The sequence below is a fragment of the Pongo abelii genome, chromosome 5 (genome assembly GCF_028885655.2).
Source record: "Pongo abelii isolate AG06213 chromosome 5, NHGRI_mPonAbe1-v2.0_pri, whole genome shotgun sequence".
Taxonomy (NCBI): Eukaryota; Metazoa; Chordata; class Mammalia; order Primates; family Hominidae; genus Pongo; species Pongo abelii.
Window position 1 is genome coordinate 115731345 of NC_071990.2, and position 72089 is coordinate 115803433.

Genomic DNA, 72089 nt, shown 5'->3' on the forward strand with positions numbered 1-72089 from the left:
TAAGAATTTATATTTCATTTTAACTCAAATGTCTAGTGCTACCTTGAAATTCAACAACAATACCTTGTTAGCAAAAGAGTTCCTAACATACTGTTATTTGTCATACAATGTCTTAAATAGAGTAGAAAAATCCTCATATACGTAGATGAACTAGTGTAGTTTTAACCAATAAGTGAAAACTGTATAAAATTCTTCTAAGGGCATTACTTAAAAATCAGTTGTAATCAAGATAGAGGGAGAGTGTACTTAACAGAATCTTTTATCACCTACCATTTTGAATTGTTTTTTAAAACTGTTCCACGTGGGTAATTATTTTATTTCCCAAGAGAATTGTGCTTTGTCCAGGGGAAAGTTTGGGTCCTACACAGCAGTCTAAGTAAACAAAACAACTGCATTCAAGGGGAGCTTGAATAGGAGATGCTGAAACCCCCAAGTTTGCCCAAGTTAACACTGACAAAAGGAAAACACGAATGGCCTTAAAGATGGGAGCAAAGTTTGGAACAGGAGAGCAATGCAGTAGGGAAGTGCAAAAGTTTGGAGGAATATTCATGGTGGAGAGTCTCCCTTAGGTAGTACTCCCTGCAGAGTGGAGAGATGGCCCAATGGGCAGGGTATTAGCACACTTATGATTTAGACCCAACAGAGCATGGGGTTACAGATCTCAAAGGTTTCCATTAAAAATGATTTTTTATTGGAATAAAACAACTGGATTTTACATACAAATTAATCTAGTATGGTAGAAAGATCTCAGTATTTGGAGGGAGAAGGACACTGTTTGAATACCGACCCAGTGAAAACAGATTTTAGGACTATTTTCCTGATCTGTAAAATGAAGAAATTATACATTTTCTACCTTGTAGCATTACTTTGATGATCGTTAATCGAATAAGAATATATGAGACAATATTTTTGTAGTGTTATAGAGTTCATTGTATAGTGTATAAAGTCTATTGTACCAAGTGTTATACAAATATTAATTATAATTATTTTTGAAGTTGCAATTTAAAAACTTTTCTAACTGCCTTAAAAATGAAATGTAAGAAAAAGTGTATGTGTATATGTGTGAATAACAGAAAACTATTTATAATCAATTATAAATTGATTATATATTATAAATTATATATTTATAAATCAATTATCCAGGCCAGGTGCAGTGGTTCACGCCTGTAGTCCCAGCACTTTGGGAGGCCAAGGCGGGCAGATCATTTGAGGTTAGGAGTTTGAGACTAGCCTAGCCAACAAAGTGAAACCCCGTCTCTTCTAAAAATACAAAAAAGAAAAATTAGTTGGGCGTGGTGGTGCATGCCTGTACTCCCAGCAACTCGAGAGGCTGAGGTATGAGAATAGCTTGAACCTGGGAGATGGAGGTTGTAGTGAGCGGAGATCGCACCACTGCACTTTAGCCTGGGCAACAGAGCAAGACTCCACCTCAAAAAAAAAAAAAATCAATTATCCAAACATGTTATTTTATTAATCTGTATCCCTTTATGAGAGGAGAGGCTAGTGAAAGGAGGATCCCCAAATCCCTGGAACTGACCCACAGGCCCACCAGACCCAGGAGCTACCCATACTTTCATCCCTGTCTCCTCCCACTCCTAGGATCCCTTCAGCGGATAATCAGCTGGGGACTTATACCCCTTTCCCTCACAATTTAGTGTCCTTTTTCCTGCCTCCCTGCCTTAGCATTCGCTTTCTTTTTGCCTTGAGTGCTTCTCTCCGGATTTGTATTCATTTTCGAAGACCTGCTCAGGCATCACCTCCTCTGCAAAGCCTTTCCTCATCACCACTGTATTTTCCTATTACCTATAATGACTTCACTTATGCTCAATTTTTCTGTCTCAGAAAAATGGAGTCTCCTCTGGGATGCTTTTCTGGCTCTCTTTGGGGTCTGGGCCAGAGCTCCTCAGGGACAGAAATTGCACCTAAATGCTTTTTTGTTTGCTTTTTTGTTTGTTTTGTTTTGTTTTGCTTTTATTTTATTTTTTATATATATTTTTATTGCACTTTAAGTTCTAGGGTACATGTACACAACGTGAAGGTTTGTTACATATGTATACATGTGCCATGTTGGTGTGCTGCACCCATTAACTCGTCTCTTTACCAGAACATCAGCACCAGGAAAGGCAGGACTTGGTTTTTATTTATTGCTGTATCCTGGGAACAGCAATGCCTGGTATATTGTAGGTGCTCAATAAATATTGATTATGTAGTAGGTCATAGGAAGAGGTTGATAGTTGCAATTCTTGACTGATATGAAAATTTGCTATTTTCCATTTTAAGAATTCAGTGTACTACCATATATAGTGGTAAATATAAATATATTACATTTCAGAACAATGGTGACTTTCTGTGTTTTTATGGCAAGGAAATAATATTCAAACTTATTGGGAATAAAAATGGGCGAATAAATGGGTGAATAAAAATTTGTCCAGTGACTTTGCTGCAATAGATGACCATTATACACTGCGACTGCCATGATCTGTTCAAAGCCATAACAAGTCAGAATATAGACCACACCAAGAGTTTTCTATTGATAAAGTAAAATAAATAGGAAACAATCTTGATAGTTCAAATAAAAATTACTTTTTAGGCTGATCTAGAGAAGCATTCTGCAAAAATGTGCTTTGATCTTGAACTATCATGGATAATTTCTTTAATATTTCACTTAATTTGTTCCTTATGAGTTTTAGACTTGGGATAATTTTTTAAAAAGTCACATTAATTCTTTTCAGAGAAATTACCATGTGCTTTATTGAAGTTTGGAAAGTTTGTTTTTCAGATCTACTGCCGCGTGCCATATCATTAGCCTCAGTTGTCGGGACAGCACTGATCTAATGTGAGTGTGAGGACCAATAAACTCTTATCAAGTGCTGGCAATTCCATCAAATAGTGCCCACTGCAGCTCAAAGAGAAACTGCTAAACTGAAATTAATGCTTATGTTTCTCTTCCAAGCAACTAATTTCATTAACAAAATTAGATTTCTTGGAGGGTAATTGACACAATCTGGTAATTCAGAGACTTGTCATTAAAAATTAAGCATAAAGGGAAACAACATGAACTCAACTGCCACTACCAATCCCTTGACAGCAGAGCATCCAAAGCAAAAATCTCACCTACAAATGTCAATAATAGGATAAAGGTCAAATGGGAATCTGCAGTGAGCATGTACTGAATGTCTTTGGTCTTAGCAGAGGAAAAAAGGCTGATTGTTTTTTTTCTCTCATTGTAAAACTCTGTTCATGTTTGGAGAACATGTAATTTTTTTTAGAAAAATATTTTAACATTTTTAGTATTCTCTAGCCAGACAATAATGAGTTTAACTTTACTTTGTCTCATAATAAATGAAGAGCTTTTTCAAGTTCCTTGAAGATCCTGTAACTTTGAATTCCGAGACATGGTATGACCTTTCTTTTAACCTCTAAGATTTTTCTCATAATAAGAATGATCCGTTTTTATGTGAAGTACTTAAATATTATAAAAAGATATAAGCCAGGGAAGTCAAGTAAAATATTAACAATTTCACAAAAAGAAAAGTTAGTGCTTTAATTTTCTGTGCCTTAACTCACGTTCTTCCTCCCTTTATGAGACCTCTTCTCTACCCACCTTGAGTCTCTCTAGCAATAAAACTACTGCTTCTCAGAAGAGGTGTCCAACCATCCAGCAGGAGTGATTTATGCCTTCTTGATGTCCTTTGGCATTTAATTCCTAATCACTCATTTGACACTTAATCCCATGTGTGCTTAATTTTTTTTTTACTGGTTTTATCACTCATTGTGTAATTTCACATTGTCCTTCACCAATAGTGGATCAATTTGTGGCACTAATTGTGTGTATTTGTTTGCCCAGCTTTCTACCAACATAACGCTTGTCAAAAACCAGAACTCAGGTATAAACAACTAGAAAAAGAAAGAATACGTTGACCATAAAGAAGAAGGGCTATTTCACCAAATAACACAATGCCAGGCATTTTCAAAGAAAATACACTGCAAAATTAGACAAGTTTCTGAGTTTACATCTGTCTGATCAAAGTGAAAAACAGAAACTCTGGGCATGATTATTATGTTAACAAAGGCCACAATACAGATTCCACACCTGCGTAGAAAAGATCAGGGACAACATCGTTTATGTCAGAAAATCACATTTTGTGGGAAATGTTCACATTTTTATTATTCAGGGGATCAGAACCAGTTAGAATTTCTATTATTATTTTTTTCCTCAGAGGATACAGTATTCTTTTTGACCACAGTTTATGAAGTGTTTACGCTTATTAAAAGCACTGCCAAGTTTAGATTTGCTTCTAAGCTTTCCAAGTTTTGCTTTCCCTCCATATGGTAAAGTGCTTGCCAGTAAGGTATCAATCTGACCATATAATATACTTAGTGATTTTTCTCTTTCAGTGATATTTGGTGATTCTCTTTCAGTGATTTTTTCTTTTAGTGATATTTGGTTCCATGAGACCACTTATTTCAGAGATTTTGACCTCTTTTTAGTATGGTGAAAACATTTGGGGCCACAAAATATTAAAGCCTTAAAAGTTAACTTTTATCTTAAAGTATTTAAAAGACCTGGGGCTGTAATTTGCTTTTATGTCACTGAAGAATTTTATTGTTCTTAACAATTCTATTGGGATTAAGAACTAAGAACCATCCCATTTACTACTAGTAGTTTTCTTTATATATATATATATATATTTATTATACTTTAAGTTCTAGGGTACATGTGCACAACGTGCAGGTTTGTTACATATGTATACATGTGCCATGTTGGAGTGCTGCACCCATTAACCTGTTCATTTACATTAGGTATATCTCTTAATGCTATCCCTCCCTACTCCCCCCACCCCACAACTGGCCCCAGTGTGTGATGTTCCCCTTCCTGTGTCCAAGTGTTCTCACTGTTCAATTCCCACCTATGAGTGAGAACATGTGGTGTTTGGTTTTTCATCGTTGCAATAGTTTGCTGAGAATGATGGTTTCCAACCTCATCCCTGTCCCTACAAAGGACATGAACTTATCATTTTTTATGGCTGCAGAGTATTCCATGGTGTATATGTGCCACATTTTCTTAATCCAGTCTATCATTGTTGGACATTTGGGTTGGTTCCAAGTCTTTGCTATTGTGAATAGTGCCGCAATAAACATACGTGTGCATGTGTCTTTATAGGAGAATGATTTATAATCCTTTGGGTATATACCCAGTAATGGGATGGCTGGGTCAAATCGTATTTCTAGTTCTATATCCTTGAGGAATCGCCACACTGTCTTCCACAATGGTTGCCAAGTCAATCCTAAGCCAAAAGAACAAAGCTGGAGGCATCACGCTACCTGACTTCAAACTATACTATAAGGCTACAGTAACCAAAACAGCATAGTACTGGTACCAAAACAGAGATACAGACCAATGGAACAGAACAGAGCCCTCAGAAATAATACTACACATCTACAACTATCTGATCTTTGATAAACCTGAGAAAAACAAGCAATGGGGAAAGGATTCCCTATTTAATAAATGGTGCTGGGAAAACTGGCTAGCCATATATAGAAAGCTGAAACTGGATCCCTTCCTTACACCTTATACAAAAATTAATTCAAGATGGATTAAAGACTTACATGTTAGACCCAAAACCATAAAAACCCTAGAAGAAAACCTAGGCAATACCATTTGGAACATAGGCATGGGCAAGGACTTCATGGCTAAAACACCAAAAGCAATGGCAACAAAAGTCAAAATTGACAAATGGGATCTAATTAAACTAAAGAGCTTCTGCACAGCAAAAGAAACTACCACCAGAGTGAACAGGCAACCTACAGAATGGGAGAACATTTTTGTAATCTACTCATCTGACAAAGGGCTAGTATCCAGAATCTACAATGAACTCAAACAAATTTACAAGAAATGAATAAACAACCCCATCAAAAAGTGGGCGAAGGATATGAACAGACACTTCTCAAAAGAAGACATTTATGCAGCCAACAGACACATGAAAAAATGCTCATCATCACTGGCCATCAGAGAAATGCAAATCAAAACCACAATGAGATACCATCTCACACCAGTTAGAATGGCAATCATTAAAAAGTTAGGAAACAACAGGTGCTGGAGAGGATGTGGAGAAATAGGAAAACTTTTACACTGTTGGTGGGACTGTAAACTACTACTGTTTTCTCCTATATAACCTATAAGTGTAAAGGGTCATCTTTGTCTGAGATCCATTCCTTCTTTGGTTGGTGTTCCTGGCCTACTGAGAGTAGCATTCTTTTTGAATTTTTCCTTCCAAATTTTATTTTAGGTTTGGGGTACATGCATAGGTTTGTGACATGGGCAAATTCTGTGTCACAGGGGCTTGGTGTACAGATTACTTTGTCACCCAGGTGGTAAACATAGTACCTGCTGGGTAGTTTTTTGATTCTCACTTTCCTTCACTGTTCACCATCAAGTAGGCCCCGGTGGCTACCTATTGTTTCCTTCTTTGTGTGGAAGTGATATTCTTTACTATCTATAAGGCTGAGATTTCATATGCCATAGAGCAGGTATCAGGAAATTTTTCCTAGGAGGAATGTGTAGGCATCATTTCCACATGAGAAACATTGTCCTTGCTTCTTAATAGTGGACTTATCTGATCTAGGTAAACAAGATTTTTGGCTTGGTCATAGATACAAATATAATTTGTTCAATTATATTCTGGTAGGAAAGAGAATCCAATTTTATTGAACCTATAAAGTAATTAAATGGTCATAAAACATAAAATAATCTAATAAAGCCACTGTTCATACAATTGAACTTATAATTGTTTTGATGACAAAGTCAATCATAATATGCCATTATTTTCTGAGAAATATATTTAAATTTCCTTAGCATTTCTTAGTTTATAATCTGTATTAAATTATTTCTTTAGACGTTTGCTTTTAAATCCTTAGGGTTATATTGGATGAAGATACCACTTAGAGAGTGTTTTATTCCAATTTCTATAGATAAAACTGGTTATGCTGAGGATTAGATATAGATTAAGAAGAAAAAAATAGGTTTTTCACATGTGCATCAAAAATAGAATATTATACTAATTAAATCAGTTACGTTAGCTCCATGTATCTATTTTTGTGGTGCCTTGTGCTGTTGCAACAAAATACCTGAGATTGGGTAATTTATAAAAAATAGAAATTTATTTTCTCATAGTTCTGGAGGCTGGGAAGTCCAAGATCAAGGTGCTGGCAAATTTGGTTTTCTTTTGAGGGCTCTTCCTCTGGAGGGGAAGGACACTGTGTCCTCACATGGCAGAAGGTGGAAGGGCAAGAAACAAAATGCTATGTGAAGCTTCTTTTTTTTTTTAATTATACTTTAAGTTCTAGGGTACATGTGCACAATGTGCAGGTTTGTTACATATGTATACATGTGCCATGTTGGTGTGCTGCACCCATTAACTGGTCATTTACATTAGGTATATCTCCTAATTCTATCCCTCCCCCCTCCCCCTACCCCACGACAGGGGTGATTTATAATCCTTTGGGTATATATCCAGTAATGGGATGGCTGGGTCAAATGGTATTGCTAGTTCTAGATCCTTGAGGAATCACCACATTGTCTTCCACAATGGTTGAACTAGTTTACAGTCCCAACAACAGTGTAAAAGTGTTCCTATATAAGAGCCTTTATCCTACTAATGAAGGAGAAGCCCTCATAGCCTAATCACTTCTTAAACGTCCCACCTCTTAATACTCTCCTATTTACAGCACTTGAATTTTGAAGGAGAGTCTCATCTAAATAAAATATAAGTGAGACTCAATGCATGACTTGCCTAGAGGCAAGTCTTTCCCTCCAGCTGTGAAACTGTGAAATCAAAGAAATTATATGCTTTCAAAATACAGTGGTAAGGCAGGAATAGTCTGGACACTGCCATTCCAAAAGGGAGCAATAGGAAAGAAGGTAAAAGCAACAGGTCTCAAGTATGTCCCAAACCCTACAGGATAAATAACTTAAATCTTGAGGCTTCACTCCATGTCCTACTTCTGGACATGCTGGGGGAGGGGGTTGGGCCTTCAAAGCCCCAGGGACTATGCCCCCATGGATTTGCTGGTGCAGCCCACACCATAGCTCTCACTGGTAGAAGTTGGGTGGCTGCAGTTCTCCCAGGCTGGTGTTGCATGTCAGTGCCCTAAAGGTCTGGGGTGTTGGTGGCAGCTCTGCCTGCATGGCTGCATTAAGCATTGCCTTAGTGGAGGCTCTCTGTAGTGGTCTCACCCCTGTGGCGAGTTACTGCCGGGGGGTCCAAGGCTGTCAGACATTCTCTGAGTTCTAAGCGGAGAGAACCATGCCTCCACAGCTCTTACACCCTGCAAACCTGCTAAATTAGCACTGCAAGGATGTGGCCAAGGTTTCCAACTTGTACTTTTCAGAGAATTGGCCCAGGCTGCACCTGGGCATGCTTGAGCCATACCTGGGTGGGCGAAGCCACTCTGCTCCCAAACTCAGGAAGCAGAGAGTTGAGGCATCTCTGCATAGCAAGCTTTGAGGTCCCATGGGTGTCCCTGGCTCTTCCTTTGAAACCGTACTGTCTTTCAGCCATGGCACTCTGGGCCTTGGATGGACATAGCAGGCTGACATAGGGTCATTCTTTCATTGTCTTGATAATAACGCCTGTTTCTTCTATCTACACTAATCTCCTTATGAAATGGTTGCTTGGCCTCACCCTTAGTTTTCTCTCCTGAACACACTTTCTTATTCTTTACATGGCCAGTATGTGAATTTTCTAAATCTTTAGGTTCTGCTTTTCTTTTAATTATACTTTTCATACTTAAACCATTTTTTTCATCCCTCATTTTACTATTAGCAGGTAAGAGAAGCCATGTAGCTCCTTCAACATTTTGCTACTTAGAGATTTCTTGTGTTAGGTATCCTAGTTGATTGCTCTTAAATTCTACCTTTACAAAGTCTCAAACATGAACATAATTCAGCCAAGTGTTTTGTGGGTTTTTTTTTTTTGCCATTTTATTTTTCAAATTTATTTTCTATTTTATTTTATTTTATTTTATTTTTATTTTATTTTATTTTATTTTTTGGCACGGAGTCTCACTCTGTTGCCCAGGCTGGAGTGCAATGCCGCAATCTTGCCTCACTGCAACCTCTGCCTCCTGGGTTCAAGTGATTCTCCTGCCTCAGCCTCCTGAGTAGCAGGGATTACAGGCGCCCGCCACCATGCCCAACTAATTTTTGTATTTTTAGTAGAGACGGGGTTTCACCACATTGGTCAGGCTGGTCTCAAACTCCTGACCTCAGGTGATCCCCCCACCTCAGCCTCCCAAAGTGTTGAGATTACAGGCCTGAGCCACCGCATGTGGCTTTTCTTTTTTTGCCATTGTATAACAAGGATGGCCTTTTCTTCAGTTTCAATAATACATACCTAATTGTGTCTAAGACCTCATCAGAATAGCCTTTACTGTCTATATTTCTACCAACATTCTGATCACCATCACTTAGGTAATCACTAAGAAGATTCAGGCTTTCTCTATAGATTTTCTCTTCTTCTGAGTCCTCACCAGAATCTCCCACTAAGGCTCCATCCATGGCAAGACAAAGTTTTTCTGGCATGCACTTCAAAACTCTTCCAGTCTCTACTCATTACCCAGTTCCAAAGCTGCTTCCAGTTTTTCAAGTATTTGTTACAGCAGCACAAACACAAGAAGACAGTGTCCTAGGTTATCGGTTCTTGTTTGCTTGCATTTGAGTTAAGCAGTCCATTTCCATGGAGTCATCTGCTTTTAGATTAAAATGATTCTGAGGTTCTGACTCAGTCATGTAAATCAGTCCCTGGTGATAACCTGGAAATCTTGAACCATGAGTATATTCCTTGTAACAACAACAGTCAGGTCTACCTGATACAGTCCTTTCCTGAAGTTCTTTTGATGTTTTTTATAGAATATTTGATTTTAAAAGTCGTATCACAAGGCCTTTAGACAAATGTAAGCAAAAAAGAAGAAAGCTTTTTGTAGATAAGACTAAATGCCTGGAGTTATTTTATTATAGTAGCCAAAAATAATAGAAAGAAAGAGAATAGTTTGTTCTGTTGAGGCATAATACATAATAAATTTATAAAGATATAATAAATTATGATCCTGATAGTGAGGGCATTAATAAATTTCCAGAGTCTTTAATTTATACCATTAAATGCATTATGAGTGTCACTAATATCAATATAATAAATTAAATGGATATTTAAATCTAAAAATATATTAAAAATTAATTTGTTGACAATAGTCTTTAAATATAAACATGATTATGTTTCTTTTTAACTGTTAAAACTCGCAAAATGGAAACAAGTTTGTTTTTTTTTTTCTGAGACGGAGTCTCGCTCTGTCGCCCAGGCTGGAGTGCAGTGACGCTATCTCGGCTCACTGCAAACTCCGCCTCCCAGGTTCACGCCATTCTCCTTCCTCAGCCTCCCGAGTTGATGGGACTACAGGCTCCCGCCACCACGCCTGGCTAATTTTCTCGTATGTTTTTTTTTTAGTAGAGACAGGGTTTCACCGTGTTAGCCAGGATAGTCTCAATCTCCTGACCGCATGATCCGCCCGCCTCGGCCTCCCAAAGTGCTGGGATTACAGGCGTGAGCCACTGCGCCTGGCCGGAAACAAATTTATATTAGTGGCCTTTACCTGTATGAAATTTACCTAAGAAGGATGATATTTTTTCGTTTTGAAAATAAAACTAACCAGGACAGTTCTCTTAACAATATTGAGCTAATCAAACATCTGAAGAATGTCAAACATGCCTAATTATTTTAATGAAGGAATAAATTTCTGTGTTACCTGGTGTTCACTAGGTAGTTCATAACTATAGGGTGACTCAAACATAATTTGTATGTAAAAGAAGTCTTAATAGTTTTATTATTTTGAATTTGGAAACCGAATTTGCAAAAAGCAAAAACAAGAAGACACAAGAGAAGAGAGAAGTTGTGAACATACATCTTAGGTTCTAACGACAATAGTTACCAGCCAGTATTTAAAAATAGCAATAAATAACAATTATTACTATTAAATTAAAATTTTCAAGAAATAAGGAACTTTAGCTAAAATGATTAAAGAGTATCCCAAAACCCATAGAGTTATTGTGGTGATAAGAAGGAATTTTTGTTTTTTGAGCCGCATTACTCAGCTCTTTTAACGAAGAGAACACATTTTAGTTTCACCTTGTTGAATCTTACCTGTATGACAATATACAATGAAAGATTCATGAGTCTTTTTTCCTAATAAATAAACTCATCACATTTACTTAACTTTGTCAAAAATTTCAACACATTTTGTAGTTCCTTTCAACCTCCTATTTCCAAGTACTATAAACCCAGGCATGTGAGGTTAATTTCTTCTCAGATCTTTTACATTTATGGTACAAATCATTAGATTTGCATTTCATTATCTTCCTTTACATTGTGGCATACTTTTACTTTAGAATAAAATTATTATTTTTAATCCCACAATAAACCAATATGTATATTTTTTATGTTGTATACATATCCCCTTACCATACTGTATTTTTCATTTCTTAAAAAATGAACATGCACTTGAACATAATCCAGATTCATTTGTACTTTTTGATTTGTTAACTGAGGGCTACTCTATAATGTAGTAAATAAGAAAACAGGCATTTTAAAATTAAGCTGTCCAAATACATGAGATCATTTATTAAACAACTCAAATTAATATTATAATAGTTCAAGATTTTAAAATTAGCTAAAAATCTGGAAATTATAATTTTTGGCTGGCACTTACAATTTCTATGATTTGTAGCATTGCATGCATTGATCTCTTTTAATTAATACATTATTTATTATTATTTAATTTAGTTGAACTTGATATCTTGCAGTTTTCTAAGTGATGTTAGGTTTTTTAATGCACCAAACTAGTAGAGGAAGTTTGGGACATTTGAAATAGACTATTCATGAGGAAATATATGCAACACTTACATAAACTGAAGTATTTTGCTGGCATTATTTTTACGTGATGGTAAAGCCAGGGACGAAATACAGAGTTGCTCTTAAACCAAAGTTATAAAATCAGTCTAATTTGTCCAGAATTATCTTGAAGAAGAATACTACATGACTTTTTTCTTATACAATGATATACCAGATATTAAAACTTTTTAGTTGCTTTAAAGTAATTTTTTAATATCTTGAAAACTAATAACAATACACATTAATTAAATTCATAGGTCATAGGTATTTTTTAAATTAAAGTTTTTATTTCGAGATAATTTTGCATTTACATGTAGTTGTAAGAAATGTAGAACGATCCCATGCATTCTTTGTCTAGTTTTCCCCAATGGTAATATACTTCAAAAGTATAATGTACCAACCTTATTAACATTTCTCCACTTTTACTTGTACTTCTGTGTGTGTGTGTGTCTGTGTGTGTGTGTGTTTAGCTCTATGCAATTTTATCACGTGTGTGGGTGTTTGTATTCATTATCATCAAGATACAAAACAATTCCATCACCACAAGGCTCTCTAGTGGTTCTAGTGGTGTAATTTTGTAACCATATCCCCCTCTTCCCCTTTCCTAAACCCTGGTAATCTCTCTGTCCTGAAAGAAAGTATGTATCTCAAGAAGGTTATATAAATGAAATTATATAGTATGCAATCTTTTGGAATTGTCTTTTTTTTCCTCCCTTAACATAATTTCCTGGATCTTCATCTAAGTTGATGTGTGTATCAACAGCCCATTTCTTTTTATTGCTGTGTAATATTCCATGGTATGCGTGTACCACAGTTTGTTTAGCCAATCACTTATTGAAGGACATCTGAGTTGGTTCCAGGTTTTGGCTATTATGAATAAAGCTGCTTTGAACATTCATGTACAGTTTTTTTGCATTAACATAAATTTATTTTTCTCTGGGATGAATGCCCAATTATTAATTGCTGAGTAGTATAGAAATTGCATGTCAGTTTTATAAGAAACTGCCAAACTATTTTTCAGAATGGCTATACTATTTTACATTTCCACATACAACATACGAGTGATTCAATTTCTCAGCATTCTCACCAGAATTTGGTATTGTTATTATTTTAGCCATTCTGGTACATGTGAAGTGATACTATATTGCGATGTTAATTTGTGTTTGCTTATTAACTAATAATGCTGAGTATCTTTTAATGTGCTTATTTGATATCTGTGTAGCCTCTTTGGCAAAATGTCTGTTCATGTCTTGTGCCCATTTTTGGTTTGGATTAATTTTTTTTGTTTTTGTTTTTCACTGTGTGAGTTTTGAGAGTTCTTCATGTATTCTACATAATAGTCCTTTGCTAGATATATGGATTACAAATATGTTATCCCAGTCTGTAACTTGTAAATGAAACAAAAAGCTGGTTCTTTGAAAAGATAAATAAAATTGATACACCATTAGCAAGATTAACCAAGAAGAGAAAATCCAAATAACCTAATTTAGAAACAAAACAGGAGTTATTACAACTGACACTACTGAAATACAAAAGATCATTCAAAGCTACTATGAACAACTTTATGCACATAAACTAGAAGAAATGAATAAATTCCTGGAAATATACAACCCTCTTAGCTTACATCAGGAAGAATTAGATACCTTGAACAGACCAATAATAAGCAGCGAAATTAAAATGGTAATTTAAAAATTACCAACAAAAAAAGTCCAGGACTAGATGGATTCATAGCAGAATTCTACTAGACATTCAAAGAAGAATTGGTACCAATGCTTTTGACACCATTCCACAATATAGAGAAAGAAAGACCTCTCCCTACTTCATTCTTTGAAGCCAGTATCACCCTAATACCAAAACTAGGAAAGGACATAACCAAAAAGAGAATTACAGACTGATATCTCTGATGAACATAGATGCTAAAATCCTTAACAAAATACTAGCTAACTGAATACAACAACATATCAAAATGATAATCTGCCAAGATCAAGTGTGTTTCATACCAGGGATGCAGGGATGGTTTAACATACGCAAGTCAATAGATGTGATACACCACATAAACAGAATTAAAAACAAAAATCACATGATCATCTCAATAGATTCAGAAAAAGCATTTGACAAAATCCAGCATCGCTTTATGATTAAAACTCTAAGCAAAATTGGCTTACAAGGGACATACCTTAATGTAATAAAAGCCATCTATGACAAACCCACAGCTAATGTAATCCTGAATGGGGAAAAGTTGAAAGCATTCCTTCTGAGAACTGGAACAAAACAAGGATGCCCACTCTCACCACTCCTCTTCAACATAGTACTGGACGTCCTAGCCAGAGCAATCAGACAAGAGAAAGAAACAAAGGTCATCCAAATCCGTAAAGAGGAAGTCAAACTATCAGTGTTTGCTGATGATAGGACTGTTTACTTTGAAAACCCTTAGGACTCCTCCAGAAAGCTCCTAGAACTGATAAAAGAATTCAGCAAGGTTTCTGGATACAAGATTAATGTACGCAAATCAGCAGCTCTTCTATACACCAACAGCAACCAAGCAGAGAATCAAATAAAGAATGCAACCCTTTTACAATAGCTGCAAAAAAAAAATAATAAAATACTTAGGAATATACCTAACAAAGGAGTTAAAAGACCTCTACAAGGAAAACTACAAAACACTGCTGAAAGAATCACAGACGACACAAACAAATGCAAACACATCCCATGCTCATGGATTGATAGAATCAATATTGTGAAAATGACCATACTGTCAAACAAATTCAATGCAATCCGCTTCAAAATACCACCATCATTCTTCACAGAATTAGAAAAAACAATTCTAAAATTCATATGGAAACAAAAGAGAGCCTGCCTAGCCAAAGCAAGACTAAGCAAAAAGAACAAATCTTAGAGGCATCACACTACCAGATTTCAAACTATCCTGTAAGGCCATAGTCACCAAAACACTATGGTACTGGTAAAAAAATAGGTAATAGACCAATGGAACAGAATAGAGAACCGAGAAGTAAACCCAAATACTTACAGCCAACTGATCTTTGACAAAGCAAACAAAAACATAAAGTGGGGGAAAGACACTCTTTTCAACAAATGAGGCTATCCCACATTCAATGTCACCTTCCTGCACTTTGTGATGTTGAGGAGATCAGTAATGCCACCTGTTGCTAACTAGCTATTAACTCACTTCTCTCTGACAAGGGGACAGAGAAAACATATATGCTCAGCCATTCGAGAAATATTTCTTTAAAACTATTTCCTCCCTAGTCTGCCAGCATAAAAATTGATCTGCTGATGTTTTCTTTATAACTCTTCAAATTTTTATCATTTTCTTTATTTTATAATTTTAGATTTCTCTAATTTGTGTGTCAAACTCTATGATAATAATAACAATAATGATTACTCATTAACTGCTTACCTTGCACCAAATACATTATATAATGTATCTCTAGTCCTCACAATTGTTTTTGCATCTTATATTTTATTCTATCCATTTTACATGTGAGAAAACTGAGGCTTAGAAATCTTTTTCATCTCAGTGCTTTTACTTTTTTTCCACTAAGACTTTTATCTTCTCTACAGACTTTCTCTAAATTAGGCTACTGCTATTATACTAAAACATGATAATCTGCCACAATTTTAAAATATTTTTAAAATTCTCAGATTCTTTCCACAAGTACTTTGCCTCCAAAAGTCTTGAATTTATTAAATTTATTTTTTTCAACTTATACTCATTCTCTACTCCTTGAACATGTAGAAACAATTCTGTTCTCATTTTTTTCTTCATGGTTCTGTAAGATTTAGAATTTGCCATTCTTGTGCCTGTCATTTTAACAGCTTTCCTGTCACCTAAGTTAAAAAAAATACTAAAGTGTTCAAAGGAAATTAAAACTATTCAGCTTTCAGAATTTAATAGATTCATTCTCTGAGTGAAAGGTGAAAGTGAAGGATTCTCATAATTCTATTTATTTTGTTGCTCTTCTAGTTATGTTTGCAAGTAACTCCTTGGACCTTTCTTATTGGAAACTTTATTTTCTTACATTATGTTTCAAAATAATGTGCTAGTTTGATGAATTATAAATAGTATTCTGCCAAAAGAATTTTTGTAGAACATATCCACATTCCTGTCTAAATATATAAGTACATACATATTAGAATTTGACATAGACATGATTTTAGATCTGATGATTTTTTATAACAAAATTTAATCTTTAACCTAAGGTTTTACATAGGTATTTAAAAATGAAAGGAGTACTTTTCCATGCTGTCAACATAGTTAACTATAAATCAATCTGCAGAATTTTAACAGCAAACAAAACCCACTTCATGCCTCTTAGCAACATTCTCTGCATGCAAATGTAATTGCTTGTTGTCCAGTGACTTCTATCACCCTTGCTTGAATGCCTTTAAAATATGATGTCCTTGCTTTTCACTCCTTGTTTTACCAACAACCTTAATATTCTGGCTTTTACTAATTTTCTATATAAAGATTTTACCCCAGATGAACTCACTGTTTCCACAAAGCTTTCTCTCACCTTCCTCTTCACCCTTGCTTTCATTATTCTAGCCACATGGATAGAATATTTCTTTCTTCACCACAATCTTTCTAAGCTTAGCCAGTATTTAACATTGAGACTAAAATGTGTCTCCTCAGAAAGTCTTTTTGATCATCCTCCCTCCAATGTCCATTCATCTGTCCTTCTGACCATCCATTCCATCCATCCATCCATCCATCCATCCACCCATCCATTTATTTATCTAATAACACCACAAATATTCACGGAAACTTGGACATTGTGGTAGACTATTGAGTTATAAAGACATAAATCAGATAAAGTGTGAATATGAGCACAATTTGTCTTAAAAGAATTGGAGAAAGGCCACTTGAAGGATAGAGTTTGACAGCTGGAAAAGTGTAAAGAGAACATTTGTGACAGAGGCAACATATTGTGCAAAGTTGTGGATAGAGGTGACAGAAAGTAAGTTCCATTTGGGATCTACATGAGAGTCAGTGTTAGTAGAGCATGAAATGCAATTGGAAAGAGGTGGGAAACAAGGCTGAACAAATCATGAACATGGTATACCTTTCTTAGGAATTTGAGACTTTGTGATAAAATTGTTGAGAGTCACTTACATTTTTTAAGTAGGGACTGGTGTAGCCATATTTACTTTCACAAAGATAAGTCTAAACAATACTGCTGAGAATAAATTGAAGCATGAGGGTAACATTAAAGATGAGGAGACAAATAAGCCTACTGCAAGAGTATGAGCAAGAAAAAGGACGTCGACTTAGAAACTGCCAGTCAGGAGGAAGAAGAAAAGACTATTTGAACATAAATAGAATCTGTAACTAGATGACGGCAAGGGAGAAAAAGAAGCAGAAATGAGAACTGGCATGTACAGTTATTGAAAAATTGGGTGGATAGTGGTACCTTCTGACAAACTGTGAATGAAAGGAATAGAAAGTACATTTGCCCTGGAGTAATGGAGAGATTTAAAGATAAAAAGATTTTAAACATGTGGACTTACAGGAATCTGTGAAACATCAAACGGTAAATGATTGGTAAATGGCTGATACATGTGTCTGAAACTCCAAAGAAAGGTCTGCACTGTATTTGAGAATCATTAACACCTAAGTTAATATTGAATTCACAAAGGGTTGCTTCTCTCCCTGTTTAACCAAAACACTCATATTGCCAAGAGATAGTTCCAGCTACCCTGCTTTTCTGTCAGATCGTCCTTTGTGCCAGGTTCCATCTTGTTCAAGGACATAACTTGTGCTATTTCCTTGGCTGAAACATTGGCCCTTTGCCTTGACATTACTACCTCCTTTCTTCCTTAAAGCTTAACTTAAAATCCACTTCTTAATAAAGGCATTTCCTAATGCATTCAAAATAAATACTTTTGTTTTTTCTTAAATCATCTCCCAACACCCTTTACTTTATTTGCATATTGCTTTTGGTAACTGCAATTTTTAAATGTATTTCTCAGTGAATTCTTTTGGTCTGTTTCCCCTATTTCAGGGTGAGCTTCACAGGGCAACTTTATGTCTGCCTTTTCCATGATTCTATTCAAGATCTTAGCACTCGGTAGGCACACAAACATTTTCAGAATGAATAAGTGACATTATGCATTTATGTTTCACTGTTTACTGTCTCCATCCGGTGGCAGTGGCTTCTTTGTGGTTCTTTGAACACTTCAGATAGGTTACTGCCTCAGGGTCCTCAGACTTGCTGTTCCTTCTACCTGGAATGCTCTACCCTCAGATATTTCCATGGCTTGCTCTCTCACCTCAGGCAGGTTCCTGTTCAAATATTCCCTGAAGCCTGCAGGAGGAAAGAAGACTTCCTTGGTCTCTCTTTCTGAAGTAATATCTCTTATAATGTGCTATTCCCTTAGCTTGTTTTATTTGTGCGCACAGCACTTTTCACTAACAACTATTTCAGTGTATATTTATTTATTTGACTGTTTCTTTTCTTTTTTTTTTTTTTTTTTTGTTTGTTTATTTTCTTTTTCTTACCCCTCCAGAATTTAGTTCCATGAGAGTGGGAACTTTGTTATTCACAGCTTGATCCTCAGCCCAAATTATGAGATCAGAGAAGCCAGACAAAGCTGTGTGAGATATGCATAATGCAATTGCATATGATTTAAAGTATTCAAAAATTCAGCTGTATGTGATTTTTTACATCTGTTAAGAGTTGTATGGTCTTAAGAATATGAAACAATGCAAGATTCCATCAAGTTCAAAGATAATAGGTTTATAGAAAAATATATTTCTGTATCTGAAGAACCAAAGCACTTTAAATCAACCACTTCTATCAAGTGGTCAACAAGGAGTTGCAGACCTCTGTCAATAGAAACACACACACACAAACACACACACACACATACACACTTAAACCCAGGGAGTTAAACTTAATAACTTAGGAAACGAATCCATGTATACATTTTGAAACCCATGATGTTGCATGATATTGCAATAATTAAACAGGATTCAATGAATTTTATCAAGGTTGTGGGCAAGTATCTGAGTATCTGAAATATCAGTTCTTAAAAACAATCTCAGTTCATTGGAATGGTTGTTTCTACTTTATGTGTGTTTCTATATTTTAACATCATAATAATTTGTAATTAAGCATAGAAAGTTTTAAGACAATCAAACACACAACCACAACCAGAAATCTGTGTGTATTTGGTATTTAAAATATGTTCAAGGTTTAAGAAAATGTGTTCTATTAGAGTGAAAGATTAGATTTGCATCATATACTTTTCTTGAGTGTTTTTCCTCCTTGATAATGCATGGCAGTTATAGAGTCAGATTTTCATGTTCGTATCCACATTTACACTACAAACTTTCGATTAAAAATGCTATATCTTAAAATCAATGATCATAACAATGCAAATTACTACATTTTATACCAGGAGAGAATTAAAATTTGAGAATTTTATTTTCATGCCACTTGCATAAAAGTATTAATAAAACTCCAAATTTTTGTTGATTGACTGAAATTTTCTAAACTTTTTTTAATATTTCCTCACTTTTATATTAGTAAATCAGTGTTATAAAATATTTTTACATAATTTTTCCCTTCCAAGTTGTAGAAACAATATCATAAATGCGTATTTTGTCCTCTTAGTTATGAATGACAATATGACAATTATTCTGGCAATTTTGTAAGGACCCAAACAATACAATTCACAACAGTCAGATAATTTGAAAAATATCTTTGATTAGTATAATGGACTACATTATTGTGTTACTTTGCTAGGCCTACCACAAAAATGTATCATAGACTGTGTGGCTTAAACAACAGAAGTGTATTTCCTTATAGTTCTGGAGGCGAGAAGTTCTAGATCAAGATGTCAGCAGAACTGGTTTCTTCTAAGGGCAATTCTTCTTGGCTTGTAGGTGTCTGTCTTCCTCTGATATCTTTACATGATCTTCTTTCTGTGTGTGTCTGTGTCCTAATCTCCTCTCTTAGATGGACACGAGGCATATTGGATCAGGGTCCACACATATGACCTCATTTTACCTTAATTAACTCTTTAGAGGCTCTATCTCCAAATACGGTCAAATTTTGAAGTATTGCACTTAGGACTTTAACATATGGATTTGGTATGAGGGACAAAATTCAGCACATAGCACTTATTTTAAGGGGAAAAATCTTTTAACTATTTGTGTTTATTCCTCACATTTTATCTACTCTTTGAAATAATAATATCTATCATTATCATTAGAAAATGGAGAACTTACCCTTTGTAGTGTTTTATGAAATTATTCATCTCCCAATGATATGTCATTCAATGCAATGTTTTAACACCCTTCTTTCTACCATTACTTTATTCACCATTGTACCTTCCATGCCTCTAATGATGGCTGGCACCCATTAGGGGCTTCATGAACACTATTTATTTATAACACAGCTGTCATACTTTTCCTACAGTGTAATCTCTCTTTTAACTTCTTGACAATGTGGTTCCAGGTCCTCCTAATGTATATATATTTTTTGCAGCAAACTTAAAAAATATAGACAACACCAACAAATTCACAGAACAATTGGATGATAGCATTTACATTGCAGAGCATACCGGATTTGTGTGTGTGTGTGTGTGTGTGTGTGTGTGTGTAAAAATCACCATTAGATATTCCACAGCCTTCTCTCAGATTCTCCAGTTTTTCTCTCCCTAGACACTCTTCCCTATGAAGTTCTTGGGAATTTCTTTCTTCCTCTCATCATCATCTTCTTCTTCATGATGCTGCGTAACTGTTTTCTTCAAAGGAAATCTGGAGTAAGACTCAGTCTAGCTTTCATGTCAAAACAGGTCTACCAAAACCTCTTCTCAGGCAGGGGACATGAGAGAGGGTTTGTTACTGCTCCATGTCTCAAACCTTATCTGGGAAGACTCAAATAGCAGAACCTGACTCGATCATCTGGAAGGTGGAATCATCTGCAGGTTTTTTCATTGATATGTCTGGTACCCAAGATGGGCTGACTTGAAGACTCAACTCATCTGGGTGTGTCAGTGAGAGCACAACAAGCAGTCTCATCTTGAGTTGGCCTTCTTGATGCATGGGAGCTGGGTTGCCAACATGAAGATCAGAAGAGAGAGTATTCATAAGGCAGATATTTCAAGACACCAAAGTAGAAGCTGCATGACTCTTTATGACCTTGCCATGGAAGCCACATCAGGTCCCATTTTTTATATTCTACATAATCTATTCATTGAAGCATAATGTATTCCATGGCTTTATGGGGGAAGAGGAGGTCACATTGTAGAACACAAAAGGTATTTGGGAAAAAACAAACTGCCATGGTTATTGTTATACCTACTGGCAGGTTGGGAAGGGTTTTGAGTAAACGCATTGTTTTGGGGGATTCTAAGTCTTTCTACAGGAAAAAACTCTGAGAATATATTAATAATTAGGAACACTGATAGGTAACTTGCCATGTACTCACACATCTCAGTGGAAATTGTAATATTGCAACTTTGTATTTACATATTTTTAATTAATAGATTTTCTTTCTGAACTCTTGACAACAGCACAAAATACCATTTGTTGCTACTTTTTCAAATGATAAATTGGGTTGCTACAGATTTTCATTAAGATTATTATTAATATCTCCTATTACTGCAAGCTTCTAAGTACTTCATTTGTAACATCACTGGTGGTTCTTTACTTACATTTTATTAGGGTGGCTGGCTGGAAAGATAGAGCACTCGATATGCAATAGAGATAAATGATGGCAGAAAAATGGATTCTGAATGTCACTTGAAAAACCATAATTCGCTTCACCTAGTTAAAACCCTAGAATTGGCCAAAGTTAATCATCAACTGTTCTTTTTTTAATGTTTTTCCTGTCTGGCCTACTGAACAGAAAACAGTAAGACTGTTATCCCTTTGGAAATCTCTGTTGAAACCATTTCCTTTTCTAGGGTGAATAAGAGGCATGCACACACACACATAATTTTTTAGTTTGTCTGGGTTCTTTTGCTCCTGTACCTATTATCAGAATGCATCAAATTTTCTCATGTCTGTTTTATTATTTTTTGATAACCTTTATGGAAAAATTATTTTTATATCCTTACTAATGTTGGAGAAAACTATTTAGCTTAATCAATAATCACGTTCTGAACATGATTATTTGTATCCAAAACAATGGTTTCTGTATGTAGGGCAGTTTTCAATTTGGTTATGGACACCAAGCACATACAGTCTATCACCCATCATGGCAGCAAAAGAAATGTGCAATGATTAACATTTAGCAAAACTATGTAGTTATTTTATATGTGAGTCAATTCCCTATAATAAATCTCTCTATATATGTATATAGATACTTATATAAAGATATCTTATTTTTATATATGTATATTCATATCCATAGAGATAGGGAGAGAAAGATTTATTATAAGGAATTGACTCACATGATTGTGCAGGCAGAACAGTCTCACAATCTGCTGTCTGCAAGTTTCAGACCCAGGAAAACCAGTGGTGTAAATTCTAGTCCAAGTCCCAAGGCCTGAGAACAAGGAAGAACACCAATAAAGCAAGTCTCTGTCCAAGGGCAGGAGAAGGCCACCAATGCTTCAGCTCAAGCAGTCAGGCAGAGAGAGAGAGAGAAAGAGAGAGAGAGAGGGAGAGAGAGAGAGAGAGAGAGAGAGAGACAGAACTAATAGGATAGATGTATATATAAACGGGAGTTCATTAAGGAGTACTGACTCACATGATCACAAGGTGAGGTCCCACAGTAGGCTATCTGCTTGGCTGAGGAACAAGGAAGCCAGTCTGGTCCCCGAATCTCAAAAGTAGGGAAGCCAACAGTGCAGCCATCAGTCTGTGGTTGAAGGCCCAAGAATCCCAAAGCTGAAGAACTTGGAGTTTAATATTTGAGGGAAGGAAGCATCCAGCATGGGAGAAAGATGGAGGCCAGAAAACTCAGCCAGTCTAGTCTTTCCAGGTTCTTCTGCCTTTTGTTTTATTCTGGCGGTGCTGGCAGCCGATTAGATGGTGCCCAACCACATTGAGGGTGGGTCTGCCTTTCCCAGTTCACTGACCTAAATGTTAATTTCCTTTGGCAACACCCTCACAGACATACCCAGGATCAATACTTTTCATCCTTCAATCCAATCAAGTTGACACTCAAAATTAACCATCAGGGGGAGGAGGGGAAGAGAGAGAGAGAGAGAGAATTCTCTCTTCCTCTGCCTTTTTGTTCTATTCAGGCCCTCAAAGAATTGGATGAAGCCCACCCACATTAGAGGGGGCATCTACTTTTCTCAGCACTCCAATTCAAACGCCAATTTCTCCTGAAAATACCCTCACAGACTCACCCAGAAATAATGTTTAGCCAAATATTTGGGTACCCTTGATACAAACAAGTTGACACATACAATTAAGCATTGCAAAGTGTCATTCTGACATTTACCTCCACTAATGGGAAATGCACCACTCCTTGGGGGAGCCGATACTATCAGCTCCTGTTATTCTTCTGCTTTACCTCCCTTTTCTTTAAGAACTTACTGAGTCAGCAGAAGCCAACCTCCTAAGAGTCAACACAGCTTAGTGGTTAGGAGCTTGGGATTTGAAGTCAGTCTGCTTGATTTTGACTATTGCTTTTATTTCATTTATAAACATAGAAATTGGGATAAGTTGTATAAACTGTCTTTGCCTCCATTTTCTCATTTATATTAGGAGGATACTAAAATACCTACTTTATGGAGTTGACATGAGGATCAAATGAGACAGTCTATACAAAGTTAAGAGCAAAGTGATTGGAACATAACAACTGCCTAATAAGTATTGGTTAATATAATTTTCATTCCTATTTTTAGGTTTGGTTTCATCTCAGTTCCTGAGACAATCTAAACTGGAAAAATAAAGCTGTAAGTAGCTTCAGTCTCCATCCATCCCTATCAATATTCTCTATGTCCAGGGTCAATACAAAATATTTTACTCTGTGGTATAATGAGTAAAGAGAAAGTGAATGGGGAAAAAATAAAGACATATTAATAAAAAAAGTTTATTTCTAGACTATTTACATGAAAGGTGTCAAAGAGGGGTGGAGACTACCAGTGAAAAGTTTGAAGAGGCCGTGGTCAGACAACAAAGCAGTGTTGACAGGTGATTAAGAACTCAGGACTTAAGGTTAGTCATAGCCTGATTCACATCCTAGTTCTACTTCTTTTCAGTTTTTCACTTTGGGACAAGTTGATTAATTCAAGCCTTGGTTCCCTCAAATATAAAACGGGATAAAATAATAAAACTTATTTCATAGGACTAGTACAAGAATTTAATGAGACACTAACTGTAAGCTGTATAGCAGAGCATCTCTATAGCATGAACAGAGCAAGGTGGGGCATTGACTAAAATATTCAGAGCCCTTTGGAAGAGACATCCGGGAAAGAGATGTGGGAAGTGACAGGGGTCTAGATGCCTTGTTAGAATTGACTGATTAGAACAATGGCCCAGGTTCCTGGATTCAGGACTATTGCACAATTGACTAGAGGGTAAAAGCCTGCCTGAGCAAGAGGAACAGTAAGTAACCTTTATCATAGTCGACTTTTGCTCCAGCAGCTTTCTTCTCTTGCCAGTTCAAAGCAAAAGTAGAGGTGTCTGATGTCTTCAAGCTTTTCAGAAGTTGAAGCAAAACTACATCCTCCATCTTCTCCTTTAACTGCTTATAATTAGAATATGATTACCTTGTTGTGGCAATCATAATGCGTGTCACTTAAGATTTCTAGTGCCTTTTCTCATTTGGTATTTCATAGTACAAATACATTTCTCTCACAAACACTACTTCGTGGCAGTTCAGTCCTCATGGTATAAATAAAGAAAGTAAGTGGGTACTTTGCTCAGAAAAGCTTAGAATCCACTGGGGGAAGACTGCCAAATAAATCATCACCACTAATAAAACCTGGAGGTACGTCCTGTGAGAGAGGCAAGCACAGGGAAATTTAGAGACACATTCAAACCCGGATTTGGACATGAGGAAACGAAAAATGTAAGAAGACTTTCTACAGGAATGAGTCAAAGAAAGGGGTGGCTATTTCATGAGGGAGAGGGAGGAGCTAGAGGCATGATGAGGTGTGAGAACACGGTGTTTGGGGGAAAGTGACAGGATTTGAACAGGTTGAGCAGAAAGTACAATAGGAAAGTTGAGAGGAGAAATTAAAGGAGTCAGCAGGAACCAGATATTGTAGGTACTGATGCTTTATGAAAGGATTTTCTGTGACAACCTGCAGAGGATACAGATTCATTGAAAATTTTATTCTTACCAGGGCAGAGAAGGAATATGATCTGACTAGATTTAGAAAGCCCACAGTGATAGATCAGACCTGTGTGAAAGCACATTGATTTTATAGTGATTGCTTAGTTTACTTGCTGCCTGTGGAAGGGATAACAATTCAAATTAGTGAGGATGTAAAGTAGAATGTCTATGTACAGGCTGTGTCTCTCCTTGCTAACTAGCCAAAAAAGAAGTACATAATGAAACTAAGGGGGAAAAGACTAATAATGAGACCAAAACCATCTGGAGAACACAGAACATGTCATTCTTGGGTGCTTAAAGGAAAAGAACACAGGGTTGTAAGAAAAATAGGCTTGGGGGAAATTAATAGAGAGCTCTAAAGAAAATGAAACATTGGAATAAGAAAAGTACAGAAAACAGAATAAAAGTCTAAAGCAAAAAGATGTTTTACTGAAAGATGGACATGAAGCAGAAATTGGATGATCCTGAAGTGTAAAACCCACCCTTAATTGAATGAAAAAAGGAAAGGGTACAAAAGGACTTTGTCAATTCATAAGGAATCTCAGTTTTTAATTTGCCTTTTCAAACATTCTGTAACATGAAGTAAGCTAGTTAGAATAAACATGTTTGTTACAGTGTTATTTTCTTACAAACAAAATGGTTCCTTTAGTAAGTTAAATGTACTACAAAATATTAAGCTTTTTCAAAAGGATTCACATGTGCTTTGTTGTGTGACACTTAGTAATGGGTAGAATCATAAAAGGACTTAGTTCTGGTGGGCAGCTATAAGTTTAAAACTCATCTGAAACTAAATTGTTTAGCCTTTTCATTAGAAACATAAAGACAACAATTTTTAATGAGACTGTCAATGTCTTTTGATACAACTGAGTTAAGAATTCTCTGAGCCTTCCAAAGGCATTGTGAATACTACAATGTCTAACCACAGTGGCTGTGGGTGGGAGGGGCCAGTGGGAAATCCCATTTGTTGTGTGGTCTGAAGAATCTAGAAGGGTTCCAAATTCTCTCTCCTGCTAAGGTTATCAATGCTTGAAATTGTATCCTGAGGAACTCATTTTTGCTAGGAGAGGGAGGGAAACCAAGCAAGCATTTTCCAATCTTTGGTGACTTATTTAAAATCCAAATATTTCTTTATGTGCTTAAGGCCTTTATTTATTACTATGGTGGATTTAATCATTATGGAAGCATAGAATTATGAATGTATAAATAAGCTTCAATATCTGAATTCACATATCTCAACCCAAGCAGTTTAGGTAATTTGTCCAAGATCACAATTGCAGACACAGAAGTAGTTCAGTTTCTGTGCCTTCTGGTTGGCAATGGTTAGCTGTTCTTTTCTGAGAAGCAAGGGCAAAGGGCCTGAGAGTCTTGGCTTCCTGCAGGGACAAAAGGGATGGAATGGGAGAAGGTGGAAGGCAAAGACGGAGGAGGAATTTCACCTCCCTTTCAGTTTTGTTGCCTGCCACTGGCCTGTGAACATGTAGAGGAAAAGAGTAGTTTGGCATAAACTCTACTCAAGTTTTAAACCATTTCCTCCCAAACAAAAAGTATTGACAATCTTTAACTTGATTTATTATCTATTTCAAAAGAGATAAGCTAACCAGCTCAGGAAGTTCTTTTGCTTTTGTATGAGTTTCTCAAGCAACAAACTTCCTCTGCGGCAGGGTTTCAGAACTAAATACAGGATCAGGGAATAAAGTTGAAAGTGTTATCTCAGTCTTTTCTCTTTCTCCAGCTGCGTTCTCTGATTAGCAAGTTAGCATTTAGAACTCTTACTCTCTGAATGACCCTTAGATCTATTCCAGTGACCAAGAAACCTGCAGTTTGTTCCCTACCCTTTTAAAGTGCCATTTCCATGCTTGGAAAACATTTCATCCATCAGTGGTATCAATACTTCTCATGCTGTGAAAGTTGGCTGTCCTGGCTACTTGCACAAATAATGAGCATGCAGAGCTGACCCAAATTCTACTCAAGAATTGCATAATATAAGCTAATCATTATATAAAGAGTGCATTGAGTGTCTCTATAATGAATTCTGAGAGATCTACAAAATAAAATGCACACCATGTCAGCTCTTCAGTATTCCTTGTTAGAGTTAGGAAAAACATATTTTCTTTTAACTTTTTCAATTTTCCCCCCAATTTCTCTTCTAACAAAGAGTTGTAGTGCTTACTGTAAGAAAAAACATAAACAGTAGATATTAAAAGTATAGTAGACCCACTAAAAGAGCTCCTATAGTAAATAATTTAGTAATTATTTAGTAATAAATAATAACTAAAACCTTGATGTATATCTCAATGTTTCCATAATTCTGGATATTTATAAGAAATGTGTACAGATACACACACACATACACACATTTACATAACTCAGCTCATAGCATACTTTCTGTTCTATAACCTGAAATTTCCCATGACAATATGCCATGGCACGAGCATCTCTCTGTTTCAAAAAAAGAAAGAAAACCATGTTATCGTTTTTAATGGCTATATACACCATGATTTATCTAGGCACCTATTGATGAATATTTAGGTTGTGTTCCTATTTTTCACTATTATCAACTATGTGGTAATGTTTCTGGGTGTGTACACATTTGCACTGGTTACATCATAGCTCAGTTTGCAAGTCTATTGAAATTAAAAAAAAAAAGTTTAATTCAATAACTTTTTTTTTCCCCCAGAAGATATTTAGTTAAAGGATTGGCTCATAGAAAGTCTTTCCTAGTCTGATTTTTGAGACTGCTTTCTGCCAGAGGTTGCCCTTCAGTGTCCTGTTGGGGCTGCCTTATTCAGTCATCTTCCTAGGACCAGGGCATTTTGCCTGGGTTGCATGAGTGGCTTAATGGGAAAGAATACATGACTGTCTCCCAAGTTTGATGATTGGGACAGTCTGCCACAGCTGCTGGAGGCAACACAAGGACTCTCATCTTCAACTGACACCTCACTTGTGGCTTAGTTTTAGTGGATGCAGAAGCCCTGCTCCAGCATCTTGGTCATGCAGTAGTGTGGCCTGTGCTTGGCATTTTAGCCAATTTGCATAGTTTCTAATACTGGTACATATAATATTGAGTAAACATTCCAACTTATCTTCACTGAATAGCCACAATAGCCCAGGTGCAGTTGAAATTCACAACCACAACTTCTAACAGTGCATTCTTGGCAAATGGGCCTTATCCTGAGAAGACATGCAGTTTTAACAAACCCAATTCAGTTGTGGTGTGTAAATGTCCCTCTCAAGTTAGTTTTCTTTGCCTCAGACATAGTCAATGATTGGAAGGAATCTACACTTTCAGTCTCAGCACACACAATTCACATGCCAGCCTTGCATTCCAATCAGACTCCAAACTTTTTATGACCTCAAAGCCTGAAACTCGACATTTCTATCTTGTGTCATTTCGGAGAGAAATGTCCTCCTAATTTCTTTTTCCCATTCTAAATATAATCCTGCCCACTCTTGGGAGCTCAGCTCAGATTACACCACACTGATGAAGTCTCTCCTAACCATGTCCTCCTCTGGGTGCTCTTATTTTTGGCATATTGTTTTTACTACTCACTTGATAATTTGAATAGAGTGATTCATTCATTCTTTCTGTCTCTCTTTACACACACACACACACACAAACACACACGCATTCCCATGAAAGCACTACTGTTCTAGAATAGTGTCAAAGGGTAAAATTTTTGTACCCATCATTCTGTCCCTCCTTTTCCAGCCAATGGTCATTGAATCAGGTACAGCATATACACTTTATGAAAATTGGCCTAATTTGAGTCTCTACTAAACACGTAGAGAACATATATATATATACAGGATTAATCAGCCATGGATTCTACGTTTAGCAAGTCCTTCAGACTCAGTGGTTGAGTCATGTATGAGAGCCACAGCAAACAGAGCAATGAAAGTTGAGAGAAGATAGAGGGAATAAGCAGACATGCAGGAGCCTGTGGATGGCATTTACCTCCTGTTCCCCTCATTCCCCACCTTGCACGTGTGCACGCACTCACACACATGTGCGTGCACACACACACACACACACACACACACGCTGCTCGGGCCCTGAGAGCTCTGTAGTTTCCAGCTGCTCAGTGAGTTTGCCTGCCTTGGATTCCGGGAGATGTTCCTATTTTCACACACATTACTCTACTTAAAGCAGGTTGGATAGCTTTCTGGTCCTTGAAGCCAAACAATTTGTATCTAAGAAGCAAGGCATTCTCTGTCTTCAAGAGGCATTTCTAAATGTCTTATGAGTGAACACTTAGTCTCTATACACTCTGCAGCTCTGTTAGTTTTGTTTGTTTGTGTCGCTGCTCAACCCTTTCCTTGACTGCCTGTAGAGCATGGTCATAGTGTCTGTGAGGCCCCGTCTCCTCCTCTAGACACTAGGATTCCCACCTTTGTGATCTGGCTCCAAATTTATGCACTTATTTATATACAAATTGCTTGCCAACTTAACTGGTGACATTTTATGGACTTAGCGAGCTCTTCTGATTCAACATGTTTGCATCATTACAGACACCTGAGGAAATAGGACCTCAAATGGCAGGAACTTCAAGCACTGTGGTGAGGGGAGAGTAAACAATTTAAAAAGGTTTTCCTTAGATACCACCAGAGAGGCAGCTGCTCTTTCTGCCTGCATTAGGGATTCCCTCAGCACATTTTAAGACCGTGTAAATCTGTCCAGGAAATACCACTAATACTCTCAAGGTAAAAAGACACTTAAAAACTGTCCTAGTTAATGAGACCATAGATATAATAACCCACATTAGCGATATAATAACCCACGTTAGCGACTCCAAATATATGCAGCTATGTTTTCATAATGTTCAGCCTTAAACAAAATCACACAGAGCAGTCTGTTTGCTGGGTAGGTTTGATTGCAGGATGATGAATCAAACACTTGGAAAGGGTCTTCCTTTTTGCTAACCACCAATTAACGCACACTGGGTGTAATCCTGGACAAAACATACCTCTTACAATCCAGTATCTCTTTTAAAGTGAGAAGCTTAGATGGAAGATCTCTAGCACCTTTTAAAATTAGACATTCTGGCCAGGCACAGTGGCTCACGCCTGTAATCCCAGCACTTTGGGAGGCTGAGGCAGGTGGATTGCCTGAGGTCAGGCATTCAAGACCAGCCTGGCCAACATGGAGAAACCCCATCTCTACTAAAAAAAATACACAAAAATTAGGCATTCTGTGATTTTCAGTTGTAAAAGCCTTTGAAATGAAGGTGTCAAGTAAAAATGATTAGAGCAGTTAGAGAGAGAAACAAGTCAGCCTATAGTGGCTGTGTCTTCTTGGACCTCCGTCTTCTTTTGAAGGATCTTGGAGAAGGTGAGAATAGCGCCCTTTCTTCACAAAGCCGAATGACTTCAGCAAACCCAAATGTCTCCTAATTTTAAGGATTTGGTTGAGATGTGTATTTTAGGTACAAAGAATATTAAGTTACTTCTGCAACAATTGAGCACTAATTCTTCTATATGTTTGTAAGAATGACCAGGGCTCAGGTAAGGTAATTTCTAGAATGGCTTTTAGGGTCCTTTCTATGTGATGGCTTCTGCAGATATTATGTGCCTTTAAATGGTAACATTGCCTCTTTAACTAAAATTAGATCAGTGTTTCCTAACCGGGGTCAATTTTGGCTCCGGGGGATATTTGGCAATATCTGGAGGCATTTTTGGTTGTCACATCTGGGAGTGGGGTGGAGAAACAGTGTGCTACTGGCATCTAGAGTGTAGGGGCCCAGGTTGCTGCTGAACACTGCACCCTAAAATGCACAGGATAACCTCCAGAATAAAGAAATATCCAGTCCCAGATGTCAGTAGTGTCGCGGTTGAGAAAGCCTAGACTAGACAGTGCATGGGAAAGATAATGACACGTGTACCCTTACTTTGGTCCACATGCAATCTCATTTTTTAAAGTCAGAAACATGTGTAATGACAACCGAATGAGCTTAGAAAATATATTGCTAAGAAGCTTTTTAAACTAGCAAGATAATTTAGGTTTAATGAGCCCTACTACCTTCATAAATATCTCTTCAAAAACTTTATTTTAAAAATATAAATTGTTGTGAACCTCATCTGGTTAGAACACTTTAATGGATTGCTCTCAGGAAAGATGCAGACTCCTTAAGTGACCCACAAGGCTCTGCATGACCTGGTCCTGACTTCCTCTGCAGCCTTCTCTCAGGACTCTGTGTTTGTTATTCTCCTGCCACTCTAGCCTGTCAACTGCTTAAATGCACAAAGCTCTTTCCTGCTCCGGACTCTACCCACACTCTTCCCTTCTTCTCTCTGCTTAGAACATTTCTTCTCAGCCACAGGATCTCTCCCTGCACCAACTTGTCCTTAGCTCAAATGTTGGCATCTTTGCAAATGTTTTACTGAAGCTCTACCCTAATCCAAATTAGAACCTGTGCTTTGTTCTCTGCATTTCATAATACTCATCACATTTCTAATCATGTCTTTTTGTGTGTTTATGTGTTCATGTTTGGTTCCCTCTATTGTTTTATGACCCATGAGGAGACAAAGTGTACAATACTTTTTAAAAATTTTTAATTTTTAATTTTTCCATAAGTTATTCCAGTACAGGTGGTATTTGGTTACATGAGTAAGCTCCTTAGTGGTGATTTGTGAGATTTTGGTGCACACATCACCTGAGTAGCATACACTGCACCATATTTGTTGTCTTCTATATCTTGCTTCCCTCTCACTCATCCCCCAAAGTCTCCAAAGTCCGTTGCATCATTCTTATGCCTTTGCATCCCCATACTTAGCTCCCACACATCAAGAACATATTATGTTTGGTTTTCCATTCCCGAGTTACTTCACTTAGAATAATAGTCTCCAATCTCATCCAGGTCACTGCAAATGCTGTTAATTCATTCCTTTTTATGGCAGTGTAGTATTCCATTTTATATATATATATATATATATATATATATATATATAAATATTCCATTACATATATATTATATATAGTTATATATATGACTTTTATTACATTAATTTATATATATGTATATGTGTATATATATATATCAAAGTTTCTTTACTCTTTGTCCACTCATTGATTGATGGGCATTTGGGTTGGTTCCATGATTTTGCAATGGTGAATTGTGCTGCTATAGACATGCATGTGCAAGTATCTTTTTCAAATAATGACTTATTTTCCTCTGGGTAGATGCCCAGAAATAGGATTGCTGGATCAAATGGTAATTCTACTTTTAGTTCTTTAAGGAATCTCCACACTGCTATCCATAGTGGCTGTACTAGTTTACCTTTCTACCAGCGCTGTAGAAGTTGTCCCTGTTCACCAAATCTGCACCAGCATCTACTGTTTTTTGATTCTTTTATTATGGCCATTCTTACGAGAGTAAGGTGGTATTGCACTGTGGTTTTGATTTACATTTCCCTGATCATTAGTGATGTTGAGCATTTTTTCAGATGTTTGTTGGCCATTTATATATCTTCTTTTGAGAATTGTCTGTTCATATCCTTAGCTCACTTTTTGATGGGATTGTTTGTTTCTTCTTACTGATTTGTTTGAGTTAGTTGTTGATTCTGGATATTAGTCCTTTGTCAGATGTATAGATTGCAAAGATTCTTCCACTCTGTGGGTTGTCTATTTACTCTGCTAACTGTTCTTTTTGCTGTGCAAAAGTTCTTTGGTTTAATTAGGTCCCAGCTATTTATCTTTGTTTTGTTGTATTTGCTTTTGGGTTCTAGATCATGAAATCCTTGTCTAAGACAATGTCTGGAAGAGTTTTTCCAATGTTATCTTATAGAATTTTTATAGTTTCAGGTCTTAGGTTTAAGTATTTAATCCATCTTGAGTTGATTTTTATACAAGGTGAGAGATGAGCATCCAGCTTCCTTCTCCTACATGTAGCTAGCCAATTATCCCAGCAGCATTTGTTGAAGGGTGCCCTTTGCCCACTTTATGTTTTTGTTTGTTTTGTCAAAGATCAGATGGCTCTAAGTATTTGGGTTTATTTCTTGATTCTCTCTTCTGTTCCATTGGTCTATGTGCCTATTTTTGTACGAATACCATGCTGTTTTGGTGACTATGGCCTTATAGCGTACTTTGAAATCAGGTAGTGTGATGCCTCCAGATTTGTTCTTTTTGCTTAGTCTTGCTTTGGCTATACAGGCTCTTTTTTGGTTCCATGTGAATTTTAGAATTGTTTTTTCTAATTCTGTGAAAAATAAAGGTGGTATTTTGATGGTGATTGCATTGAATTTGTAGATTGCTTTTGGCAGTATGGTTATTTTCACAATATTGATTCTACCCATCCATGAGCATGGGATGTGTTTCCATTTGTTTGTGTCATCGATGATTTCTCAGAAGTGTTTTGTAGTTTTCCTTGTAGAGGTCTTTTGACTCCTTGGTTCAGTGTATTCGTAAGTATTTTATTTTAGTTTTTGCACTTATTGTAAAAAGGGTTGGGTTCTTGATTTGATTCTCTGCTTGGTCACTGTTGGTCTATAGAAGAGCTACTGATTTGTGTACACTAATCTTATATCTGGAAGCTTTGCTGAATTCTTTTATCAGTTCTAGGAGCTTTCTGGAGGAGCCCTTAGGGTTTTCAAGGTAAACAATCATATCATCAGCAAACAGTAACAGTTTGACTTACCCTTTACCCAGTACTATGTTGAAGAGGAGTGGTGAGAGTGGGCATCCTTGTCTTGTTCCAGTTCTCATAGGGAGTTCTTTCAAATTTTCCCATTCAGTATTATGTTGGCTATGGATTTGTCACAGATGACTTTTATTACATTAATGTATGTCCCTTGTATGCCAATTTTACAGAGACTTTTATCATAAAGTGATGCTGGATTTTGTTGAATGCTTTTTCTGTATCTATTGAGATGATCATGTGATTTTTGTTTTTAATTCTATGTGGTGTATCATTTATTGACTTGCATATGTTAAACCGTCCCTGCATCCCTGGTATAAAACCCACTTGATCATGGTGGATTATTGTTTTGATATGTTGTTGGATTCATTTAGCTAGTATTTTGTTAAGGATTTTAGCATCTATATTCATCAAAGATATCAGTCCGTAATTCTCTTTTTTGGTTATGTCCTTTCCTGGTTTTGGTATTAGGGTGACGCTTCCTTCATAAAATGAATAGGGAGGGTTCCTTCTTTCTCTATATTGTGGAATAGTGTCAAAAGGATTGGTACCAATTCTTTGAATGTCTGGTAGGATTCTGCTGTGAATCCATCTGGTCCTGGATTTTTTTGTTGGTAGTTTTTAAATTACCATTTCAATCTCGCTGCTTGTTCAGGGTATCTAATTCTTCCTGATGTAAGCCAGGAGGGTTGTATTTTTCCAGGAATTTATCCATTTCTTCTAGGTTTTCTAGTTTATGTGCATAAAGGTGTTCATAGTGGCCTTGAATGATCTTTTGTATTTCAGTGGTGTCTGTTGTAATATCTCCTGTTTTGTTTCTTAGTAAGGTTATTTGGATATTCTCTCTTCTTTTCTTGGTTAATCTTGCCAATGGTCTATCAATTTTATTTACCGTTTCAATGAACCAGCTTTTGTTTCATTTATCTTTTGTATTTTTTTATTTCAATTTCATTTAGTTCTGTTCTGATCTTGGTTATTTCCTTTCTTCTGCTGGGTTTCAGTTTGGTTTGTTCTTGTTTCTCTAGTTCCTTGAGTTGTGACCTTAGAGTGTCAGTTTGTGCTCTTTCAGTCCTTTTGATGTAAGTGTTTATGGCTAAAAACTTTCCTCTTAGCACTGCCTTTGGTGTATCCAGAGGTTTTGATAAGTTGTGTCATTATTGTCGTTCAGATCAAAGGATTTTTAAATTTCCATCTTGATTTCACGTTTGACCCAATGCTCATTCAGGAGCAGGTTATTTAATTTCCATGTATTTGCATGGTTTTGAAGGTTCCTTTTGGAGTTCGTTTCCAGTTTTATTCCACTGTGGTCTGAGAGAGTGCTTGATATAATTTCAATTTTCTTAAACTTATTGAGGCTTGTATACGGCCTATCATATGGTCTATCTTTGAGAAAGTTCCATGCACTGTTGAATAGAATGTGTATTTTGTGGCTGTAGGATGAAATGTTTTATATATATCTGTTAAGTCCATTTGTTCCAAGGTATAGTTTAAATCCATTATTTCTTTGTTGACTTCTGTCCTGATGACCAGTCTAGTGCTGTCAGGGGAGTATTGAAATCCCCCACTATTATTGTGTTGCTGTCTATCTTATTGCTTAGGTCTATTAGTGATTGTTTTATACATTTGGGAGCTCTAGTATTAGGTGCATATATGTCTAGGATTGTGATATTTTCCTGTTGAACAAGGCCTTTTACAATTATATAATGTCCCTCTTTGTCTCTTTTAACTGCTGTTGCTTTAAATTTTGTTTGGTCTCATAAAAGAATAGCTACGCCTGCTCGCTTTTGGTGTTCATATGCATGAAATGTTTTTTTCTACCCCTTTAAGTTTATGTGAGTCGTTATGTGCTAGGCAAGTCTTCTGAAGGCAGCAGATAGTGGTGAGTTCTTATCCATTCTGTGGTTCTGTATCTATTAAGTGGAGCATTTAGGCCATTTACATTCAATGTTAGTATTGACATGTGAGGTACCATTGCATTCATCATGCTCTTTGTTGCCTCTGTACTTTGGTTTTTCGTTTTTTGTTTTGCTTTTTAACTTGTACTTTTGTTTTATAGGTCCTGTGTGATTTATGCTTTAAAGAAGCTCTGTTTTGATGTGTTTCTAGGATTTGTTTCAAGATTTAGGGCTCCTTTTAGTAGTTCTTGTAGTGGTGGCTTGGTAGTGGCAAATAATCTCAACATTTGTTTGTCTGAAAATGACTGTATCTTCCCTTCACATATGATGATTAGTTTCTCTGGATACAAAATTCTTGGCTGATAATTGTTTTGTCTGAGGAGACTGAAGATAGGTCCCTAATACATTCTAGCTTGTAGAGTTTCTGCTGAGAAATCTGCTGTTAATCTGATAGGTTTTCCTTTATAGGTTACCTGGTGCTTCTGTCTCACAGCTCTTAAGATTCTTTCCTTCATCTTAAATTTGGATAACCTGATGACAATGTGCCTATGCAAACATCTTTTTGTGATGAATTTCCCAGGTGGTTTTGTGCTTCTTGTGTTTGGATGTCTAGGTCTCTAGCAAGGCCGGGGAAGTTTTACTCAGTTATTCCCCCAAATATGTTTTCCAAGCTTTTAGAAATTTCATTTCTCAGGAACACTGATTATTTTTAGGTTTGGTTGCTTAACCGAAATCCAAGACTTCTTGGAGGGTTTGTTCATATTTTCTTGTTCTTTTTTCTTTGTCTTTGTTAGATTGGGCTAATTTGAAGACCTTGTCTTTAAGCTCTGAATTTCTTTCTTCTACTTGTTCAATTCTATTGCTGACACTTTCCAGAACATTTCACATTTCTACATGTGTGTCCAAAGTTTCCTGAATTTTTGATTGTTTTTTCTTTAAGCTATCTATTGCCTTGAATATGTCTCCTGTCACTTATTGTATCATATTTTGGATTCCCTTGCACTGGACTTCACCTTTCTCTAGTCCCTCCCTGATTAGCTTAATAACTAACCTCTTGAATTCTTTTTCAGGTAGATTGGGGATTTCTTCTTGCTTTGGATCCATTGCTGGTGAACTAGTGTGATTTTTTTGGGGGTAGAAGAGCCTCAATTTGTCATATTATCAGGGTTGCTTTTCTGGTTCCTTCTCATTTGGGTAGGCTATGTCAGAGGGAAGGTCTAGAGGTGAAGGCTGTTGTTCAGATTCTTTTATCCCACAGGGTGTTCCCTTGATGTAGTACTCTCCTCCTTTTCCTACAAATGTGGCTTCCTGTGAGCCAAACTGCAGTGATTGTTGTCTCACTTCTGGGTCTAGCCACCCAGCGAGTCTACCTGGCTCTAGGCTGGAGGCTGTCTGCCCAGAGTTCTGTGATGTGAACCATCTATGGGTCTCTCAGCCATGGATACCAGTGCTTGTTCCCATGGAAGTGGCAGGAGGTGCAATGGACTCCATGGGGGTTCTTAGCTTTGGTGGTTTAATGTTCTATTTTTGTTCTGGTTGGCCTCCTGCCAGGCAGTGGCGCTTTCCAGAGAGCATCAGCTGTGGTATTATGGGGAAGAACCAGTGGTGGGCGGGACCCTAGAACTCCCAAGATTATATGCCTTTTGTCTTTCACTACCAAGGTGGGTAGGGAAGGACCATCAGGCGGGGGCAGGGCTAGGTGTATCTGAGCTCAGATTCTCCTTGGCTGGTCTTGCTGCGGCTGCTTTAGGGGATGGGGGTGAGATTCCCAGGTCACTGGAGTTGTGTACCTAGGAGGATTATGGCTACCTCTGCTGACTCATGCAGGTTGTCAGGGAAGTAGGGGAAAGCCGGCAGTCACAGGCCTCATCCGGCTTCCATGCAAACTGAAGGGCTGGTCTCATTTCCCGGTGCCCAGCCAACAGCCCCTAGACTGTTTCCAGGTGGAGAGCCACAGAGGCTTGAAAACTTGCCCCAGGTTATCCGCCTCCCAGCTGGGAAAGAAAAGGGGCTTGGTTCTTCCCCTGCCCTTGGAGTTTGCACTCTGGATTTGTGCCTTCCTCTGAGTTACTGCCAGAAGGCTTCTCACTCTATTCAAATGGTTACAAAATTCAGCTAGAGATTTGCTTCTTCCTGTGTGGTTTTACCCCCTGCTTCTCTCCCGTTGGATCCCTGTGGTGCCAGGCAGGAATGGTCTGCTAGGGGACCCAGCGAGTTCCCCGGGTCTTTCTGCTGCTTCGTCTACCACTGTATTTTGCATGGCTTCCAAATGTACTCAGCTCCAGGTAAAGTCAGAAACTTCTCCTGCAAACAGACCTTCAGCTTCTCCAGTGGGGGTGTGTGTTTGAGAGAGGAGGGTCTCCCTTTCCCACTTCCGCAATTGGGGCACTTACAGTTTTGCAGGGGTGTCTCCTGTGTCCTGCAGGAGCAGTCTGCTTCCTTCAGAGGGTCCGTGGGTCCTCTCAGGATTGCTGGTTTGTTCTTGCTGTCGATATGGAGTTAAAATTCACCATGTGAGCTGCCTGGTGCTCTGTCCGGAGCTTCAATCTAGTCCTGCCTCCATCCGCCATGATCTCTCCTCTAATCCAAAGTGTAAAATACTTTTTAAAACTTACCAAAAAGTATGTATTGCCTAATTTGTTCCTATATATTTATTGAGGCAATAAGTGTAAGATATTTATTTTCTATTGTGTTCTATTGTAAGAACAGATAATATAAGATCCATCCTCTCCACATATCTTTAAGTATATAGTACAATATTCTTAGCCGTAAACACAGTGTTGAACAACAGACCTCAAGAACTTATTCTGATGATGATTATTGCAGTGCTTATCTTTATTGTCTAATAATGTCTGCACAGAGTAGGTCCTCCACAAATCTTTGTTCAAGAAATACAAGAAAATGCCTTTGATCCTCAGAGTCACAGAAGAAGATGATGCCTCGGCCTTTTTTGTGTTCTCTCAATCCACAAGTATATACCCACAATATACTACAGCATCTAGGACAGGAAGTTTCTATGTCAGGTACAAGGTACATAAGTTCTTAACGGGACTCCATCTTTTCTCTGAGGCAGAAGATAGACAACTGTCCAAAGGCATTTATTCAGTGCTGTGTGCTGTAGGACTTAAGGCTGTTGCTGCTGTCTTGTGATACAGCTACCTCCAATGAAAGGTGCTGCTTCTCTCTGAAATAGGAAGGACAAAAGAAGCAAGGCAACGCTTTCCCAAAGTTTAGGATTAGAATAGCAGAACATCTCTTTTTGAAGTACGGGCTAGGTAGAAAAAAGTGGTTCCTAAATGTTGTACACCTTTCAATTGATCTTAAATAGGAAGATCCTATGAGTACCAGGGACCATGTAAGTTTAGGGTTTTGATGCAACGAAAAACTCAGGACCTCAAGAAATTGTCTGATCTGTGCACTTCTGTCTTGAGGCAAGTACAATCTTATGGACACTGACAGACAGACTAACCTAACTAGCATCATAATATTCTGATGGCTAGTAGACTGATCTGCTTTACTGTTTATCATCAGCACATCAGTTTTCTGTTCCAAAGAACTGGGACTAAGTTGGTACACTTAGCTCTTTTGAATAAAGTGATAAAGATATGTTCTCTTTTTTTATGTCTCTGAACATCTGACCTACATTTTATCTTTTTGTTATGAAGTAGAAGAACATTTTATTCTACTTCAGGTTTATTTTGAGGGGAGATTACATCTCTATGTGCTATATGAACTTCAGTTTTTATTGGATCGACATGTAATTAAATATATTTTCATGGTGAACATCCTTTTATATATTTCAGTTCAGATACAGCTTAATTTTATAAAATGAATAAACTAAATCAATAAAGAGAGGGAAAATCGTTTTTAGCATTATAATTCTTTCTGTTTGAAGTTAGAGACAAGGTTATCTTCAGGACTTTAGTTCTCCAATCCAATAAGTTAGAAATGGTCTTTTTTAAATTAAAAAATGACTAATGTTTGATGTGATTTTAAATATTAACTCTTGTTAAAATGCTTATGCTTTGTTTTCATTCAAGTCTTAAACATATAATGTTTTGGATCCAGATCATGTGTTTTACACACTGGTTATTACCTAATGAATAAAAACAATGATGTCTGATTCTAAGATGGTCTCTCCCTTATTGATGACACGAAAAATCTTCTCAGTAATCTCATATTGTCCATTGAGATAAATACATAGGGTATAATTTCACTGGTCACACTAATTATTTAAAGCATGACATGAATTAGTACATGTGTATTTTGTCATCAGCATCATCAGCACCATCACTTCGTACACTGATATTGTCATAATTACCACTGTTGTCATTGCGAAGTTTTCCTTTTCTTCTTTCTCATCTTCCTCCTCCAGTTCACAAAAATCATCCTATCAAGATTTGCCAAAAAAATCCTTAATATCTACTTTAAGAGCAGTTAGTAACAGAAAACATTGTTTTATAAATTGATGTGTTCTGCTGAAAATTTTTAAAAGACATGTTCCCTTAAATAGCTAATGCATAAACTCTCTGTACTAGTTTTCTGTTGCTGTTAGTACCACAAACTCTGTGGCTTAAAACAACATATACCTATTGTCTCACAGTTTCTGTGAATTAGGAGTCCAAGTGCTGGTTACCTGAGCCCTTTTTTTTTGGATTGTATGAAATTGTAATCAAGGTGTTGGTGGGCCATGATATCACCAAAGGCCAGGGATCCTTTTCCAAGCTTGTTCAGGTTGTTGGCAGAATCCAGTTCCTTGCAACTGTAGAACTGAGGCTGCATTTTCTTTTTTTTTTTGTTTGAGATGGAGTCTCGCTCTGACGCCCAGGCTGGAGTGCAGTGATGCTATCTCGGCTCACTGCAAGCTCGGCCTCCTGGGTTCACGCCATTCTCCTGCCTCAGCCTCCCAAGTAGCTGGGACTACAGGCACCCACCACCACGCCTGGCTAATTTTTTATATTTTTAGTAGAGATGGGGTTTCACCATGTTAGCCAGGATGGTCTCGGTCTCCTGACCTCGTGATCCACCCGCCTTGGCCTCCCAAAGTGCTGAGGTTACAGGCCTGAGCCACCGCACCCGGCCTGAGGCCTGATTTTCTTGTCGGCTACTTGGGAACTACTCTCAGCTCTTAGAGCTTACCTGTTGTTCCTTGCCCTCTCCATAACACAGAAGTTTGTTTCACCAAGGCCAGCTAGAGAAACTCTCAGGTTCAAATATCTTCATGAACAGTCAGTCTTTTATAAGCACTCACCTGATGAGGTCAGGTCCATCCAGGATAATCTCTTTCAATTAAGTCAAAACTGACTGACTAGTAACCTATTCATTAGTGTGAAATCCCATCACATTCACACGTCCTGCCCACAATCAAGGAAAAGGAATCAGACAGGGTGTGATTCCTGAATCATACCAGAGGTTGGGAATCTTGGGAGCCATCTTTTAGTCTAGCACACTCTCTAACCTGCCTGTTAATTTTTTCAGCTCTTTCCTATAGACTTTGCTGTCTAATATGATAGGAGCCACATGTGCCTATTTCCATTGAAATTAAATAAAATTTAAAATTCATTTTCCTAGCTGTACTAGGCATGGTTCAAGTACTGAACAGTCAATGCAACTAGTGGCTGTCATGGTGCACAATGCAATTATAGATTATCTACCTTCAAAGGAAGTTGTGTTTGGGACTAAAGTGATAACAATTTGTATGGATTACCACTTCTATGTAACATAATTTTATTGTATTAACTCAGCAGACTAAAAATGAAAATTTTAGATTGTGCAGGCAGGCAAGAGGGGAAAATTTTTAAATAGTATTTTGATATGTGTTCAGTCACACCACAGAGGTGGTATTTTTTAGTCTACTCATAGCTCAGCCTCAGGAAGTCTCCTGCTATTGTTTCTGGTTTCTGCTGTGGCTAATTGTAATGAAAGAATAATTCTGTCACCACAAAAAGTCTTGTTGGACAGTGCTTCATAGAAGATCATTAAAAAGGTAGACTACCATCTAATGTGCAGCTACAACAGTTTTATGCAATGGAACATTCTCTGATGATGAAATCTATATCTATGCTGCCCAATATGGTAAGCATTAGCTACAGGTGGCTATCAAAGCACTGGAAATGTGGCTAGTGAGGGATTAAATTCTTAATTTAATTTTAATTATAAATTAATTAAATGATTTAAAATTTTAAATAGATAAAATAGATGTGCCTAGTGGTACATACATTGGGTAGCACAGATCTAGGCTATGACACATTTTCAATTATTGGAATCCTGCTACTTTGACATTGGCTCATAAATAAAATCTGAGAGCTTTTAGGTTGGTGGAAGGGAAATGGTTGGGTAGATTAGGAAGAGAATGTAATTCTCTTAACGTTTCATTATGTTTCAGACAATTTTTAAAGTCCAAGGAAAGAGGTTGAAAAGTAAAATCTCCTAGTTTTAGATCTTATTTTATATTCAAGTTAGTGTTTCATCTGTAGCAATTTGTCTGCCTTTAGAATGTTACAGCTTTATTCAGCTGGAATAAATTTTCTTACAATGTTTTCTCCTCACGTTGACTTGCCTTTTGCTTTGTTACATTTAATTATATCCCCCCTTAAGGAAGACGGGAGGGAAAACATCAAGTAAACATGTTCCAATGCAGAACTTGTTCTTCCCCAAAAGGTATAATTTGTAACTTAATAAACACAACCACATTGTGATTTAATTAACAAGTGATAGCAACAAAGAAAATAGTAAATCTGTGATTTATTTTAATGTGATGAAAATGGCAGATCTCTTTTAGATGAGAATTTAAAGTGAAGCAAAATCAAATTTAGCCCAGTGTTTCATTTCTAGATGTGCTGAAGTGCTGTCATAAAAACACACACTGCCTATCTCCATGGAATGTACCACCTATTTTTAGGAATGAAAATTTCCATCATCCTAATATGTTTAGGTATCATTTCCAGATGCTCAACTTCTCAGGAACTGGACCATACGTTGAAGCTCTGTGACACTCATGATAACTCTTTCTGTATTAACAATATGCAAACTCGAAGGCAACAATTCTAGTTAGACACAGACATTTCATAGTTGAGTTTCACTGTAGCTAGAGTTTGGCATTTCACCTATATATAGTCTGAAAAAAGAGAAGTCTCTGAAGTACTTCTGTTTGTGATGGGAGTCAGAGGGCAGGGGCTGATCTACTTTTGTTGTCTGTTTATGGGGCAGGATGACACAAGTCAAATGAAGTATAATGACCATGTATTACTAGGGAAGAAGGAAGCACAGAACTTGGTTCCATATGCACTATATATATTAGAGAACGCCAGTTTGGGCATTGTCTTGGATAGTTATATGTTCTAGTTCCAGTTACTAACCAGAAAGACAAAGAGAATGAACAGAAGCCCTGAAGAGTTCTATACTTCCCCTCATACCCAATAGCTAAGAAACATTTCCACATACCATCCTTTCCATGTCTTCAAGGCTTACATCTTTTCCTTGGAGCCACAGGGTAATACATATTGGAGGATGCTAATACACAGCAGGATAATGATGCTTTGAAATACCACGTAGAAATTCTTTCCTGGTAATTATTATTTTTTTCTTTCTGTCTTTCAAGAAACATTCCACCTCTCATATCAGGCTGTGAAGCTAAGACTTACTGCCATTGAAAATGAGAAGAGGAGAGTAGAGACAGCTGAGACCAAACACTTTGAGTCAACAGAAGGATTCAATTTAATCCTCCAACAAACAGAATGGCTGTAAGACAAGTTGCATTTGATTGGCAAGAACCAAACACTTGATGTGTCTGGAATTGGTGGGTTCTTGGTCTCACTGACTTCAAAAATGAAGCCACGGACCCTTGAGGTGAGTGTTACAGTTCTTAAAGGTGGCGTGTCTGGAGTTTGTTCCTTCTGATGTTCAGATGTGTTCAGAGTTTCTTCCTTCTGGTGGGTTCGTGTTCTCGCTGGCTCAGGAGTGAAGCTGCAGACCTCTGCGGTGAGTGTTACAGCTCTTAAGGTGGCGTGTCTGGAGTTGTTCGCTCCTCCTGGTGGGTTTGTGGTCTCGCTGGCTTCAGGAGTGAAGCAGCAGACCTTTGCCGCAAGTGTTACAACTCATAAAGGCAGCGTGGACCCAAAGAGCGAAAGAACAAACCTCCCACGGTGTGGAAGTGGACCAGAGTGGGTTGCCACTGTTAGCTCTGGCAGCCTGCTTTTATTCTCTTATCTGGCCCCACCCACATCCTGCTGATTGGTCCATTTTACAGAGAGCCGATTGGTCTGTTTTACAGAGAGCTGATTGGTCTGTTTTGACAGGGTGCTGATTGGTGCGTTTACAATTGCTGTGCTAGACACAAAAGTTCTCCACCTCCCCACTAGATTAGCTAGATACAGATGTCAACTGGTATATTTACAAACCCTGAGCTATACACAGAGTGCTGATTGGTGCATTTACAAACCTTGAGCTGGATACAGAGTCCTGATTGGTGCATCCACAATCCCTTAGCTAGACTTAAAGATTCTGCAAGTCCCCACCAGATTAACTAGATACAGAGTGCCGATTGGTGCAGCCACAAACCCTGAGCTAGATACAGGGTGCTGATTGGTGTGTTTACAAACCTTGAGCTAGATACAGGGTGCTGATTGGTGTGTTTACAAACCTTGAGCTAGATACAGGGTGCTGATTGGTGTATTTACAATCCCTTAGCTAGACATAAAGGTTCTCCAAGTCCCTACCAGATTAACTAGATACAGAGTGCCAATTGGTGCATTCACAAACCCTGAGCTAGACACAGGGTGCTGATTGGTGTGTTTACAAACCTTGAGCTAGATACAGAGTGCCGATTGGTGCATTCACAATCTCTTAGCTAGACATAAAGGTTCTCCAAGTCCCCACTAGACTCAGGAGCCCAGCTGGCTTCACCCAGTGGATCCTGCACCAGGGCCGCAGGTGGAGCTGCCTGCCAGTCCGGCGCCTTGCACCTGCACTCCTCAGCCCTGGTGGCCGGCACTGCTGGGGGATCCGGCTCACCCTCCACAGCTGCTGGCCAGGGTGTTAAGCTCCTCATTGGCTGGGGCAGGTGGGGCTGGCCGGCAGCTCCAAGTGAGGGGCCCACGGAGCCCACGCCCACCTGGAACTTGTGCTGGCCCGCAAGTACCGCAGGCAGCCCCAGTTCCTGGCCATGCATCTCCCTCCACACCTCCCTGCAAGCGGACAGAGCCAGCTCGGGCCTCGGCCAGCCCAGAGAAGGGCTCTCACAGTGCAGCGGTGGGCTGAAGGGCTGCTCAAGTGTGGCCAGAATGGGTGCTGAGGCCAAGGAGGCATTGAGAGCAAGCAAGGTCTGCGAGGGCTGCCAGCACTCTGTCACCTCTCATTGAGAGAAAAATGGTTTTAGATTTGACTTACGTTGGCAGTGCTTTGTGGAACCACTTAGTGGGAGGATGCAGGATATGACATGGATCATTTGTTTACATAGAAGGGAAGATATTAAAACATTTCCTGCCCAGAAGTGAGAAACTTATAGAGGATCTGGAAATGAAAGCAACACATGGAGCTGTTAGTACAGTCTATGGTCTAGTCACTTTGCTACCTGGGCCAGAGTTCTTGTAGGCAAAGAAAATAGAGGTCCTGACAGTTTGAGGAATGTGAAAGAGGGTCCTGCACAACCATAGCACTGTAATTTATTTCCTGTTCTTTGTACTGTTTTGGACACTGTGTGTGCCTAATTGGAGTAGATTCGACAGCATATGAGAAGAAAGAATTAGTAAGAGTGAATCTTCAGAACTTTTGAAGGGTTTTCTCAAATGCGAGGAAGATATGGCCCAGTATCTGGGAGATGTAGGGGCAATAGACAGTTTTAAAATCATATATTTTTAATTTATTTTTGAAGATGATATGAATAACAGCATGATATATTCTTTTTAAAAAACATTTATTTAAATTGACAAATGAAAATTGCATATATTTATTGTGTTCAACCTGATATTCAGAAATATGTATACATTGTGGAATGCTAAATCCAGATAATTAATGTGTGCATTATCTTACTTTTTTTTGGTGGTGAGAACAATTAAAATCTACTCTCTCAGCAATTTTCAAAATATAATGCATTGTTATTAACTATAGTCACTGTCTAACCAAAATTTTGTACCCTTTGACCAACATCTGTCCATCCCCCTTCTCCAGCCCCTGGTAACCACCATTGTACTCTCTGCCTCTGTGAATGTAACTTTTTAAAATTTCACATATATGTGAGATCAGCATATTATACTCTGGTAATGATTCAATAGAGAGAGGAAAAATTTCCATGTAAGAGAGAGAGGGCCGGGCACGGTGGCTCACGCCTGTAGTCCCAGCACTTTCGGAGGCCGAGGCGGGTGGATTGCTTGAGGTCACGAGTTGGAGACAAGCCTGACCAACATAGTGAAATCCATCTCTACTAAAAATACAAAAATTAGCTGGGCATAGTGGTGGGTGCCTGTAGTCCCAGATACTCGGGAGGCTGAGACAGGAGAATCACTTGAACCTGGGAGGCAGAGGTTGCAGTGAGCCAAGACTGTGCCACTGCACTCCAGCCTGGGCAACAACTATGTCTTAAAAAAAAAAAAAAAAAAAAAGGAGGGAGAGAGGGAACAAATCATTGAAACAATGTTCCTGAATGAGTGAAAGGGAATAGGAGTGGTGCAGAGATTGGCTTTAGCTGGAAATAACAAGAGAAACACTCTCTTGGATAGATTTTATGTTAGGATCAAAAATGCAAGCAAAGAGAACATAGCATGGTTTGAGCATTAGAATTATATAAACATAAACATTAAATATTTAGAAAACTACATTTGAGCCAGAAGACATTTCAGTTATGAAACATAAGCTTGACTAGGACTCCTTCTTACCTTAAAGGCATTAGAGTGGCCCAGTGGTTTTCAATTGAAGGTGACGTTTTCTCCACGGCCCAAGGATATTTGCCAATGTCTGGAGACATGTTTTGTTGTTAGAACTGGGGGAGATGTTGCTATCGACATCTAGTGGGTAGAGGACAGGAATGCTGCTAAACATTCTATAATGCAAAAGTCAGCCCCCAACACAAACAATTAACTAGCCTAAAGTGTAATAGTACAAAGATTGAAAAACAGTGACAGGAAAGAATTTCCCTGACCTCTACTGAAATCTGCTGTAGTTATTAATGGTATACTTGATTTTGTTTGCCCCTTACAAACAAAGGGGCTGCTTCTTACAGCCAAAGACAGGGAGAAGAAGAAAAAACTAGCATAAAAGCCAGAGCATTGATGTCTTTACATGTAGAAGATACATGGCTTGTGACACATTGCAACACACTGCAGAGAATTCTATCTAAAAGTCTGTAACCTTTGGCTCATCTATGTTGTTCAGTGATCACCATAAATACAATTTGTGTTGAAATGGCTCTCTCAGATTCCAGCCAACCACACTAATATATCTAAACAAGTTCTATGAGAAACAAATGTCTCCAGGTATGCTGGGTCAGCTGCGAACATTAAAATGGGGTTGACTGATGAATTAGTTACTGGGGAAAACAAACATATTATAGCGCCATTCTTGAAAATCACACACTTTCATACTTAATATACGTCTTAGTTCAAATGAAAGTAATAAAGATGCAGTTTCATAAGTTTTAAAATTATATGGTCACATCCAAAATATCATTAATAATTAACAAAATCTCAGACAAAATAAGCATGTGAAAATTGCTTATTTCAGATACAAATGTCATATTATTGGATGTATTTTGTTAGGATTTGAAGTGGATTATTTATGGCGATAGAACCAGCGTAAAGGAAATGGGAATAACAAAAAGGTTTAAAAGATTAGTAAAATTTAAAATTTAATAATTTGAAAGTTGATGTGAAGTATTACTATATTGTGCTTAGGTAAGATTTACTGGAACGCTTTGTAAAAATAATCTAAGTACTAGGGCCATTGGGAATGCTGTCTTTCTTTAAAATTTCAAATTCACTGGATTATGGTAACTGAAAGAAGGAATAGACAAACCAAGTAATTCTTGCACCCTAATATTAGCTTTACCTAGTCATGCATAACAACACAGGGAAGCCATATGGAAAAAGACCATGCCTAAAAAATATCAGTCTGAGATAAAGTATGTAAATACATGTTTATTGTAAACCACTTCAAAATATTTTTGAAAGAAGGTAAGGCAAGGCATAAACATACAAATATTTAGTAGTATATGCATTAATATTGAACAAAAAGTTGGATTTTTCTTACATTCATTTCTTTTTTTCAAACTTATTTTAAAGTATTTTCTCTAGAATGTCACCTTGGGCTACAAATTAATCTTTAATCTATTTGTCTATATTTGTGTATGTGTTACTACACACAGAACATTAATTTGGTTCTGGAGATTGAGTGATGAGTAATGTGCTCTACTTGCTTTAAAGGGCATATAGTCCAGCAGGATAGAGAGACACAAGTAAACAGGTAACAATGACATAACATCATAAGTTCTATGGCAGAGGTAACCATGGGGATGCAATGGAGGGTCAAAGAAGGGAGTACTTAACCAAGACTTGGGAAGTTTCTGAGAAGGTCAAGTTAGTGGAATTCTAAGCTGGATTCTGAAAGATGAGCTGTAGTTGCCTAGGCAAATGTGGTGTGAGAGAGGAGAAGGAGGACATTTCAGGCAGAGACTACAGTATGATTGAAGTGTTCAGTGTTGAGATAGACCATGGGTATAGGGAGAAATGTTGATGGTTCAGTATGACAGGAATTAGAGAATGAAAGAGGCCAATGGAATTGCTGAAGATAGAGAAGGAATCAGGGGTCATATTGCCTTGGGAACTTTATCTTGCAGGTATTGGGGAATCACTAGGATGCATAAGTGGTGGAGTAACTTGATCAGAGTTCCATGTTAGAAAGATGTTTCTGGCTGCAATGTGGAGAACATCTTAGAGAAGAATAAAGGTGGAGGCAATGAGCCCAGTTAAGGGAGTGTGCTGTAAACCCTGTGGTCTGAACAAGAGTAATGGACTCTTGAGAAGAATGAGGAGATTTTGAAAATAATTAGGTGGTAAAATGGACACAACTTTGTGATATTTATATATGAGAGGTGAGGGAGAACGAGGCATCAAGAGTGCTTCTTCCCATTTCTTTGGTTTAGAAAGTTGGGTTAATGATGATGCTGCTGACTGATGGAGGACATCCCAAAGTTTGTGGGAAAGATGAGGTCTATTGGCTATTGCACATAAAGGCCTACATTGATTACAGTGAGCATAAAGGTGTGTGATGACTGCTCATAATATGTTCTACTCAGGGATTGCCACATTCTCCATTTTTAGGTATCCAAATGTTACTATATTAGGGCACATTTCTGATGAGTACTAGTAGGATAACTGAACAAAAACTTATATTTTGTTTTTTTTTCTTCTTTTATCTAGAGTCATGCAAACAGTTCCTCTGGCAGCATTTTAGAGGTGTCAACCCAACAATTCTACCACTGTTTTCTCAAGCCAATTGGCTGAATAATAAGTATATCCTAACTAAATGTATATATATGCAGAAATAGCCATTAAGTAAAGGATGGGATACTATAATTTCTAACACCTAAGATTGGAAAATAGATATTTTTAAACTAGATTAAGGTGTTAATAAGAAATTATATACTAAGGCTGGGTGCCATGGCTCCTACCTGTAATCCCAGGTTTTGGAGGCTGAGGGAGGAGGATCATTTGAGACAGGAGTTTGAGCACAACCTGGGCAACATAGTGACATCCTGTCTCTACAAAAAATTCAAAATTAGCTGGGAATAATGGGCTATGCCTCTAATCCTAGCTACTCAGAAGGCTGAGGAAAGAGCATAGCTTGAGCTTGGAGTTTGAGACTGCAGTGACCTATGATTGTACAACTGCATTCCAGCCTGGGTGACAGACAGAGATCCTGTCTCTAAAATAAATAAATAAATAAATAAATAAAATAATATAAGAAGAAATATATTATACACTTAAACTGTGCCTTATACAATTCAATATATACAATTCAATAACTGTTCTAGTAAATCTACTCACTGGTAAATATACAATGAACTCATAACATTTATTTCATCTCAGAGTATGAAGAATAAATTAAGAATTATGTGAACCCTATTTATAGCATGTTTTAAAATTACTTTTCTTGATACATTCAGAATAAATAATTAATAAACTATTTCTTCTCGCCCAAAACTAATGTACAGTGATAAAATGTTATCTCACTTCAAAATAAGTTGTTGTTTTTCATTGATAATTTAGAGTGTTAGATGTTAAGGAGTCGTGTGTATTCTCATGCCTTATCTAACAATGCTAAAATTGCCTACCTTAAAATAATAGGAATTATATTTTGTTTTTTCATAGAATTCAGGATTTTAAGAGCACCTATGACAAGGAGTGTCTTGCTAAAATATTGTTAATAATGGTTATTGAAAAGAAGGAAGAATTCAAAGGAGCTCTTTTCCAGTTACAGATGTGGATTTTTATTTTTCTGTTCTGGTAAACCAAACTACAATTGTTTCCTACAATAGCAAAATGAATCATAAAATCACATTGAAAGTGATTTTAATTTTCCATTATGACCCAGTATAATTAAAATTTCAGAAATAATATTCTTTAAGCACTCTGGTGTTTTTCAAATCCTCTCTTCTTTAAGTGTTATAGCTCAGAGAAGGGAATGGGCCACTTTTGCAATAACACGCTATGTGCACACTTCTCCCTTTTAAATTTCAATTCAAAGGAAATGTAAAAATCTTCAAACACAGCAGAAATTGTGAATTAATAAGACCTGCAATTAAATCTTTTTTATGGTATAAACTGTGCCTATGCCTTAACAAAACAAGATGTCAGCATTGTGAAGGTCAAAGTTGCTTGGCATCAAATAGATCAAATGCTGAATTGTTTATATACATGTTAGAAAAGTGCACTGCTGTAAAAATATTCTCATAATCTGCAGAATTTGACACTGGAAATAACATTTGCTATTTAATTAAATGTTGAGAAGGCATTTATAGATACACACAAATAGACAGCAGTTTTCTTGGATTGCATCTGGAACGACCTTTATTCCCCTTTGCAATAATTCTCTCACACCCCGAACACTTGGCAAAGAAGAATGTTTGTCAGTGGATACATTCCTTACAATTTCAGCTTGGCTTTGAACTTTATGGTGCAAATGAGACTATTTTTGAGATTTATTTTTCATTAGGTTTTATGATTATTTTTTCTCTATTTTATGTTTTCTACTTTTTCCTCACCCTAAATATGGTATCGGTTATAGGTAACAGTTTTTACTCTTGGAAAGAATGGAAAATTAGAGGTGAAGATGAAACCAAGGTATGTTACTATGACCACATGAGGCTCCCTTGCTGAAAATATCTCGGTATCTTCCCATTGCTTTGTGGATAAAAATTTAAACTAATTAGCTTTCTTTTTAATCAGCTAGCCTTTCCAGCTTTATTAAACTCTTCACACTAGACAAAATGGCTTACTAGATGTTTCTTAGGTACATATTGTACTATCTCTGTTTTGTGATTATTTTGTTTGATTATATTGTTTGATCCAAAATGACATCTTCCTTTGGGATTTTTCTTTGTGAGTCCAGATGAGAGGATATTTACATAAAGATAGCCCTCTGCCTCCTCCCTCTGCTCCCACATCCAGGACTAATTGCTTGATTCTGCTACATAATTAAGAGAGAAATATGCAGAGTGGACTTTTGAGGGAAATCATTACTAGCTTCTTGGAGGCTGTGGTCCCAAGCTCCTGTGAGGAAGCCACACTCCTGGTGAACTACATCAGATCCCACAGGGCCTTCCAGGCTGCCTCTTGCTTTTCTGACCTGGGCGTTGTTCCTTTTACTCACAACTCTTGGCACTCTAGATCTTACAACATATAGGAAAATACACACATTCATACACCATCTACCAGAAATGGTATCCCAAGCACCTTGGTCAATAATATCTGATAATGAACCTTAACATCTCTCAAGGCAGTCTTGGGCAAAAAAGGAGAAGATCGAGCTTATCTTATCTGATGAGCATTTGGAGTGTGGCAGTGCTGAGGGTGAAGGTTGAGAGAGGATTTTCACCTTGTTTTCAGAGCTGTTCTTCTTTCATGGGTTTTATAACACCCTCTCCCCAGAATATCTAACTAAACAAAGATTTCCATGGATTAGAAAAAAAATTTTGTTTTAGAGGTTGAAGTGAATCACTGACTCACTCTATGTAAACCCAACTTTCCATAAAGCACACCTTTCTGTAAAGTTCATCCTGGCCTCTCCAGCCCAGATATGTCTGTCTGAATTTCTGCAGCAATTACTATCTGGGCTCTGGAATCAGACAGCCCAAATGCCCCTGTGGCTTATAGTTCTCATTTATAATGTGAAGATAATAGCATCTATCTCAAGATCTGAGGTGAAGATTGAGAATTAAGTTACTATCAGTTTTTTTTTTTGCAATTCATGCTGTTGTATATTATTATCTACAACTACCTTAAATTGATTTTAAATTTTATTTTTAAATACATGCATTCAAATAATTGATCTATATATGTCTTGTATACTATGTAGACTATTAAGTATATACTTAGTATATAGAAAATTCCCAATATAATTGAAACTACAATGTATCCTTTTCCTAGTGCATTCCTCTTACTTTCTGCCAGAAATTTTGGTTTTCATAATACGTTTATTACATATGTATCCCTAAAAATTATATATTTTTAAAGCTTAGTATTTTCAAAGTTTATATAAATGGTACCTTACTAGATGTAGCCTCTGTTTTTTAAAAACAATTGGTTTTTGTTCCTCAACACTTTGTTTGTGAAGGTCATACATGTTGTTATATACAGCAGTAGATAATGTATTTTGCTGCTGTAAAATTTTTTATTTTATGAATATTCTACAATTTATCTGATTTCCTACTGGAATGTATTTTGTTTTCTTCTAGGTTTTTTTGGTTGTATTAACAACACTACTATGAACATTCTTGTCTCCAAGAATTAAATGGTACTTTGAATCTTTGACTACTTAATTTTCCTCTTCCCTTCTTCCCATCCCACCTAGGTTGCAAATGCCCCTTAGAATCTTTATTTCCCTCCATAGTATTTAACATGGTGTCTTGACCACAATAGGTACTCCATAAATACTTGTATATTTGATATAATCAAAATGGATGCATCCTTTGACTAATGTATCAATTATTTTAATTGGTCCTTTTCCATTTTCTATACCATGACATTTATCCTTTTCAGATGCTGTGCTGTCATCTAGCCATTATTCATTGCATGGTAGCCTTTCAGAATATCAATGGTACATGCATTCATATATAGCATCATGTTCATAGTTAATATAATCTCTTTCAACATTATACACCATCATATACTGAAAAATCTACTTAACCGGTCTGAACTCATTTCTTCTTCCGTAACATTAGTATAAAAATACCTACTTCATAAGCTTGTTATAGATATTGAACATAGTACATTTAGATCTTTAAGCATAGCAAGGGCTCGAAGTACCTATTGTTATTACTATTATTCTCTAACTGATTGATGTGGTTAACTCTAATATCTGCAGCCAGATAGTATGTCCCTAGAGCACAAGGACATTCTTATAATTACACCCATCCATAGGGCCTGTCATAACTCATGTTAGTTGAATTGAACTGAGTAGTCAGTGGTTATTAAATAACCATTGATTGGCTAAATCCCTGCTTAGTAACTCTTCTCTTTCTCTCACTTAACTCTTGAAAGTGATTCGTAGTTTTGTAGGATTGCCGATTAAGACTGGAGTGGAGTGGGAAGCCGTTAGCTGCAATAAAATGAAGGAGAAATAATAATAAGAAATTGCCTTTGAAGCTGAGACTGAGTAGACAGATTGGGTGGTTACTTCCATGGTATGACTTGACATATATCAAAATACTCATTCCAAAAATGCCACCTTCCATCTGCCTGCCACATTGTCAAAAATCCCTACTTTTTAGTCCTCCTTTTGAGTGAAGACAATAAAAGTTTTGTTGACTATGTTACATGGAAGTACTTTTTCTTAATATGATGATGTTTCAGAAGGGAGGATGTGGAATGATCAATGGAACTCTTGAGTACCAAACAAGCTTTGCTAATTTCACAATTTTTCTTAAAGCTGCCTTATTATAATATGGATCCTTTAGAGGGTATTTTCCATGTGCCACACAGTTTATCAATATTGATATGGTAATATTTTACAAGTATGGAGTTTATAACATCAATTGGAATAATAATATTGTGTCAATATAGTTTATAATATTCATAAACCTTTACAATTTTGATACTATGTTTATATTGCAGATGAGGAAATTGAAACCCAGAAATGTTATTTACCCAGTCTACCCAATCATAGATATCCATACCTAGGAATTTGAATTTAGCGTTCTATAATTCTAACCTCTGCTATACCTTGAAGACTCTCCTACCTTGGCCTGTGTTTTGCTTAAACCACGGTAATTGGTAGCGTGATGAAATAATTAGAGAGGAAGTTATTTTTTTAACTTTTTTCAACAACACCATAACCCTGCTGTCTGCATCTGACTGACTTCTATTCACCTAATAGCAAAACCTAGTTATGCTTCATTTCAGGAGTAAAAGAGCTTTTCTAAATCTATTTGGGGGCATGCACTTCTGCTCCTGGGTGGATCCACACTGCAGCTTGCTTCTCCCTAGTATCATGGCAGCTCTCCATTCCTATTCTTTACCTCCACTCCTGTTGCTGCTTTCTTCCCGTGCATGATTTTTGTCCTCCATGTGATCACCTTCCTTATTTCTTTATTCTTCCAAAGCACCAATATTACAAAATAATTACAAAAATTTGAAGATAACAATTATCCCAAAAGATCGCAGAATATGTAAGGACACTGGCTACTGTATGCGTACAGCAAAAGTAAAAAACAATACTAGATATCAATCTGCTTAAAAGTTTCCATGCCGCCCCTGCTTCTAGAATTATCCCCTAGGCTGTCCATTTTGCTCAAGACTGGGGCTTGAGTCCTATCTCTTTTCTTCTTTCCATTTTTACCAATTTCAAGGTTTATGAACTCTCTGCCTTCCTCTTTTCTTAATCATTCTTTTACACACCAGGCCTGTGTTGAATGGATATGAAAGGCAATAGTTTGATGGGGTTGGATTGGAAGGACTGACTTTTCACAACTGAAATAAAAGATCCAGCAAAAGATAAGCTCTGGTCCAGTCTCTGGGTGGTGATTTCTTTTGAGGAAGGGCCAATCTGTCCTTCCTAACTTGGCCCCAAGTTAGCTCTTGCTGGTCCTGCCAATACTCTGAAACTTAGCCTACCCTCCTGTTGGTCCAGGCTTGAGCTTTTGGCCCTAAAACTTTGGCCAAGAATGGTTGTTGTTTTTTTTTTTTTCTTTCCTAAACCTGAGGCTGAACAACTCCCTGGCAGGCACCTTGTTGCTCATTTCTCTGCTATAGATCTCTTCTAGGCCATGCTGGGGATGAGAAAAACTTGGATGGAGTGAAGGGATCTATTTCAGTCTCTCACTGACTAAACATGCTACACACACTACACCACCTTTGCTATCCTATTGCCCTTCTATTGCCTGTTCTATTCCAGTTGCCCTTTCTTTTACTATCTGCTCACTCAATTAGGGGTACCATTCAATCTTGCTGCCTTTAATACTATCTGTATACGAATTACTCCCAGATGAGTATCCATTGCCTATATCTTTTTTGAACACCGGGGTATACCCACTTCCTAGGTGATGTTTCTGTCTTCATGATAAGTAGATATCTACATCCAAAACAGCACTCCTAGACTCCTCTCATTCCCAGTTCCCTCCTCCTCAGAGTATAGACCAATCTCCCTGTTTCCACCCTTATTCCCTTCAATTAATTCTTATCTCAGCAGCCAAAGTGATCCTGTTAAAACGTAAGCCAGTTCACGATATTCTCTGCTCCAGATCAAACAGTGGTTTTCTAACTTACTCTGATTAAAATCTGTATCATTACAATGTGTATCTGATTTTCTAACTTACTCTGATTAAAATCTGTATCATTACAAGGTTGTACCTGATCTCCACACTCCACAGTTCGCAACCTCTTTGTCTTTATCCCCTCTACTCTTCCTTCTCATGATTTGTGTCAAAACGTCACTAGTCACCAAGCTGTCTAGGATCACTCCAAGGAGCTAGTCCCTGTCTCTCTCTCTTTTTTTTTTTTGAGACGGAGTCTCGCTCTGTCACCCAGGCTGGAGTGCAGTGGAGTGATCTCGGCTCAATGCAAGCTCCACCTCCAGGGTTCACACCATTCTCCTGCCTCAGCCTCCCAAGTAGCTGGGACTACAGGTGCCCGCCACCACGCCTGGCTAATTTTTTGTATTTTTAGTAGAGATGGGGTTTCACCCTGTTATCCAGGATGGTCTTGATCTTCTGACCTCGTGATCCACCCGCCTTGGCCTCCCAAAGTGCTGGGATTATAGGCCTGAGCCACTGCGCCCAGCCTCCCTGTCTCTTTTTCTAGAAATTTGCATGACTTTCCCTCTAACCTCCCTCAGGTCTTTTGTTATGTGCTAGGTGAGACATTTCCTGACCATCCTATTTAAAATTGCAAACTTGCATTCTCCCTCTCTAATTTCTACATGTTGGTCCCTTCCCTTTGTTGTTCAATTTTTATTCATAGCACCTATAATCATTTTACTTACACAAATTTTGCTTACTTTAATTTTTGCCTTTCTTCTTTCAATATAATTTGAGTTTCAAGAATAAGAGATTTCTGTTAGTTTTGCTGATCACTTTTAACTTCAGAGTCTTAAACAATGTTGAGCATATAGTGTGTACTAAACAGATAATTGCTTAAGGCATTATTATTTTTGATTATTTAAATGCAAAGGGTGACATTGAGTTTGATGACTAAGGTTACTTAGGGGAATTGAGGTCTTGTAGGTCATTTCCTTAGGGATAGATGGTATAGCAACATGCAAATTTTCTTACTAAACTTGTTTATTAAAAAAAAACAACTTGGTGAGACACATGAAATTACTTAGGATATTTTATTTCTTTTTCTGTTTTCATGTAAAGTGCATACAACCTGTTAATAGATGGTCTCTTTTTGTACACTATTGTCCTAACTTGAACATTTTGGACTGTGTAGAAAGTAACCATTTTCCTCTTCAGTTTAATCTGGAACATTTGGCAGAGGTATTCTGGGACTTGTTTGCTCTTATAGTGGAACTGGTGAGAGTGATAAAAGAGACAGAAAATATAAGTAAGCTGTAATACTTTCAATTTGGTGCTGATTGTCTCCTATCTGAGAATATTGCCTATTTCATTCTTGTCAAAAATTGCCAATGAATAAATTAGCTTTTATCAGCCCAATGGTTAGGTTTATTTTTTTAAATACCTGATTTGACAAGGATTGTTAGGTAGAAAAAAAAAATCTTGGCAAAGCTACTAAAGAGCGTATATGGGAATTTTTTTCAAGTTGAAATCTTAGTATAAACTTTGCATTATTGAGTTGTTCATTCAAACTGATAATAAGGAAAGATTCAGAGATATTGATAAGTACCTGAAGGATGAATTTCATGGCTTAGGATGAGGAAACCAAGAAAGATTTTAAAGCTGACTTTTTCTAGTATTTCTAGATTGTGTATTTAGAAAACCCCATCTTCTCAGCCCAAAATCTCCTTAAGGTGATAAGCAACTTCAGCAAAGTCTCAGGATACAAAAGTGTGCAAAAATCACAAGCATTGCTATACACCAATAATAGACAATCAGACAGCCGAATCATGAGTGAACTCCCATTTACAATTGCTACAAAAAAATAAAATACATGGGAATACAACTTAAAAGGGATGTGAAGGACCTCTTCAAGGAGAGCTGCAAACCACTGCTCAAGGAAATAAGAGAGGACACAAACAAATGGCAAAACATTCCATGCTCATGAATAGGAAGAATCAATATCATGAAAATGGCCATACTGCCCAAAATAATTTATAGATTCAATACTCTACCCATCAAGCTACGATTGATTTTCTTCACAGATTTAGAAAAAATTACTTTAAATTTCATATGGAACAAAAAAGAGCCCATATATCCAAGACAATCCTAAGTAAAAAGAACAAAGCTGGAGGGATCATGCTACCTGACTTCAAACTATACTACAAGGCTACAGTAACTAAAACAGCATGGTATTGGTACCAAAACAGATATATAGACCAATGAAACAGAACAGAGGCCTCAGAAATAACACCACACATCTACAACCATCTGATCTTTGACATACCTGACAAAAAAAAGCAATGGGGAAAGGATTCCCTATTTAATAAATGGTGTTGTGAAAACTGGCTAGCCATATGTAGAAAACTGAAACTAGACCCCTTCCTTACACCTTATACAAAAATTAGCCCAAGATGGATTAAAGACTTAAATGTTAGACCTAAAACCATAAAAACCCTAGAAGAAAACCTAGGCAACAACACTCAAGACATAGGCATGGGCAAAGACTTCATGACTAAAAGACCAAAAGCAATGGCAACAAAGCCATAATTGAGAAATGGGATCTAATTAAACTAAAGAGTTTCTGCACAGCAAAAGAAACTATCATCAGAGTGAACAGGCAATCTACAGAATGGGAGAAAATTTTTGCAATGTATCCATCTGACAAAGGGCTAATATCCAGAATCTACAAGGAAGTTAAACAAATTTACAAGAAGAAAACAGACAACCCCATCAAAAAGTGGGTGAAGGATATGAACAGACACTTCTCAAAAGAAGACATTTATGTGGCCAACAAACATATGAAAAAAAGCTCATCATCACTGGTTATTAGAGAAATGCAAATCAAAGCCACAACGAGATACCATCTCACACCAGTTAGAATGACGATCATTAAAAAGTCAGGAAACAACAGATGCTGGAGAGGATGTGGAGAAATAGGAGCGCCTTTACACTGTTGGTGGGAGTGTAAATTAGTTCAACCATGTGGAAGACAGTGTGGTGATTCCTCAAGGATCTGGAACCAGGAATACCATTTGACCCAGCAATCCCATTACTGGGTATATACCCAAAGGATTATAAATCATTCTATTATAAAGACACATGCACACTTATGTTTATTGCAGCACTATTTACAATAGCAAAGACTTGGAACCAACCCAAATGTCCATCAATGATAGAATGGATAAAGAAAATGTGGCATATATACAGGATAGAATACTATGCAGCCCTAAAAAAGGATGAGCTCATGTCCTTTGCAGGGACATGGATGAAGCTGGAGACCATAATTTTCTGCAAAGTAACACAGGAACAGAAAACCAAACACAGCATGTTCTCACTCATAAGTGGGAGTTGAACACTGAGAACACATGGACACAGGGAGGGGAACATCACACACTGGGGCCTTTCGGGGGGTGGGGGGCTAAGGGAGAGATAGCATTAGGAGAAAAACCTAATGTAAATGACAGGTTTATTGGTGTAGCAAACCACCATGGCACGTGTATACCTACGTAAGAAACCTGCACCTTCTGCACATGTATCCCACCACTTTAAGTATACATATATATATAAAATTCCTGAAGATTATACTATAATCCTATTCCCTCAGTTTTTCTAATTTTTAAATTTGGACTCAACCACACCATTGGAGAACTGCACACTTGTTTTGCATTGTTTTGGCCCAATGTAGAGTTGCTTGTACAGAATTGCATTTTGGATTTATGCCATTAGCCTGTGTTGAGGGACATTATAAGAAACAACCATAGAAAAGACACAATCATACGTATTGTAAAAATCTTGTTAAAAACTTGTTCAATACATTTCTATGAGAACTCCCACAATAAATTTCTTTCAATGTTCTACAGCAGGAAACACTAGGTTTCTTTTGGGCAAATGGTTTGTATTCATCTTATAAATACTGTACATTGAATGATTAGTAGGTTTTTCTTCTGCTTTGGCCTCTAAGGAACTGTATCAGTCAGGAGTTGGGCAGCATACCAGAAGCCATTCTATGCTTTTTAAGTTTGAAGGATTATAATTGGGAGAATTAGAGGTTTATATACTGCTGGAAAATCTGTGGGTTGTGAAAGTTGCCACTACAGAAGCTTCCAACTTGAAGCAGCAGAGTGTGTGATTTTCAAAAACTCTGTAGAAAGCTCTCATCAACCCCATGTCCGCCCCAGATTCCATAGACTTTGGCTTCATTTTTGCCTTTGCTTTCCAAACCTGTGTGACTGCTTCTCTTTGGCAAACTAATCTGAACAATATGGGAAAGGGATTTGGAGAAATATATTTTCAGCTTCTCCTATGCAGGAGCTGATGGCTGAATTGATAATAGATAATTAAATATTGCAAAAAGCATAAGACATTTTGCTCACCTCTTGCAATAGCACAAGATAAAATAGTATGCAGTTTGTGTTCTAATTTTGTACCTGGCTTCAACTTACTTTAATACCCCTATTTTTCCATCTTAATTCTTTCCTCCCTCCCTCCCTTCCTTCCTTCCTTCATTCCTTCCTCCTTTCATTTCTCCTATTGTGTTGTAATTGTTTACTTCTGTAAGCTGCCTCAATTCTTTTGGGGAAAAAATGATATAGAAATAATTAGTTTGAAAAACAAGGGAAGGAGAATGAGCTTATAATAAATATATATCTAAAACAATCTAACACACATTAAATATGACTAGAGATCTAAAATAGATGGAAAGAATACCCAAGCGATTGCCATAATATCACTCTACAAAGCAATACGCATCATCTTAGATATATTCCTCTTCATCATTTACATTTTTTTCCTGTTACAAATAGGTTCTCAAAGAACGTCATTAAAAATTATCGACAATAAAGCATACATATTTACCCAGCATAATTAGAAACTAGTCTTTCATACAAGCACATTTTCTATTTATCTTAGGCTTACTCATGTAAATGGCTTGATTTTTAAATTTTATTTTTTTTGTCAATTTCTATAAAGAAATAGAAACATTTTATAAATAAAAATTATATATTTCTGCCTTCTTAAGCAGTCAATAATAAAAATAATGTAAGATTTTCATGCTAATTTATGGTAATTGTTATGAAACAAAGAGTTATAGTGAATTATAGAAATGCTTTCAGCAACTATTGAATACAGAGATTCAGATTTTAGATTCTTTAAAACGAGTTAATTGTTTTGTTTTCTTTTAGATTTTCTTTTCTTGCACTATTACTCTTATCCAATGTCTTATTTTACACAGAGTTGTCTAGAAGAGGTCTGAGGGTGGCTCTAAATTTTCAGGAGAGTAAGTATAACAGTCTGAATATAATAGTTAATATTCCTTCATGCTTGAGAGCTTCCTTTTTCTTCTTTCTTTTATTCCTTTTAAGTTTAAGGCTATATATCAACTCCTGAGGTTTCCAGAAGCTTGACCTCGGAATGAGTGGGCATTATTGCATGAATTTGATCTCTTTAATAGGATTACAGAGTAATGAAATTTAGAGACTAAAAGAGACTGTGAAAGGTCACCTGGTCCACCACTTTCCCAAAGAGGCCACTTCCATTTAGAAACTTATCTAAACCACTGCAGGCAAAGGGCAGTCTCTGCTTTTTTATAGCCTTTCAAAGACAGAAATGCTACCATCTCTGGTGGCAAGACTTTTTTATGTTTTATAATTCCCAGTGTCAGAAAATTCTTCTTTAGATTTATCTTAAATTTCTTATGCAAAAACTTAAGCCCATGAACTCAATCCCTAATGAGATTTGAAAATAAAATTGGACTTCTGAAAAGACTTGAGAAAATTGAGTTCTACTGTTTCTTTTACATTCCTAGCACAAAACTTGGCATAATGATATGCGTGTGTGTGTGTGTGTGTGTGTGTGTGTGTGTGTGTGTGTGTATGTGAGAAAGAGAGAAAGAGAGAGAGAGAAACTAAGGGTCTCTTCGAATGGATTTCTTTTAGAGGCCCGTCATCAGTATAAAATTGATTCATAGATCAAACTAGTTGGTGAGGGGCTAGGCTGAACTAATTCTACATCTCCACCAGTTCTCCCTTGATGACTAATTCACATTCACAAGCTAGCTTAGGATTAGGTGTGTAGTCTGTAGCTGTGAGATAGAAAAAAATGGGAGATGATGTAGCAGAGAGACATTATAGGGACTGGAAAGACCACTATCAATCCTGGCATTTATGAACTGTGTGACTTTGAGGAAGTCAACTTCCACTGAAAAATAAACGTTGATAGTAATATATCTTCTGTCCGTCTGTCTCCCGGGGATTTTTGAGGAGAAGAGAAAATGAGTATGTAAATTATTTGAAAAATCTGAACAATATACAAATACTGTATATGGTAATTTCTCCTTCCCCAAATCTTTGCCTGTTCCTTAGTAGTGCATTGTAGAACCAGGAAAATCTGGTTTGAATTATGACTTTGGTACTGCATAATTGTGTGGGCTTTAACAAGTCTCTTGACATCTTTGAGCCACAATTTTCTTTTTGAAAACTGGGATAATATAATTGACCTTGAGGGATAATGGTGATGATTAAAGATAATGATTGCAGTGTCTAGCATGCTGTTTCACAAACAGTAAGTGTTCAGTAAATAGTAACTATTATCATCTAGTCATTGAAGCAAAAAATACATTCATTTTTACTTATCTTGCTCCAATCTCATATATTTCATCTAATTGGTTATGAAGTCATAGGAATTCTATTTTCATGCCTTTACAGTCTCCATGACTGCTCTGTCATCTGTGCCATTGTCCCTTATGCTATATGTCATTTCAGTAGTATTTAACTACTCCCCTTGCTTGCAGTATTTTTCCCTTCAATCCAGCCTCCTCCACACTATAACCAAAGTCATCTTTCAAAGTGACATCTGAACAGTTTACTGCTCCTCTTCAAACATTCCAATAATTTTGCCGTTGACTGCAGCGCAAAAGATACTCACAGTCAGTTAGGATCCTTCATAGTCTATATTATCTTTCTATTATCTTCCACACTCCTCCTGCACCAATGCATTCTGTGCTCCTTCTACAGTGACCTCTTGGCTGTTAACCAAAATATGTCATGCCTGGGTTTCTGTGTGTGCTGTTTTTTCTCCATGAAATACCTGGCAAGTTTCTATCTGCCTTTTTGGAGTATGTAGAGGTTCCAGCCTTAAAACCTACAGACATGTAGAAGGATGTACACATATATACATTTCAAGGGATCAACTTTTAGGTACATGCATTTTTTTCTGAGTATGCTATGACCCTCAAAATATTAGGGACCACAATTTTGGACCCAGTGTAACCACCCTTTCCATTGTAAAGTCTTCACTTTTTAGTGATGCTCTTAACCATTGAATATCATGTAACATATAACATTTTCTTTAATATTTTTAAGCAGGCAAGATAACTGTTGCTTTCAGCAGGAAATCAATGGGTCAAAGTGGGATTCTAAGCGGGCTAACTCCTGTATGAAGTGGTTTCAGAGAAGAATCTATTGCTCAAGCACAGCCCCATTTGATGAATGCCTTGAAAATGCATGATCAAAATCCACTCCCCTAATTTTTCTTTTTTTTCTCTTTTTCTTTCTTTCTTTTCTTTTCTTTCTTTTTTTTTTTTTTTTTTTTTTTTTTTTTTTGACGGAGTCTTGCTATGTCACCAGGCTGGAGTGCAGTGGTGAGATCTCGGCTCACTGCAACATTTGCCTCCCGGGTTCAAGCAATTCTCCTGCCTTAGCCTTCCGAGTAGCTGGGATTACAGGCACGTGCCACCATGCCTAGCTAATTTTTGTATTTTTAGTAGAGATGGGGTTTCACCATGTTGGCCAGGATGGCCTCGATTTCCTGACCTCATGATCTGCCCCCCTCAGCCTCCCAACCTGGTGGGATTACAGGTGTGAGCCACTGCACCCAGCCCCATTCCCCTAATATTAAGTTGTTGATTCCTGTTAATACAGAAATCCGTAAATTCTAGTGTAAAATGTACCACTTCAGAATATTATCAATTATCATCCTTTAAAAAAATGAGTTTTATGTATTTTCCCAATAGAAAGAAAGGGCAGGAGAAGGGATTTTATGGCTCCTGGCATCCTAAGGAAAATAAAAGGACTACTACAATAAAAAAATGGGGAAGTTAGAAAAATGAAAGTCAAATTTTATATCGTTTCCATTTTGTTAAATGATACTAAATGGCAGCGGTTTTCATGCTGGGATGTAAGTACCTCCGGAGGATCACAAACATCTTCTAAGAGGTACAGAGATACTGAGGCTTTTGAGGGAATTAATTTGCAGATACTCAAGTTCTCTGTATATTTCCTCCTGAAACTAACTGCCTGCAAATAAGCATGAGGTCATGCTGATGGTCCTTTCCCATCTTTCTCCCACTTTGCAAAAGAAAGGGAAATCTCCTACCTGTCTAGGATCATACTGTGGTTCATTGCTCTGCTATGTGAAAACTGTTGGGACGTCATATAAAAGTATCATTGAAAATATTGATGTAGATGGAAATATACAAATAATTTTAATTGCTTAGTAGCAAACTAATTTGCAAGTGAATTTCATTCCAGTTCTTTGCTTTCAACAGAATTGAAGGAGGATCCAAATGAATTGTTAGCCGTGTGACTTTGTTAGGTAACTCTCAATCAACTGACAGCTATTGTTACAGCAAAATTCCTTCTTCCCTCCCCATTAAATTGTTTATGTAACCAAGTGCTTATATGTATAAAAATAAGAGTTGAATTGATGCTAAATCCTCTCATTTTCTTTTATCAATGAGTAGAATTTAACCATGGTTACACATACTGATTGAAGAACGAAAGCTTTATATACCTCATTAAGAAATACATTTCCAATAAAATTTGTCTTATGTTTAATTATTACCTATTAAGTATATTTATTATGTTTTAGCCAGTAATGCATTAGTAATACAATACTTTGGAAAGTCTTTTTCTCTTTAACATTTAGAGCTTTTGAGTCTCCAAAAATAAAAATAAATACAAATAAAATTGTTAGAAACACTTTGATATGTGTGTGTGTTTGTGTATGCAAGAAAGTGTGATAGCTTGAATAACAATAAATATTAAAGCAAAAAACGTATTATACTAGGAAAAATTCTTTGGGAAAAGCAGAATAATAATTAAAGTATAAGGAGGAAAATGAATAATGTTACATTTCTGACCATTAAGAAGACCCTTCTCATGTATTTTTCAAAGAATGATGGTTGGTATCAAATTACTATTGACAAGTTTGGAAATGTTATATTTCAAATTTATAATTTAAAATTTCAATATTTACAATATGTTAGAGATTACATATTTCACAAGTATTTAGACTTGTGTAAATGTTTTACTCTCAGTTTAAAAATACATATGAGGGTCACAGATTTTAATTTTTTTAAAGAGGATATATGAACAAAAAACTTGAAGACCTCTTCTGTGAAGTACACAGAGGGCAGAATTTTCTTTCACATCCCAGTATCATGCATTATGAAAAATTATGGTTTTTGGGGTTTCTTTTCTTGGAGTCCTCTGAAAATAGCCTCCCAGGATAGGTCAGAAACTGAGAATTTCACAGTAAAAATCACTGACTCCTCAGAGAGATGCCGCAGACTTTGGGATGGTACTGGGGACTGAAAGTAAGGGAGCCGGGCCAAAAAAAAAAAAAAGAAAAAAAAGAGGAAAGGGTTGAGAAGGGGATAGAGCCAGAGGAAAATATCCTGCACCTTGATTTTCCTGGCTGTGGCTTTGGCTCTTAAGAGGGCTCTCCTTGAGTGTGGTCACACACCTTCTGCTGTGGTTTGAGAAGGTGCAGGGAAGGAGATGACCCTGGGAACTCCGGGCCTTAAGTCCCACACCACCTCAAGAGAACCATCTCTAAGAAAGGAATCAGGCAAACACAATTTAATGAAAGAAAAAACAGACAATCTTTGTCTCCTTTATTTTCAGGAATGAATCTTTTTTCTATTTTTTTTTTCTGTTTATTAAATTATATTCAGCTCTTCATTATTAAAAATTTTTATTTCCTTTACACACCCAAGTCCAACACTTTGCTTCACAATACTTTGGATTGTTAGCTACCCATTTAGTGCAAGGTTTTTGAGTGAGTGAGGGGGCAATACTCTTGTCAAATTTCTGACTGATTTGACCCTGCATCTGAATTCATACCATATTTATAAAAAGCAAAGCAATGGTTAAATCTTTTCTTTAGTGCTGGGGAGACAATCCCGAAATCTACTGATGTGCTAACACAAACTAACAATGTGAGTATTCACCATAAAGTAGCTGAGTATGTTTTATTATGTATGATTTTTACTATTGGGGTTAGTGACAACATAATGTATTGGGGGTCTCAAGACTTAGGTTCCTGGGCCAGCCAGTATTGCTACCAAATGCTGTATGTCCTTCAAAAAATGTTGGCCCCAACATTGCTGGTTCTTAGTTTCCACAATTTTAGAATGAAAGAGTTCTGACCAATCTTCTTTTCCTTTTTCTACTGAAACTTTATGATATGACTTTCTAATCCTATATCAACTCTTCCCATATCACATGTATTTGTTCTATTCCTAGTAGCACTGAGCATTCTCTTCTTTGAATCTTAAAAACTTATGTATTTCTGATATTCCTTCTGTTAGGTAGAGATCTTCTTAAGAAGGACAAATTTAAATTCAAATTTGGGTCATACACAATTTTCCCATATTATATGCCACACAAGTATTGGTTAGGCTGACCTGGAATTGTCTCCTCTTCTATCTCTTCTATTTATTATCCTACTAATGCCAAGGTTAATTTTGTAGATGAACATTGAGTGATCTTGTTTCTATATTATGTTTTATCTTTCATTCCTTTTCCCATATCCATATTGACCTAATTTAATGTTCTGTCTTTGTAGTCCAGAATTAATTTTTTCTCTTTTTCTTGTATTTCTACTTAACCTCTTGAAACTATATCTAAGAATCTGCATTCTACTTTATTCTCTACTTATTTGATTGTTGCGGGAAGTCAGGGACCCTGAACAGAGGGACGGACTGAAGCTGCAGCAGAAGAACATAAATTGTGAAGATTTCATGGACATTTATTAGTTCCTCAAATTAATACTTTAATAATTTCTTATGCCTGTCTTTACTGCAATCTCTGAATGTAAATTGTGAAGATTTCATGGACATTTATCACTTCCCCAAGCACTACTCTTATAATCTCCTATGCTTCTTTACTTTAATCTCTTAATCCCATCATCTTCGTAAACTGAGGATGTATGTCACCACAGGACCCTGTGATGATTGCGTTAACTGCACATATTGTTTGTAAAATATGTGTGTTTGAACAGTATGAAATCTGGGCATCCTAAAAAGGAACAGGATAACAGCAATTTTCAGGGAACAAGGGAGATAACCATAAGGTCTGACTACCTGTGGGACTGGGCAGAACAAAGTCATATTTCTCTTCTTGCATAAAGTGAATAGGAGAACTATCACTGAATTCTTTTGCTAGCAAGGAATAACCCTGGGAAAGGAATGCATTCCCAGGGGGAGATCTCTAAAATGGCCGCTCTGGGAGTGTCTGTCTTATGCAGTTGAAGATAAGGGATGAAATACACCCTGGTCTCCTGCAGCGCCCTCAGGCTTGCTAGGATTAGGAAATTCCAGCCTGGTGAATTATAGTCAGACCAGTTGTCTGCTCTCAATACCTGTTTCCTGTTAAGATGTTTATCAATGACAATGTGTGCCCAGCAGGACATGGAACCTCAGCAGTAATTCTAATTTCGCCCTGGCATTGTGATCTTGCTATGCCTTTCTGCCCTTGTGATCTTTTATTGCCCTTTCAAGCATGTGATCTTTATGACTCACTCCCGGTTTGTACCCCCTTCCCCTTTTAAAATCCCTAATAAAAACTTGCTGGTTTTGCGGCTTAGGGGGCATCACGGAACCTGCCAATATGTGATGTCATCCCCGGAAGCCCAGCTATAAAATTTCTCTCTTTGTTCTCTCTCTGTTTACTTCTCAGACTGGCCGACACTTAGCGAAAATAGAAAAGAACCTACATTGAAATATTGGGGGCTGGTTCCCCCAATATTTGATTATCTTTATATCCTTGGCTGTCTTTCTGGTACTAATCAACTTCACTATGGGGCTATATTTTAAAATGTTGGTGTTCAGAGATGATGGAGATAGATTGTTAGTAAAACCCATGTTCAATCAATTTACACTTTCATTTACGTAATACTTTTTTGTATTAAGAAAACTACATTTTTATAAAAGTGAGAACAACACATACTTTCTACATGTTTGCATACTCTACTGTTTGCCAATTTTCATGTGATGGATGCTTAAGCTATAAGAGAATACATTTTTCTCTTTTATCCTCAATCAAAAAAGTTGAAATATAATGCTGTGATATTTCAGATGTGGTAGACAGTATTAACATAAATTGAAAACCTAATAAAAATCTGTTTTCAAACAAAGTATAGATTTTTCAATAAAATTAAGAGGAAATATAGTAATAAAAAGCTGCAAAGTAATAGCAGTGTAACAAATCCCCCACCTCTTATTCTCCGCAGGCTTTTTTTTTTTAAAGCCATAAATACTCTCAATTTTATAAATCCAATTGAAAGCTCAGTTTAGTCTTAGAAAGGTGCAGCCACTTCACTGACCTTCATTTCATTTCTTTACAAAGTATAATTGGAAATATTTTTTCTGGATAGGGGTCGCTGACACTTGGTTACCACAGGGCACATCTGAAACCATCTTCTCAGTCATAACTGCAAACACGTAGTTTCATCTGCTTTTTTTCATGTTAGTGATGGGCTGGTGAACTCAAGGGAATATTAGATGATCGCTTTTGGAGGACACATCCAAAAGGCATGCGTGTGGCTCACAGCTTCCTGTCATAGCAGACAAGAAATAAACGACTTCAATTCAAAATCCATTTCTCTCTCTTGTTAGAAGAGACACATGTGGCCTCATCATGTGTCTAATGTGTAATCCCTCTAGTATCTACCCCATGGAGGTAGCTTCAGTACGCTTAAGTGGGCATAGGTGTTAAAATTTTACATTAAGATCTTTCTTCTCCAGGGACATGCCTGACTCTTCATTAAGAAAAACTGTTGGAAGATAAGGTTGGATAAGTAGGTTGCAGCCACAAATTTGAGGAGGGGGAGGGATTAAAAACCAGACAAAGTGCTTGGATTTGATAAAGAAATATGGGAGAAATACATGCTTTTGAGCCAAAGAGAAGCTGTGCTTTTGGAAACTGTCTTGCAAGTGAAAAGTAGCTCATAAATGGAATCACATTTAGACTTTTTTTTCAGTCTACAAAATAGAGTAACAATTGCTCACCTCAGACTTAGGAGAACTGAACTATAAGGTGGTGTAAAGGATTATGTTGGCACTAAGCAACTTGTCTCCATCTCTTTTCCCTTCTCTGTAAATGTAGAAGATGATATTCACATATGTGCCATAACCCATTTATTTTTAAAAATTTATATTTTAAGAATGTTTCCAGAAAACCAGAAATATAGACCTGTAGACCTTTGGATGTGTGGTGATGGAAGGGCTTGGTACTTTTGTTTTTTTTGTTTTTTGAGATGGAGTCTCGCTCTGTTGCCCAGGCTGGAGTGCAGTGGCATGATCTCGGCTCACTGCAAGCTCTGCCTCCTAGGTTCACACCATTCTCCTGCCTCAGCCTCCTGAGTAGCTGGGACCACAGGTGCCCGCTACCACGCCTGGCTAATTTTTTGTATGTTTAGTAGAGATGGGTTTTCACCATGTTAGCCAGGATGGTCTTGATCTCCTGACCTCGTGATCTGCTTGCCTCAGCCTCCCAAAGTGCTGGGATTACAGGCGTGAGCCACCGTGCCCGGCCAGGGCGTGGTACTTTTAAAAGCATGTTTTAAGCATGTATGTCATGAAGTAAGCCATCTAAATATTCGTTCTCTTCAGACTTGAGAGAAGTGGAGACACCATATTTAGCAGTTTAAGCACAATTGCCTACAAGCTAGCTATAATTCCACTCCTTTTGCTTCCATAAGAGCACACCAGGAAGTAAGTGAGAGGGATGTCACTGCAGTGATCACTCAAATAAGCTTTAATTTATAAAGAATATAATTCACAAAATTCAATACTATTAAATATTTTTAGTGGCAACTAATGCATAATACCTCCCTTTGCCAAGACACTAAGGCAGAGAAGTCTAAGTTAGCCTGGCATCGATGTGGTTTACTGGCTCTTCGTTGTGAATATCCTGTCACCTAGGATGCTGTATCCAGTTCTTCTTGTCATTTTCCCAAGGTGGATACCACACATCTATTCCTTCTTCCTCCTTTCCCATCTCCTCCACCCCTCATCTAATGCTTTTCCTTCACTCCCTCTTTCCACCACTTCTCTTTGCCCATGATTTTTGTGCATTATTAGCAAAGGGAATTCTGGAAATAGGACTACTGCCAAGAAGTATTCCAGTAATACTTGAGATGTGAAAGAGGATCCATTAATTAAATAAATAAAAGCAGATCAATTTGTATTGCCAGATGAAAACTAAGGAACACGATTTCCTAGAGAAATTCTTTGTTATTGACATCATTCACCATGAAAAAGACATAGTTTCAGCCCCTGCATCACTTGTGATGACAATTACGGGGCAGGACACTTCCTTTTTCTGCTGGATGGACAGATGCCCTTGGCTTCCACATGGTTTACATGGGTCCTCAAAACTGAGAAGAGGTAATGAAGGAATGCTGAAAGAAAAATTGAGGCTCAAAGCAGATTAATTACAGGTCATAAAAGAGAATGTTGGCTATCAATGAAGATACAAATTCCAAGAAAATGAGTCTCTACAGTGTCAGGCTGAGCAAGTAGGGAAGAAAATGTAATGAAGAGTCCAATATAGTCTAACTACTTAATTGTTGGTGGTTCTTGGAGCATAAAAACCATGGGAAAAGCACAAATCTCCTGTCTTTCTGCCTGGGGGAAAAATAGTACAGTGTAATAGATTTACCTCAAAAAAGGAAATGGGTGTGAGGAACAAGCTCTCAGATGGGATAAATGAATATAGTACAAACACCAGAAAATATCTCCCTAATAGAGAAGCATTAAATGGCTGTATGCTCCCTGCTGGCACCACCTAACTTGCTCACCGTGCATAGTAATTCACTGAAAAGAACATTAAAAAAAAATTTAATATGACTGTGCATATGTGTGACTCCTTTGGAACAATTAGTCAGCTATACTTTATAATACAAGGTAATTATTTGCATTGCTATTTGCAACTGTACCTGTATGTGTCTTATTTGTAGGAAAATATTCAGAATAGTGTTTCTTTAACCCATGGTTGATTTTCACTATAGAGATCAGATGTTAATGTGAACTTTCATTTTCATTCTTCCCTAAAATTCATACATCACCAGGCAGTCCTGAAAATTGATATAGAAAACTCATCCAGAAAGCCAGATTATTGGAAAATACACTGGGCATATCTTTTATTAACTGTTTAATTCTGCCTAGAATGTAATTTCCAATTTTAATAAGAAAGAAATGCAAGCTCATTGAAACAAAACCTAAGCAGCAACAATAAATAAAGTTGCTGGGAGAAAAAAGATGAAGAAATTCTATGATTCTGTTGAACCCCTCTGAGTTCACTGTTTTACCATCTTTTTTATTATGGTGAAATATGGGTAGTATAAAATTTAACTTTTTTTTTTTTTTTTTTTTTTTTTTGAGATGCATTTTCGCTCTTGTTGCCCAGGCTGGAGAGCAATGGCATGATCTCGGCTCACTGCAATCCCTGCCTCCCAGGTTCAAGCGATTCTCCTGCCTCAGCCTCCTGAGTAGCTGGGATTACAGGCATGCACCACTATGCCCGGCTAATTTTGTATTTTTAGTGGAGATGGGGTTTCTCCATGTTAGTCAGGCTGGTCTCGAACTCCTGACTTCAGGTGATCCACCTACCTTCGCCTCCCAAAGTTCTGGGATTACAGACGTGAGCCACCATGCCTGGCTTAAAATTTAACATTTTAACAAATTTTAAGTGTACAATTCAATGGCATTAAGTTCAGGCATTTATAATGTTGTTAAACCATTACCAATATCCATTTACAGAATTTTAAAAATCTTCCCAACTTCATATCCATTAAACAACAACTTCTCATTTTCTCCTCTCCAAGTTCCTGGCGACTACCATTTCACTTTCTGTCTCTATGAATTTGGTTACTCTAGGTACCTTATATACATGGACTCATATGGTACCCGTCTTTTTGTGATTGTCTTATTTCACTTGGCTTAATGTGGTCAAGGTTCTCCTATGAAGCATGTGCCAGAATTCCCTTCCTTTCTAAGGTTGAATGATATTTCATTGTATGTATATATCACATTTGTTTACCCATTCATCCATCAGTGGAAACTTGAGTTACTTTTATTTTTTGAATAT

General features: G+C 37.1%; 1 long non-coding RNA gene across 1 annotated transcript; it reads right to left on the minus strand.

The window, feature by feature from the left end:
* Positions 1-38549: 38549 nt before the first annotated feature.
* On the minus strand, positions 38550-43941 carry LOC129060043 (uncharacterized). The gene is made up of 3 exons (XR_008526379.2): positions 43179-43941; positions 40057-40125; positions 38550-38919 (listed from the first exon to the last, which is right to left on the minus strand). It is a non-coding gene; the product is annotated as an uncharacterized LOC129060043 (long non-coding RNA).
* Between the last annotated feature and the right edge of the window lie 28148 nt (positions 43942-72089).